The sequence below is a fragment of the Colias eurytheme genome, chromosome 23 (genome assembly GCF_061535395.1).
Source record: "Colias eurytheme isolate Ceu_HAF_F1 chromosome 23, ilColEury1 Martin Lab GWU primary, whole genome shotgun sequence".
NCBI classification, from domain to species: Eukaryota; Metazoa; Arthropoda; class Insecta; order Lepidoptera; family Pieridae; genus Colias; species Colias eurytheme.
In genome coordinates this window covers 1,513,697-1,585,785 of record NC_143002.1, presented here as the reverse complement: position 1 = coordinate 1,585,785, position 72,089 = coordinate 1,513,697, and the positions used below count along the sequence as shown (strand labels likewise).

Sequence of the window (72,089 nt, the reverse complement as noted above, 5' to 3'; positions counted from 1 at the left end):
ATTGGGCTGTTAAATATCCAAAGAATTTATCAAATCGGACCAGTAGTTCCCGAGATTAGCGCGTTCAAAAAAAAAACTTCAGCTTTATAATATTAGTATAGTTAGATTTAGGTATATCAGGTATATCACAGATAATATTATAATACTATTTATATACCTACGACGTAATAATTATTACAAAATTACACGTAATAGCGCTGTCTCAATGTAAAGAAATATATTTTACTTACGTCAATACATTTGCCATGTAAATACCTACGTAGTACATACCTATTATGTAGTTTTTGAAACAGCTTGCAGTTTTCTGCGTTAAATTAAAATTTAGTTCATTCTAAAACTGTGAAGTGCTAGTGTAATTTTCAATAATTCGATAGAGTTGGTGAAAATTAGTGATAGAGTTTTGTTCTGTATAAAAATATTGGATTCTAAGTGAGATCTTTGGAGAGAAAAGGTAAGAATGAATTAGAAAAAAGATCTAAAATAATATGTTACAGCTCTTGTTTGTTTACGTCGACAAAACACATTATACAAAACCCTTCTGTATCTTAATAGTAAATAATTTATTTGAATTAGAGGGACCATGCTGTAAAAAATAATTTGCGTAACATCCTTGTAACATACCTATTTTGGCTAATCAACACATAATAGTAAGTAACTTATTTGTGTAAGTAAAATTAGAAAATTGTAGAAATCTTTTCATAGAGCCTTCATATTTAAATTTGATAGTTTTCTTAAAATATTCATTAAATCTTTGTAAATTGTATCTAAGTTCTATTCACAATAAAACAATCAGTAGGAATGGCAAAAAGACGCGGGTTCCCGCATAGTGATCGAATGTTTTCTATCCTTTAAACATTTCTCATAAAACTCTGAAACTAATAGATAACATTTCAATGTTATAAAAATAAAAATATCACACCTATGCCCTAAGAATTTACCATACACTTTTAGTATAGTACGTTTCAAACTTAATGGCGGACTCGGAACATCGTACGATCCGATGCGCAGAAAACAATTTTAGGTATTAGCGGGACGTAAAGGGACCTAGTGTGCGCACCCGCACTCACACATGCACCTAACTTCCGAGCCGCCATTAATGCTTATGCAAGTAGGTACCTATGTCTGTTAAGGATTGAAACACAAGACTCATGCTATCTAAACACTGCTCTTTACACTACTCATAAATGCAATAAGTCAATGCAGAGGCCAGAGACTTAAAATATCCCTATACTTACTATAATAATATTATAAATGCGAAAGTAACTCTGTCTGTCTGTTACGCTTTCCCACTTAAACCTCTCAACCGATTTTGATGAAATTTGGCACAGACAATCTTAAGACCCTGAGAAAAAACATAGGCTACCTTTTATCAAAACACCACGCGGTCGAAGCCACGGGCGGAAGCTAGTAATAATATAAAATCTAGTTTTTCATCTGACACCCTAGCACCAAAAATAAATGCATTGTTTACATTCTTTTTAACCGCATTACGAGCAAATATTGATACAGTAAAATTAAACCAAAAATACATAAAGGCACTAGGCCTTCACCCAATAAGATAATGTGGATCAACATATTTTTTATTAGTTTGAGAAAAACGTTCTGACATCGTTTGCTTTTATGCGAGTAACAACTAACAAGTGAATGTTATAAATTTTTAATCTATATTTATTACTAGCTTCCGCCCGCGACTCCGTCCGCGCGGATGTCGGTCTTCGTGTGGATGGTTTATTTCTCAATTTTGAGTAACTCTGACAATGACATCTTATAAATATCTATTGGACCCAAATACGGCTAGGCCTATAATAATACGCAACGTGTTCGCGGTTCTACAGAACAACGTCTATGGATAACTGAAAAATTAAGATTAATTTTTTTTCTACGTATTTTTCCAGGATAAAAAGTATCCTATTTTACGCCCAGGATAATAAGGTATAATTATACCAAGTTTCATCGAAATCAAACCGGTAGTTTTCACGTGATGTCTTCACATACAGACAGACAGACAGACAGACAAAAATTTTTTTAATCACATATTTGGGTTTGGTATCCATCCAGTAACACCCCCTGCTATTTATTTTTTCAATATTTTCAATGTACAGAAATGACCCTTCTACAGATTTATTATATGTATCTATAGATTATGAGTTGTTATGTTTGAATCTCTAGTAAATTATAATAACAAAGTAAAATTGTTGTCCCGACAAACATTTTAATTTTTAATGCCTCAATCTTATCATTTATGGGATTGAAAAATAAATGTCCGATTCTCAGACCTACCCGATATAGGCGATATACCTACTCACAAAATTTCATGAGAATCGGTCCAGCCGTTTCGGAGGAGTAGGTATGTAACTAACATTGTGACACGAGAATTTTATATAAGTAAGTACTAGATATATGCAGTGATATAGCTGAACAGACATGAAAATGTACCTTTAGGTATCGTAAAATTATATCGATTAGCTAAGTAGTTAGGTAGATAAAAAATTCAATTCAGACAATTGCTTCCTACCTAGCTATAAAATTAATTAAAATGTTTTGTTTTTATTAGGCATCAAAATGATTTCCCTTTAGTTTATTTATTACCTATGGCATCATCAAATGCAATTGGTAAAGAGTTTTTTCTACCACTTCATACAAAATTTAATTTTGATCCGTCATTTATCCGAAGCAAATTATTCATAATTATATACAGGTAGAATATTATTTAATTGACTAAAATAATGGAATTGTTTATGAAAATTTTATTTATTATTACTTACACAAACTTACAAAAAATATTATTAGGTATAATTGAAATTTACTAGGTAGCTTTCCGCCAGCGGCTTCGCCCGCTTAGTCAAAGAAAACCCGCATAGTTCCCGTTCCCGCGAAAGACGCAGGTTCGAATCCCGCCTCCAGATTGATTTTTTTATAAACGACTATTTTTATACTAGCTGCGCTCGCTAGCTGTTGGTCCATTGTTGGTCTTAGCGTGATGATATATTATATAGCCTTATTGCCTTCCTAGATGAATGGGCTATCTTACACCAAAATATTTTTTTAAATCGGACCAGTAATTCCTGAGATTAGCGCATTCAAGCAAACAAACTCTTCAGCTTTATATTAGTATAGATTAAAATATGATCGTCGTACTAGCATCACAAAGCAACGCGGTCATTTCATAGAAACAGTAGCATATAGTGTTCTCTATAAACTATGCAAGTAGTGTCGCTGCGTCACGTCGTCTGCTGCTGCCTCATGTCGCCCGTTATACAACTGTTATCTCCTATCTTGTCCTATTATTATAACCAGCCTCTGCAACGTTCGAGTTCCTGAGACCATCGATCGATTCGATACAGAAAGTAACCTACTTACGTAAACAATACACCAACAAAAACATTAAATCTGCCTCAACATCACAGGGACTTTTGTCATTTAAATTTCGATACAACATGAACCAAATTGACTCAGAAATAATATATCTACCTATGTACATGAACGTCATCACATTTTACATTTTAGTTTAAAATACGAAGAGTTAACTATCCATGAAGTTGAATAATAGAGGTGATTCAGTCGGTATATCTACAAATTGTTCAGTTGTTTCAATATGTTTTTTTAAGGAGAAATGTCGAGTATTTGTTTAATTTTAATTTTGTGGTAGCAATTTTACCTTTATCAATAGGTACTTAGGTACAGAAAGAGTTTTTGGAAGTTTGCGAAGTTTTATACCTTCTAGTAATTACCTAATTTTTAATAACAGTTTAGAAAACATTAATTTACTAACTTGGGCTTTTTAAATAATTCCCAGGATAAATATTTTTTTGTTTCTAATTAATATTATAAGGAAAAGTGAACATAAAATAAGAGACAAAGGCTGTTTTTATTATGCAATATTTTTAATTATAAAATAGCATCATCCGCATCATTCTCACGCATATTTTTGGTCTATTCTAGAAGAATAAGATAAGTTCATAATTTTAGGTACTTTTAAATAGAGTATTAGACATACATGATAAATCAAGCATAGGAGACAATTACGTTCAATTTTGGTATAGGTATATATTATGTACTAATTGAGATATGAAATAGTTTAAATAAGATGCAGCAATATTATTACATAGGTACTATAAGTTAAGTAGGACATCTATTAATAGGTATTATTAATTTATCACACTTAAAACATTAGCATGTACTTATTTATTCGATACAAATATCACAAGTAGGTACAAACATGTAGAAAAAAATTCATTAATGCAAGTAAAAGTAATCAAAATAAAAAGACGATGTGTTATTCTTATCTTTCGAAATATATTTGAACAATGTTTACCTAAAAATTAAAATGACTAAGTAGTATGTTTGAAGTGTTACAATGAAAATAAGAATTGATTTAGATCGAGATTAAAATTTAAATTTAAGATGCGTTATCTGCAAACGTGATCAGCGGCTGATTTGAAGCGTGGCTGCTGTATGCATCTGTAGAGATTTACGTGCGTCATTTTTATCAATTTTCTATGTCATAGTTGGTAACTGTGCTGAGTTGCGTGATACCAACACCTCCGCCCATGATCAGAGGTAAGACCTTTAGCAATGCGATGGAATTGTATATCCTTTATCCGTATTTAAAAAAATAAGGGATAAGTAATAGGTTTTTTATATCAGACTAGCTTTCCGCCCGCGTTTTCAAAGAAAAACCCGCTAGTTCCCGTTCCTGTGGGATTTCCGGGATAAAACCTACCCTATGTGTTAATCCAAGTTACCCTCTATATGTGTGCTAAATTTCATTGTAATCGGTTCAGTAGTTTTTTTCGTGAAAGAGTAACAAACACACACATACACATCCTCACAAACACACGCACATACGCATTTATAAATTAGTAGGATAAAAGGATAAATATGATCGATTATAATATGGAGATTATATGGACTTAAATGAAATTATTTATTGTAACCTAACTACATATATTCAGAACCAAGAAATAGGTAGGTAAAACAATTAGACAAAGCAGAAGGGCCACACCAGGTGAGCTGTCTCTTCCATACAACAGGGTGGTCAGCTTTCATGTAGATCTGTGAAATAAAAAAAGAAAACATTCGGCGCCAAATTAGGTAGTTACACTTTTTTGTATCAGTTATATAGGGTGGAATTTTTTAATAATACCTAGAGGGTAATTATATTTAAAACTGTACTGTTCAAATACAGAACAAGTTGCATTAGGTACACACGAATTCAGAAGACCATTAATTATTGTGGGGTCTTCTGGATTTGCGTGTAATGCGTGACCCAGACAAATATAGAAATAAGTATTTTTTATATGTAACGATTTTAAGCTATTGCAAAGCTTCTATCGCGGGCCTTGAGCGCGGGGACCGAATCCAGAAATTCCGTAACGAAAAAACCTCACGCTCCCCACTCCGACGGGCACGGAGGTGTGGCTTGAAGGCATAGCATGCAATAGCTTTACCGCGGCAGTCCCCGAGTGCCACACGTCTTTTTTATTTTATTTATTTATTCAAAGTCCACATAATTGCTAAACTTATATATATTTTATTTCCGTACCAATCAAAATATATTTAATTTATTTTACATTTCCTCAATTCATGCTCTCAAGAAAATCAGCTCAAATCTGTGATCGTTTATCGATTGTCAAATAATGATTTTTATTGAGTATCATCTTATTGATAAGGTGATAAGACACACGCGGTAGCTGTTAGATGACGTCTTTGATTTATCACAGGACGCGACTATCTAGCTTGCTGACCTGGCTTTACGTGAAATAGGTATTTAAATTTATTATGAAGTTAAAAATATAAATAAAAATTGTTTTAAAATCTACTATCTTAATATATATAAATCTCGTGTCACAATGTTTGTCCTCAATGGACTCCTAAACCACTTAACCGATTCATTTCGATCAATAATATACAATAACTCAAACATTTATTTATTTATTCTTTTCTAAAAAAAAAATTACCATGGGTTCGCAAAGCCGTTTCTACATAGAAGAACCAAGGTAAATTACCAAGTCAATAAATAATTTTATTTACAGTAAACACATAATTGTGACGTACAAACTACAAAGGGTACATTATTCAAGTAATCACTCGATTAAATTGCATTCTATTCATTTTTATTGGAGTCCGGTTCTACCAAAGGCATATAATAATTATTATTTTAGCACCAACCGCTTAGGTATAGATATGTACCTATAGGTATATATATTATAATGATAGAAAGTTATTTTTCATATTACAGTAGGTAACTACTTACCTATAAATAATTACAAAAGAATTTATTACATACGAGAGAAAAATATAGAAAAAAAAGACGGGTTGCACTCCGGGAGTGCCGGCAGAAGTGAAAACTTGATTACAATATGTTTGATATTTTGGAATGGTATCCGTCTTACGCTTTTTCGATGGTCACGTGTCCTGACGCGAGTTTAAGATTTTATACCCATTACAGAAAAAGTGCTCAACGCCGCTAAAGAAGTTTTCACTTCAAAAATTAATTCAGAGGCACAATTTTTCAAACTAAAAGAACCCGAGGCGTATAGAGTAGTGTGTAAATTGTCATTTACACATAAAACCTCATAATTTTCCTTCAATAAGCAAACACTGAATCAGAGTTAATTAGTTTCATAATTTGTTTGTTAGTTCAGTAAATAATCAACCGGTTTCATGTTGACTTTATGACGTTGCAGTTGTAATAAAAAGATTATAATATTACTCGTTGAATCGTTTATGGTATTGTAAATATATTCACAATTTTGTTGTCTATTTGCTTCAATTATGACTTGGTGGTAATAATTCTGATAATTATTACAAAACATTTGGGTAAATAATTATTATCTATTAATAGTGATATACCTACACATAATTAAACTCGTGAAATTATTGTAGGTATTATCACCGATCCTTGATAAGTGTACAAAGTTTGAATTAAGTATGTCGGTTTAAAGCGGGTCAAAATCGTCTAAAGGAGTCGTTTACTGTATGCAAACATACAGGTGAAGCTTATAAAAGCGTGTTAAAAATTTGATAAATGCATTGTATTCGTGGTTTCACCAAACCATTCATTTTCACCACAGATTTTGGTGAAATTTGGCAAAACGATAGATTAATCTAGATTTTTATCCGGATAATACTTAGAGGAGTGAATTCGTAAGTTATTGTCCAAAATAATTATATACCTACTCAACTTTTCAACAGCGAAAGATGAAAAAATCTGTTTCGACCCATATCAATGTCAAGCCAAATCAGCCTCTGAAGGCTGAGCTTTACAAGATAATATTTTTAAATCAAAGCAATACAGCATTTGAAACATTTTCTGATCGTTTATTTTTTAAACGTTTATTTTATCCTGATACAGGTTCTTCGGAAATTAAACCGAACATATTATCTTAGTAGTTATAGGTCGTAATAGTTCGAGGTATTGCTTTAAAAGTCTGTAAAATTATATATAGGATATTATGATGAGATGCAGTTTTATAATAAGGCTCCGGCTATATCATAGATCTTAACATTTTTTGTGTTTGTTAAAGAATTAATAAAATTCGCCTCAGAAAAAAATCTTCTATAGACTAAATATTTTTTTTTCGTGAATGCTAAAATAAAAACGTAAGAAACGTTTATAATAATTAATATTATCAAAATTATCTGTTCATGGGATATTAAGCTTAATATTAAGTAATTTAAGCCACACTCTCCAATCACGCGATATGCAGACAAACTTTTTTAGGTCCGATTTTCGTTTAGAAATCAGATTTTTATATAATTTATTCTCATTGACACTTTAAATGATAAAGAAGATTTTTGATTTGACGCAGATATATGCACTCGGTGATAATAAAATAGGTTATTTATAGTTTAACATCAGATAGATTATCAATTTAGATGAATATCATCAAAATTTGTTCTCGAGTATTTTTGAATCGAGATTGCATGAATGTCAAATGTTGCACAGATAAGGTATTTTGCATTTTTTTTTTAATATAAAGTGAAAAAGGAAGGTATTTAATCCTACTATTTTAAAATGAGAAAATTTGTATGTTTGTCTGTTATGAGGTACTCGGTAACGCAAAAACTGCTGAACGGATTTTAAAATTTTAAAAAACATTCTCGAGAACCACACGAGCTAGCCATTGGTGAAAACAAAATGAAATCTATGCAGTCGTTTTTGCGTTTGTCGCGAACAGACAGACAGACGCGGCCTAGGTTTTAAAATATGTAAATAGTAATATAATATGTAGGCAAAGATATAAATTATTACAATTTTCAGTATCTACACAAATTTCTTATTTACTCTACATAATATGGTTTAAATAATAAATTTCTATAAAAAGGTACCTATACATTTTTGCAAATTGTATCTACAAATGACGCATTATGTTACATATTTTTAAATAACAGATGGTTGTTTAATTAGATATTGATAATATGCAAATACCTCAAAGCAAATACTTTGAAAATATATTTATGTATGTGAAATTTTCACACTTAACTAATTCTATATATATGTATATATATGGTATATATAAAAGAAAGTCGTGTTAGTTACTCCACTTATAACTCAAGAAGGGCTGAACCGATTTAGCTGAAAATTGGCAGGAAGGTTAGAGCCAGGAGAAGGACATAGGATACTAAATAATATGTACCACGGGCGAAGCCGGGGCGGACCACTAGTAATTAATAAAGGCTATAATATAATATAGGTAAATCTTTAATTTCTAATCCTAGGATCTATTCTAATCTTTATTTTATTTTGAACCCTGAAACATTCGTTAAGGCAGTTCTAACCACTGAGCCACTGCCCCTAAAAGTCCGAAAGTTATAGAATGCGTATTTAATAAATATAGAAAATACTAAAGATTCGAAAGTATGTTTGCATGTATATTTATTACAAGACACGTACAGCTCGATTCAAACTTAATGGCGGTTCGGAAGTTAGCTGCAAGTGCAGGTGCGCGCAGACCGTGCAGTCAAGTTGACAATCCCACTGATACCCAAATCGCGTATTGTGCATCGGAACGTACGATGTTCCGAGCCGCCATTAAGTTTGAATCTTACTGTACACATGGTGGTCACATACCATCGCTTATCGAAGCAATGAGCGTGGAAATTCACAATGGTACATTAATTACTTCTCTGCTTGATTAGTTTTATGATTTCGCTGAATATTGATGACTTGCTCTTGTATTAAATTTAACTGCGCAAATTTTTTTCGTAATTATTCTGATGACTAATCGATGCCTCCTAAGTATACTGAGTCAACTAACAAATTTAGGTATTTTCATATTTTTATAAAAACGAACATGATAAATCGTGATCTAAACGTTCGTGTTAAAAATTTTTTAAAAAGTACAATAATTACCGAGATAATTTCACGTATACTAAATCAATTTCAACATCAGTTAAAATCGTACATCGTAAACTGATCTAAATAACGTTGTACCAGTGTACGCGGGGCGTGAGGGGGGACACAATAAACTTGTATCGATATACAAGTTTATATCGGCTCAGTAGACTATGAATGGCGGCAAGTAAGCACGCAATTTTAGGTAATAATTGTTCTTTAACATGTTAAATTAATAATATTAACAGAATGCAGTCAAACAGGGCGCGAAAATTTTAAAAATTTACACAGGAATCGATGATATTATGATGATTAATTACATGAATGAATGATATTATGGTTATTGTTTTTTATGACAACAGACAGCAAAGAGAGGCGCTAATGAAATTTCCAGCTGTGTTTTCAAGTTTATAGAAGACACGGTGGGTAATGGTGTCAAAGATTACCGGTTCAGGTCAGACAACTGTGGAGGTCAAAATAGAAACAGAATTATATTCTTAATGTATTATAATATGTATATAAATATGTATAATATATATTATAATATTTAGTAAAGGCGAGGATAAACTAGCTAGTTCAAAGTTTGTTATAGATATTAGTCATAGCTTTCTATTAGTGGGTCCAAATGAAGGCGACAGTATGCACGCTATAATTGAAAGACAGACGAAAGACAGCTACAGCTTTTAGTTTTGCCAAATCCGATGAAAAGCCATACAAAGTTACTAAAGTGTCTCACTCACTTTAAATCAAAGCTATAACTTATAAACAACTGGACAACTACCAATGATGGATCAAAAATGCCTTGGAATAAAGTAACAGAAGAACTAGTTTAAGCGGATTATCCATATAGGCTGTTTTGTAAAACGAGATACCAAGATGTTGTTACAAGTAGATAGATTGTGTAAAGATATCAAAAGCTACACGAAATAGAAAAGAGTTAAATATTGACGTAGATAATAATATTTCTTTAGCTTATCAGATACTCATTCCTATTGACCAAAATAAGCACAAAGATTTGATGGATCTTTGTAAGATACTGGTAATTCTTAAGAGTATCATTTATTTTATAATAATTTGATTTCAACGAACTCTAATGCAGCTAACGACAGCGATTCTGACTTATGATTATAGATATATGACTCTAATTTGTTAAAAGTGATATTTTTGAGCATTAGAAATGCCTTAGACTGTGACGTTATTAATTTATTTCTCTTTGATGATGGAACATTGTTAATTTGTTAAATGTTGATTTGTTTTTACTTGTAGCTTTTAGAAAGGCTATAAAGAAATTCGTAATTAATTATAGCGAAAAAGAGGAATTTCATTTATTTTTTAATAAATTATTTGATTGCAACTAATTCTAATGGATCTAACGACTGATTTTTAATTTGTTAAGCATTAGAAATGCCTGGATTACTACGTTAATAATAAATTTCTATAATTTTCATTATTGTTGAACGTAAGTTACCAATTGATATTTTTTAATAGCGATTTGTTCACGTTGTAGCGTTTAGTAAAGCTATTATGTTAAAAAGATATTCCTACTTAATTATGGCGAAAAATACATTGTGATTCTTCAAAATGAGTTGTTATTGGTTTCTTATTCATGTTCTTCTTCCTAGCTTTTATTAATCCCACACATCGAAAGGTATTACAAAAAAAATCCTAAAAATAAACCTCAGTAAATTACATTGGTCCAGTATACGATGAGGTTTCAAATGTTAACTTTGCTAATTACTTTCCTAGTATAATGAGTCAAGTGACATAATTTCAGCATTTTATTATTTATTGAGATAAACAAACCCGAAAACAAACAAAAGTAAAATTAAATTAATAAAATGACAATCATTATTTCATGTGATTTTGGTGTTAACGATAGATTTTGATGAACGACGTACATAAATATAACTGGTAGTTAAACCATTTCACTATTGAGTCCCGCCGGCGTAGACCCAGCCATCTACAAAAAATGCCATTTAAAAACAAAAATCAGCAAAATCATTTTATACCAAAGGAAGGGCTTACAATTTTTATTAAAAAAACATTTACTTTGTTTCGAATTAATTTGATTTCACTAAAATATAAACGATTTGCCTTCAAATCACTCTCCTGTAAAATTACTAAAATGTCAGTTGACTCATTATACTTAGGAGGCATCGTAATTATTCCTTTAAATACGTAGTTACACTTTAAAAATGCACATTGAAATAATTATGTAGAATACTGAATGACACGACAACGATTGTATTAAATAATAATAATCACTTCATAGTAACTAGGTATTTTTTGGTTTTAAATACCTTTGTAAATAATTTTTAGGTACATTGTTATGATTTTAAAAGTAACCACGGCCATAATTCTTATCGGTTCTTCTCTGTAGAAACTGCTTTTCGAACCCGTGGTAAATTTTATATGTATTTCAACTACTTATTCAAAAGCGTAAAGCAAACAGTAGCTTCCTTCTGTTTAAAACTACGCAACATATTTTAATGCAGTTTTTTAAAAGACAGAGTGGTTGTCGAGGAGGTTTAGTATTTAATTTTAAGACAAAGCGGGCGAAGACGCATGCGGAATTCGGAAAGCTAATAGGCAAGAAGTAGGCAAGTATGGATGCGTCTTTTCAATCTATACATAGCCAGAACGCAACCATAGGAAACTACTCGTGTATATATTGTAATGCTGTTTTTAAGTCTGTGATTATTCAATATAAGGGTTTTGACCGACACCTTTAGTCAATAACCTTATTGACTAATTTTACCGGTCATTAAAGTTTTTGACTGGTTAAGGCTTTTGGCTGTAACATATACACGAATTTTGCGTACTGATCGCGTATACTTTGTAACGCGGATGCTTGCGTCTTCGTTCCAAACTATACACGATCATTACCACAGTATTACAATATTATTTCCTACAGTAAGGAAACGCCTTTGATGTCGCGCGATGCCGCCGCCAGCGTAGGTACTTACGCTGCCACACGAAAATACGCTAGGGTTGCAACAAATGGGAAATAAAACAATTGTGATTATTAATATTATGATGAAATCATTTATTCATATGTACATTCAAAATAATTGCGATTATTAAATCTGATGTAATTATTTGTTCAAATATATAATTACAGATATTGCACTGCTAAATATTATTTACGTGGACACTTTATTTTTGGATGTTCTTAATTGTATATTATAACATTTAACTAAGTAATGCATTCGCATTGGGATGTACAATCTGATTAGAAAATAATGAGGACAACATAATATACATAGCTTTGATTTTAATTCAACAGATACAATTAATACAATCTTTCTGAAATATTGTTTCCTTCTGGGATTTCAATGTAGATTTACATCCGTAAACGGAACAGTTTGTGCGCGCCATAATAGAATATGTAAGTACCTATGTATAATAAAATTATTACACAAAAAAAATTGGTTGTCTGTAAAGTCGGTTTACTGACGATAGTTGAACGTGACAACGTCCGATTGTGCTTCTTTGTCGCTCGTTCCGCGCTCTCGCTTGCACTTCAAGCCACATAGGGAACGCCTCAGAGCGAGGTAACGCCGCATGAGTCATGTTTTTTCGTGCGTGCAGCCGCCGGCTCTATCGAATTATAAGACGTTGTCACGTCAAAAATACGACTGCGTCGTCCTTTCGCGCTAGGTAATGCAAACTAAGCGTGTTTGCCTTACGCGGCCCGCGTCGCCCGACCCCCCGCCAGTTCCCCTCCGTTTCTCAGCACAAATACATTCGTTTCCGTACTGTATAGATATTGTAATACTGTGATCATTACGCAAAATATAACTAAATATACTACACCACACGCTTGAACGAAATAATAAATAGGTATGCATATAGGCAATCAAAGACTTTTACACAGCTATATCTATCTACTTTTATTCTTCTTGATTATTATTGATTCAGTAAAATATGGAATAGAAATATTATTAGATAACCTTAAGCAAATAAATAGGTAACAGCTATAAGGTTAGGTTAGGTTCGTGTTTTTTTTTAACTACACAAAAATAGGAGTCCTGCGAAGCGGGGCTCCGTCGCTTCGCAACAGTCTTCTTCTGGACTTATTAGATTTTTACTTTTTAGCACTATTGTCAATTGTAAGTAAGTCGTGTAGTATAGTCGGGAACGAACCCGCAAGCATCCACGATACAAACTATACATGATCAGTTCGCAAAATTCGTGTATGCATGTAATAATAGATTTAAAGAATACAATAATATAAACGCGAGCAATGGAAAGACGCCGCGCTTACTCCGAAACATACACGATTAGTCCACATGCGTACTGACGCTGTATGTTTTGGAGCGCTATTCTTACTTCACTACAAAGTAGGTATACGCGAGTATTTGCGTACTACTGTTGTATAGATTGGAAGAACTTTGTAAAAAAGTTATTTCCAAACTATACGTGATTAGTTTCACACCGTTGCGTGCTGGCCTTGTATAGTTTGGAAATACTCAGTATGGATAGTAACTCTGTTATCTGTAATCTGAGAATATTGAGCCTACCATTTATAACATACAATGTATATTATACAACATGCACAAACACAAATACTAAATATATTATAATAAAAGACAATGGCCTCCGTGTTTCCCGATAATTATAATCTGGACTTGTTCAAAAAAAAAAGTGAATAGGCATTTAGGTGCATGCTCCATCCTATAGTCGCTTGTCGCTTTCCATCAGGCGAAGCGATGTTCAAACGAATTAAAAAAAAAGACAATATATTATATTATTATACCTACCTATCGGTTGAATATCAGATTTGATGATTTGCACTTTTACCCCATGTTAGCATCGCATTAAAAAAACTATCATAACTTAAGTACTTTTTAGCAAAAGCTCATAGGTAATAAAAACTAGTTCTGCCATTCATCAAAATAAAAATTTTCGACTAGAAGGTATTTATAAAATATATATCAAAGTTAAAAAATCTAAGGTAACTATTTGGCGTGTCCTTCAGTTTGTTGTGTTTTTGAGATGTCATTTTTTGCTAAATTCTGCTAATTAACAGGTTTTTCCATATTTAGAATTGTTTATCTATGCCTTATCTATACCTTAATAAACTTTTTTTATTACCCTTATCAAAAGTTATTATTAATGCAATTTTGTCTATCACAAGAACACCAAATTTTTTTTTAAATCTTAATAGAGCTTTAACTAGTTAATTGATTCAGTAAACGATAAGTAATTTTATTTTTTCGTTTTCATTACTTATATAATAGTTATTTTAAAATCTTACAAATATAGATTTCATAAATAAAAATACATTAATAATATAAGTAACCAATTCAGAAGTGGGATTGAACTCCAAACTTGCTTCTTTTACTCCCATATTATCTAAAATGCCTTCCATACGTCACCGTACTACAACTAAATAATGAATCGAATCACGAATGCAGACTACAAACAAGAGGATCAACGGCAGACAGATCCGAAGATAAAACAAATAACAAATATTTACATGGAAATCCGGCCAAACACCGTGGGTACCGCGTGATGTAGTAGGTACATGTGACTCATGATGCGGTGAAATGTGTATAATCTATTTGGTTAATGTTATGACTCTGCCCTGATTCATATAAGAATGGCTAGAAAGAAAGAAATACAGAAAGACTTATATCCTACTAATATTATTTTAAGATTTTCATGTAATTTAGCACACACATACAAGGTAATTTGGATTAACACATAGGCAAGTATTTATCTCGAAAATCGCATTGCTCCGCTCCTTTTGGTCTTAGCGTGATGATATATAGCCTATAGCATGGGCTATCTTACACCGAAATAATTTTTCAAAATAACCAGTTGTTCCTGTGATTATCGCGCTCATACAAACAAACAAACTCTAAAGCTTTAATATTAAGTACAGATATATTCTATAGTACCTAACTACCTACGCAAAGTTTTTGAATAACGTGAATGTAAAGCCTCAAGGTTGTATAACGCCGTTATCATGTTGTACATAGAATCCATCAATGAATTTCTAATCAATTGTAATTGTAGTACTCATTAAAATTTGGTTGACGCGCTAGCGTAGAACCAAGACGTCCTTGGTTCGATTCCCGGTGGAGACAAGAACAAAAATGTCTCTGTCTGGCAGGACACAGAATGCTGATCACCTACTATCCCTGAAGATAATTGATAAGTGAAAAAGATGTAGAAGTACATGCATAATGCATCTGCCCTTACCCCACAATGGGACATCACACACACACTTAAAACTTGCCTATAATTAGTTATTTCACGTGATTTGTAATTTTTTAAGCTTTTTGCGGCTTCGCCCGCTTTGTCTAAACTTTAACAAATTGTATACAAAAACCTTCCTTAAGAATCACTCTATCTATGAGAAAAACCGCATCAAAATCCGTTGCGCAATTTTTTAAGTTAAGCATACATAGGGACGGACAGACAACGGAATGCATCTTTGTTAGAAACTAAACTAAGCTGCTTCTTATACAGTTTCAATAAAAATTGGGCTGCCATGAAAAAAAATTGGATCAGAACTATAATGCATTTAAAAGACTTCCGAATTTTTTATCAGTGTGTATGAATCATATCCGGAACGCAAGTATTATTTGATAAAGGAAGTAGGTCGTCTACGTAATACCAAAAACTAGTTTAAAGTATATCCGTTGAAATTATTTTGTATCCTGGAAAAACTTTAAAACCTTGGAATTTCGTTTTAGTCTATACAAATATCATAAAGAGGAAAGGTTTGATTTTTTGTTTGTTTGTTTGTATGAATTGAATAGGCTCCGAAACTACTTGGCAGATTTGAAAAATTCTTTCACTGTTGGAAAGCTACATCATTTCTGAGTGACATAGGCTAGGTTTTATCCCGGAAATCCCACGGGAACGGGAACTATGCGGGTTTTTTTTTGAAAACGCGGGCGAAGCCGCAGGCGGAATGCTAGTAGTAAATATTACATTTTAAGAAACTAAAAATAGTAGATATACTTAACTAGGTATAAATGAAAATAAAAAGTTTAATTTTTTGTCACATTTTTTTTTTATTATACAAAAAAGGTTTAAGACGATACACAAAAAAAAATCTACTGCTTGGCGGGCGGAGTCTAATAGCTCGCTATCGCGAACGCGGGTGTGCGCGAAGTCATTCTTGCAAACTCGCCGCGCTGCCGCTGGCCGACTCGGGACAAACATGTATGGAGTCGTCATACAGTTATAATATTCTTATACATATATTTAATTGTTGATTTATTGGTTTTATTTTCTTGCTTATAAACAAATAATCTTCTTTTTAACAACTACTTAGACATTATTAATAATTATTATTATTTCGTAATGTTTACTTTATTACAAAATAATACAGGTTATAAATAATCTTTAAAATAACAAAAAATATTGTTACTCTGAAAAAATGAAATGGTACTCAATAACGCGGACTACTGAATGGATTTAGATAGAATTTGATGCTGACGTAGATATTACGTCATGCCCAGAAATGAAAGGTAATTATTTCTGAAAGAAGTTATAAACCCTAATTCTTCTCAGTCAAAGTCAAGAGTGGAAGATATCACTAATACAGTAAAACTGATGCGAAACTTTGGATGTTAATTTGTATATTTTTTTGTTAGTTGTTACTTCATCACGTCAAGACTACATTACCAATTTTGATAAAATATAGCTAATTGCCTGGATTTACACATAGGATACTTTTTATCCGAACTGAACACTTCTGTGGGATAAGACAGGATTCACGATATAATCTAATTCCACGCGGGCAAAGCCGCGGTCGGAATGATATTTTTTTAAATAAAAAAATTGTTTAAAAAAAACAAAAAACATATTGACGCATGTATTTATTTTTTGCACTCTATTATAATTGTAATTATTCATTACAAATAATCAAAATAAAATAGCCAGAACAAAGTTAGGCCCTGGTAGGGTAGGTAGGCAGGTACAGCAATGTGAGACGAACACTGGCTTATTTATACCAATAATAATGTATTATAAACATTAAATTAAGTTTACTTTCTAACAACAAAAATACATAATACCGCAATAAAGCAAGCGCAAACTTTGAATAGTTTTAAAGCTGCAATTAAAAAATATTATCTGACCTCATAGTCATTCTGTATCTGTTCTGTTTTACCTATTTCTCTACTTGAAATTTTTATATATCCTCTTCTGCACGTTTTCTTTCTTTCTTATATTATATGTAATTTTATAACTTACTCATATCTATTATTTTTATTTGTATTCACTCCTCGTATATGCACTATCTACCTTTTTCAATCTTTTCATTTTCCTATATCCCAAGGTTGCCTGGAAGAAATCGCTTCAAAGCGATAAGGCCGCCAATTTGTACGGTGAAGATTCTTTTTGTATATTATTGTATTGTATATCTGTGCATTGTACAATAAAGTGTTTTTTATTTTATTTATTTATTTATTTACATAATATTAGCTAATGTGAAAGCGAATCAACCAATCATCCCACAACAATGAAATGTGCACACAAATATTCATCCAAATCGGTTCATGTCATTAGGAGGAGTGACTGCAGCGCCATCTTCCGGGCCCAATTGTGTTTCCTGATCACCCAGGAACTCAATTTAATATACTTACACAAAATTTTTCGAAATGAAAACTCACATTACTATGTAAATATGAATATAAACCTGTTTTATTACTAAGCAATTTCCCGCACAGGTGTAGTAAGTATAAATGAAATAAATATCAACATCAAATTCTTTATACAACATACTTATCTACCACCTTCTAAGAAATGTAATTCTTGAAATTATTTCGTATTTTTTTTAAATATAATACTACTCCAATGAGCTCCTGTTCCATATTATGTCCACCATACTTCCACTAAGTTCACCATGATTTTTTATTTCTTTGCACTTTGTTGCTTTTTGCTAAAAATGGAATCATGCGATAAAACCAGTAGAGCTTTGATAACATACATTTTTGACTGAATAAAGGTACTTACGAAGGAGTGGATTCACATTGTGAACAATCAGTGGGTTTATTTTCCTTCTGGATTCCGGATTTCTGAACAGATTATTTATGCTATAAATGAAAAAATCTTACACATTCGTTATGTACTTAAAACAGGGGTACATATCAAACATCGTCTATAAAACAATTATCATCAAATTTAAAATAAAACCAACTTACTTCATTAATTTGTTCCAATTGTAAGCATTCTTTTTCCTCCAACCTTTATGTTTCTTCTTCTTATTTTCTTTATTGTCCCCATTTGTCTCATTTTGTCTTATCGTGTTGTCACCCTTTTTTACGATTGCGCGAGCGACACAAGTTCCCCGTGTGACGGCCGTAGCGGGAATGACTCGTGCAGCGATCGGGGTAGGAAGGTACAGGGCGGCTCTCGCTATATTGGCTGGTCGCGCGCTAATTTCAAGTATTTCTTGTTTATTTCAAAACCATCGCATATTTCAAAATTCTAACACGGTAGACGTATAGGTTGTATATTTTATAGTTAATATCCAAAAAGTCATAACTTTACGTTTGTTATTTTGAAGATGCCAGAGATTAAAAAAAAATAACAATGATAACTTTGTATTTTTTTTCTATCGAGAAAATATCATGGAATCATGTTTCTAAAACGGTAGACGTATTGTGTTACTATTGAACTTTCTTGTCAAGAATTTTCATCACGACAACTTTAATAATATAAAAATTACGAAGGTTTGAAAAGGGCCGTAAATGTTAGAAAAATTAATTCATCACCTTAAATATGTCTGGAATATGCCTGGAAAATATCGCTTTTTAGCGATAAGGCCGCCTATTTATACCGCTCCAGTGTATATTATTGTTGTTTGATTTTGTTATGTTTTGTGTGTGCAAATAAAGTGTTTTTTATTTTTTATTTATTATTATTTAAATGAATCTCTTTCATAATTATTGCACTTACAATCATTTAATTTAGTTGCATTAAATCCATTGAAAGTTTAATTTATGAAACATAATTCTACTTCTAATAATTTGCTAGCCAAGCCTTGAATATTTTGACGTACAATGGAAAAAGGTTGCTTAGCTGTTGTCTTATACATATACTTGTTTAAATCTAGCTTAGGGTTAGATTTTCTGTCAACACTTAACCTAGGTTAGTGTATATAATTACTACTACATAATAATCAATAACTTTATTTCCAAAATATAAGATAGGTACATACATAGAAATTATAGTAGAGTGATACCGAACATCTACCAGACTGTTTAATAATTTTATATACTATTAACATAGCAAGTTCTCTCCTAAAGGGCAGATACACTGTATTCTTTGTCAAACAAAAAGATTTTATACATGAATTTAAGGGCCGATTTTTCAATGCTTGCCCGTATTTGACAGTTTACGTGACATTTTAATATTATCGTGTAATACTTTATTGGACGGATAAGTTTTATCCAAGCATTGAAAAATCAGCCCTAAGTCAAAATTTATAAATGCATCACTATGATGATTTGTATATTTACAATTTTAAATTAACATCTATAAAGCTGAAGAGTTTGTTTGTTTGTTTGAGCGCGCTAATCTCAGGAACTACTGGTCCGATTTGAAAAATTCTTTCGGTGTTTGATAGCCCATTTATTGAGGAAGGCTATAGACTATAATATTATATATATCATCATGCTAAGACCAACAGGAGCGGAGCAATGTGGGTGAAAACACGGAGCACAGTTAGTTATAGATAAATCTATATTGATTTTGTGTCAAACCAGGCAACACAACATAAATTGTCCGTATTTATGCAAAATGGAACCACTTGACAAATTTCGTTTTTTGCTTTTATTGAAGAATACTCATCCAAAAGTGGTCTAAATTCTTATACAAACAAGAACCACATGATTTTTACGTTGGAAACAAGGTATACTAAAAGCAGAAAGGAACCACCAGCAACAACGAATAATTACATATTAAGCAAAACCGAACCACAGCACCACGGGACTGCTTTGTTCAAACAAATAAACGATATTACTATCATGTCATTTTATACAAAACAGATCCACACCTACATGGTACCATTATACATTACACATATTTCTATTAATAACAATTATTTTTAATACACAAAATGGAACCAGGTTTCTGTGGTATGGTTATGCGTAAAATAAATACATAATTTAATTGTAATTTTTTATTGCAAAATAAAACCACAAGCATTCGGTTCTATTATGCATAAATAAATATTGTAAAACATTCTGAAACCCATCATCGCTATATGGAACCAAATGCCTTGACTTGTTACAATGCTTCTCATCTTTAAACAACGTATTTCATTACTTAAATAGCTCAAAGTGCAAAACTCCAATTTTTAAAGAAAACGTCGAACATCTGTCAATATAGGTGACATTCAGCGAAGTAGTTCGAATACGTGACGGTGTTTTTTTCCTCCGCGAAGTAAGTTCTATTGTTTTTGTTAATTACCTTTAAAATTAAATGTGAAAATGTTTAGTAATAAATAAATAAGCAAGCAATGGGTAAGAAAAGCATTGGAGACGAACACCGAAGATAATAATGAAGATACAACGGGTAAGTAGTTTTATTTAATGCATTTTAGTACTTATTGAATCTGAGATGCAGGTACGCTTTATCCACTTTTGATTCATTCCTGATTGTGGTGTGATTTTAAGAAGATAGTTCATTAAGTAAGTACAAGAGGAATCCTCTGTGGATTTACGTATTTTAACGACAATGTCGTTGTTCACGAAGGCGCGGCGAGTCGAATTAAGAGTCATTTTGTTACGATTCATCTGTCATTGTGAGATGAAACTACTAAAGTCTAAACCCTGTTTTAAAAATAACTGTCGATGATCTAGGTACCTACCTACTATTTTGGTAAAATACGTTTATTTCTGATGCCGCTGTAACAACAAATAATAAAAAAACAAAATAAAAAAGACGTGTGGCACTCGGGGACTGCCGCGGTAAAGCTATTGCATAGCATGCCTTCAAGCCACACCTCCGAGCCCGTCGGAGTGAGGTTTTTTCGTTACGGAATTTCTCGATTCAGTCCCCGCGCTCAAGGCCCGCGATAGAAGCTATGCAATAGCTTAATAAATATTTAAGAAGCTCCCATACAATAAGCCGTGATTTTTTTGCCGTTTTTATAGATAATGGTACGGAACTCTTCGTTGCGCGAGTCCGACTCGCACTTAGCCAGTTTTTTGTACATGGCGCATGTACATACAACATACTTAGTCGTCTAGTAGGGACACGGCTTTATAAGAACTAATAATATTTTGCTGTCGCCATATACCTACCTACGTATAAAAGCCACGCGGCTTTATTGTTTTGATTTATAGCTTTTTTTCTTTTTATTACAGAAGATAACGAAGAACCTTATACGTCGCTGCCTCTGGAGAAGCTTTCTTCACCTTCTAGCGATATTCAGTCCATATTACATCTCATTCCACAAGATGCACAGTTTTTATAACGGTCTCATTAGTGATGATGCAATAGAAGACCACATAGATGGACTAGACACGGTGGATTTCGAAATCCAATTTGATGATAACGTCGAATAAACGTCCTATATAAGTATTATTTTATATATTTTATTAATTAAAGCTTTAATTACGATATTATAAATACATAGTTTCATTTATATCATTAAATCCATGGGATGTGGTTCCTTTTTGTATAAGAGAAAACCTATCAATTGATAAATGTTAAAAGGAACCACATGCACATTTTCTTAATTATCTAGAAAGTTTAAGAATATTCAGAGCAAATTTATATACACATACTTAAATAAGTAATTTATCAATGAATTTAAATAAAATAAATTTTAATTTTACTTCATCTGACAGAGCTGCAAATGTTTTTGTAAATCCTTTAATATCTCAGAAGTGCGTTTTTGCTGGGTGGTTCCTTTTTGCTTAAATACGGACAATTTACATTTTGTCTCACTAGTTAATTTTTACATTTTTTGAAATCCTATATCAATGTCATGTTTTTTTTTAAATAAAACTATCTCCGTATAATGTTATAATAACAATACTATTTTCATTAAAACTAAAATTATCTAATGAATTCATGATATATGTAAATGAACTATTAGGAGTACAAAAATTCAGACAGGCATCCGCTAAGATTTTGATCAATTCTACCCCCAAGGCGACATAACAGGGCATGAATGGTTCATGGTTGTACCATGAAAACTTATCTTTTCCATGCGTGCGAAGCTGCGGGTAACAGCTAGTTGTTTATAAAATGAAATAAAAATAAAATACTCACTTTGCAAATAAAATATCACATTGTTGTTACTCTCGCGAGCATCTTCCTCTATAAAATTATTAAACTAGGTACTTCCTACGTAATATTCCTTTGCAAAATATATATTATCCAGATTATGTTGTTATTTTACAAAATATCATGTTTTGTTTACAAATTGATAGCTAATACTTGGCACCGGCAAAAATTGACATTAGCAACATAATGGCGGGTAGATGAATATATTATCACAGATAATATTATAATTATTAATACTATCTATATTATACATTATAGAATATAGATGTTATTAAATAGATCAAAATAGATATTATATTATGTGATTCGGTCTTACGATCCATAGACTTACCGTTATTCAGGAAATTTCATCAATATATTTTTTTTTATTTTTGTCCTAAATATTTATCTATTAAATATTACTATTTTTTTAAATACACTTAAATAATCATAAAGATGTAATTATGTTTTCTGGAACTATATATTTTTAAAAGTTGATAAGGTTGATTACTTTTACCGCTCATAATTATTAGAAAACTCTGCCCAATGGACGCGCAATCAGAGTTTTTCAGCTGTTGCTTCCGACAAGCGCGAAGAACCACAGGACAGTTCTTTGGCATCATTATTAAGTATGTACCTATTAATATGTAGTTTCATAATTTGTTTATTTAAAATGTAATATTGTTGAATCTTCTCCATAGATAACTACTGCTTTCCAAATCGTTGGTAAATTTTAAAAATATGTTATGACCTGTGGTTATGACGATTCAAAAGTGCTTCTAAAAAGCCTCTAGAAGACGTACATATATTGAATAATTAATAAAGGTTGAGTATGAGCTTGACAATAATTTTTGTGATTGTTATTTGCTTGTTATTTGTTTGTCTAGTTGTTTATTGTACGTCAATGATTTAAACCCGCGTATTTCAATTGCCATATAAATGCAGGATTGTATATGTAGGTGTAATATTACTCATTGAAGCAATTTTCCGTTGTTACAGCTCCCCAGAAATAGATTAATGCATAAATGACTCTTTCCTTAGATTTTTCCTTGTCTATTAGTTATAGCAACATTGTAGTAAAAATTCGACATATAATTCCACCTGAACCATAAAAATATTTCTCATTCATTCATTAAAGTTTAATTATTATTCATACATTTTTTTAATGTGTCTTGGAAAAAACTTTAGTTTACCAAGTTTTTGAAGCGAAACTTCTTTATCGGGGTTGGACAAAAATTTAGTGTAACATTTTAGCGTTACTCCGTACGCGTGACATTTTTGCGTTACGCCATACTCGTGACATTTTTAAGGTCATAAAGAAGTTTCACTTCTTACGTGTGTACTTTAGTGCACGCACACATTTTTTTTTCTTATATTGTATCATTTGTATCATGTGCAGATTAATAGGAAAAAAAAGACAACTCATTTAAACGAAATGGAACAATTTGCGTACAAACATAGATAAGCCAGTGCGTCATAGACAAAAAAAGCATTGCTTTTAAAAACTTGCCTAAACTTATGGATCAAAGTTTTTGTCATGTCTCTAGTAGTTTCCGTTTATTAATGTAATTCATTTGTGACAAATAAATTTTCATGGATTCCGTGTTATTGGCCTTAATACCTACTTCCCAAAATAAAAACGTATTTGGTAGTAGATTTTATGTTTATTATCTCTACATATTCTTAAATTTTTTTCTGGCAGGACACCCAGCACATATATAGTTTACGATTTATTCTCCGACCTCACAAAATATCACTAAAATCGGTCAAGCTATTTCGGAGGAGTTAACTAAGTTTCTGTGTTGAACGATAGCTTCGCATAGATTATTTCAAAGTAATATAAAAAAAAATTCTAAGTTTTAGATTTCAGAAAAAAAAAATTACAAACATACGCTACAAACAAACTAACAAATCATAGACAAACTGTAGTCGGAAAATCTCAATCCGCCCGCCTAATCTGTTTACTCTGTGCACTATATTATGTACATTTGTCTTATTTTGGCGGCAGTTTTCATTCCGCCGCGGGATCTCGTAGAGTGCGCACGTGTCGTGTTAAATACTACGTGTGGATTATAGCCAAATCTATTTCAAATACGGAAGTAAGTGCATATTATTTATTATGTGTTCATGTGTTTGTGCTGTGTCATTCAGTTGTAGTGATTGCGTATCGAAAATTATATTAACGTTTGTATGTTTTTTAATATGTGTACGCTTTTGTTTATTTTGGGATATGTTTATAAAAACTTGAAGATTTTAAACTTATGTTTGAGGTTTTGGACGTGTTGAAAAGTGGATTTATTTTTTATTGTCTATTTTTACAATTATTAAGAGAATATATTTTATAATAAAGGTAGCATAATAACAGTAAGGTAAGTAGGTAGAACATTCACACAACATAAGGTTAAACAAAATATTAGTAATTCAGTAGTTACCTATAAAAATGCATTCATTAACATATTAAGGCTTAATACATGCGCTAATAACCTTGAGCATACTTGACGGATCTCAAACCTCTCCCGCTGCACCTTCTTTTTTCCTCGCATTTTGTATTTAAAAAGATACCAATCAGTGAAACAAAAAATCCTCGTCAGGGACTGTTGTGTAACTGATAATTTATTAAACATAAAATTTTCAGAGCTCTAAGTCAGCAGGTTACGAAGTTTATAGTACCTATTTGCGGAAAAATCGTTGACCACGGCACATTTTTTTTCTAGAAATCTATTAACTTTGGAAAAAAGTCCTCGCGAGCAATTCAAGATCAAAGACCATCCTATTTTATATATTTTTTTCGGTATTGTGCTTTATGTTGTACCAGACTTTATAGAGGTTGAACATAGTCGAAATTGCCGGGTAACGCCTTAAATCAATGAAAACGAAAAGATCATTTCTTTTTATTTTTGTTACAGTTTATAATTTAAAATTATTCTAGAATAAACGATTACATAAGAATACAATATAACGATTATTAATTTTTTCTATATAAAATATATCTTGAACAAACTCGGTCGGTTACAAACAAAACAGGTTTTAAATTATTTTAACTCGAACAAAAACTTTAATTATTATTTGCGTACCTAACTACCTATGTTGTTTTGTTTCAATTAATTTGAGAGATGATGGAAGTTCTAATTACATATTATACTTTTCTAGAAAAATATAACTTGCTCACGCGGCTTCGTTCGTTTTATGAAAGAAGAAACCTATTTATGTAAAGGAAGTCAGGTTAATAATTAGACCACTTATGTATCTTTGATCTTAAACATTTAATTAAATACGAGTACGGTCGAAAGAATTTTGACTATACATTATTTATTAATATTTGAAATGTTTTTAGTCTGTTAGATTTATCTCCGCTTGCTTGCAAAAAAACTTAAAATCGTTACCCGACCGGAGTCGGCAAAAAACTAGGTGTACATATTAAAACCTAAAATGATCAGACTTTAAAATTTTATAGCATTAGGTACAGGTACCTATGTTGTCACATAGCTTTTTTATGAGTTTACAAAATTAACTTAGAACTTCTCGATTATATTAACTACTTTACTAGTATCATTGACATTGTCCGCGAAATTTTTGATTGGAAATAATAAATAAAGTAGCTACTTATATAAAATTCGAAAGATAAGAGGTTTTTGTAGATACGTTTCAGTAGGTATATAAATCATTGTGTTGCATTTCTATTTCAATAAAAATGCCTTTTCACATAGTAGGTATAAAACAAAGTCGCTTTCTCTGTCCCTATGTCCTTGAAACTACGCAACGGATTTTGATGCGGTTTTTTTTAATAGATAGAGTGATTCAAGAGAAAGGTTTTAGTAGGTATGTATATAATTTATTATGTTTTAGATAAAGCGGGCGAAGCCGCGGGCGGAAATCTAGTTATTTTATAAAAGGCATTGTACATAATATTATAGATAATAATATATTTTGATAATATTATAATCTAAGTATACTAATATTATAAAGCTGAAGAGTTTGTTTGTTTGTTTGAACGCGCTAATCTCGGGAACTACTGGTCCGATTTGAAAAATTCTTTCGGTGTTAGATAGCTCATTTATCGAGGAAGGCTATAGGCTATATATCATCACGCTAAGACCAACAGGAGCGGAGCAATGCGGGTGAAACGGGAAAAATGCGGGGAACAGCTACTTTATGTAATATAACACCATCTTTTTATAGATCAATTTTTTTTATTTATGGGCTGAATTTCCTGGCTTTCTTCATTGTTGTAAGTTACTACCTAGGTAGGTACCTACTTACTATTTACCGGGCACGGCTTCGCCGCGCCGCGCCGCGCCGCGCCGTTTTGTCTAAAACCTAATAAATTTAAATACTAAAACCTTTCTCTTGAATCACTCTATCTATTAAATATAACCGCATCAATACCGTTGCGAATTAGCGATCATTATTTTCGTAATATCACCAATTTTTGTATGGTGTTTAATAGGTAGGTATGAGATATTAATATGAGTTTATGTTTAATTAATCTAATCTCCATTTAAAATTATTATTTGAACGACACAGTTAGATCAAGTATGAATAGTCACATGTTTTATATAATTAGAAATACCAGTATGTGTAGTATATGTTTATTATATTGATATAATTAATAATAATTATTCCGTACAATGGGTGAGCCGTGGCCCGTGAGCGACATTGCTCTTACGTGAACTCTGCGAAATTGTTGTAGCCTTCGTGTAGTAGAAATCTTATATATAAAAATGAATCGCAAAATGTGTTGGTAAGCGCATAACTCGAGAACGGCTGAACCGATTTCGATAATTCTTTTTTTATTATATTCCTTGAAGTACGAGGATAGTTCTTATGTAGAGAAAACGTAAACATGTACCACGGGCGAAGCCGGGGCGGACCGCTAGTAATAAAATATTATTTCCACACCATACAAACTTTTACCTAATATAAATAGGTATTTAGTCATTTAGATATGATATCATAGTATTACCTATATTCCTTGCAAAAAATATATACCTACACTTAAAATGGTTGCACTGCTTTTACATTAAATTTTAAAATAGTATTGGTTACATGTGATGAATGTTAACAGTATTCGTGAAAACTGTTAACATTATGTAAAAGTTATGTAATAAATCCTTTTCTAAATAGATATATTTGAATTTTGAAGTAAGGTTAAACAAAAGAATATCAATATTAATAGAGAATCAAGATAATCCATACTAATATTATAAATGCGAAAGTAACTCTGTCTGTCTGTTACTCAATCACGCCTAAACTACTGAACCAATTTTCATGAAATTTGGTATGGAGATATTTTGATACCCGAGAAAGGACATAGGCTACTTTTTATTCTGGGAAAATGACGCAATCCCGGAAATTCCACGGGAACGGGAACTATGCGGGTTTTTCTTTGACTGCGCGGGCGAAGCCACGGGCGGAAACCTAGTAGATAATAATAATTAATAACATATTATAGTTATAGAATACCTAATAAATAATAATATATCAGAGTTATTTAATACTTTTCAATGGGTATAATATCGCATTGTTTTATTAACGTTACGGATCTGTAAAACAATATCTAATAATTATGGTAACTATATTGTTAACTATGTAAGTTTAAAGTTATTATAAAATTGTCTCAGATGAAAATACTAATAAATTAAGTATTGATACGTTATAATATAATTACATATCCGGTTGGCACATCTATATATATGTACTTAGGTACTTAATATTATGAAGCTGAAGAGTTTGTTTGTTTAAACGCGCGGCTAATCTCGGGAACTACTGGTCCTATTTGAAAAATTATTTCGGTGTTAGATAGCCCATTCATCGCTAAGACCAGCAGGAGCCAGAAGAAAAATAGTAGACTAGTACAAATAAACTTATTTTAATAGTTCTTAGATAGTTACGTAGGTAGTATCTAAGAACTGTTAGTCTTTGACATTTTCAATGCTTGGATAAAACATATTTATATGTTTTGGACGGATAAGTTTTATCCAAGACGGATAAGTTTTATCCAAGACGGATAAGTTTTATCCAATAAAGTATTACACGATAATATTAAAATGTCACGTAAACTGTTAAATACGGGCAATTAGAATACGTTTTTAAAATGGTAGTTTTATACTGAATCCATACTAATATTATAAATGCGAAAGTAACTCTGTCTGTCTGTCTGTCTGTTACTCAATCACGCCTTAACTACTGAACCAATTTGCATGAAATTTGGTATAGAGATATTTTGATACCCGAGAAAGGACATAGGATAGGTTTTATCCCGGAAATCCTACGGGAACGGGTTTTTCTTTGAAAACGCGGGCGAAGCCGCGGGCGGAAAGCTAGTAATGTATAAATTATACATTATTCGACGAATAATTTTTAACCAAGTATTGAAAAATCAGCCCTAAGATAAATGTTTTATAAGGTAACAGTTAAACTCAAAAAATACTGATAGACTACAGGCTAGGGTGGAGTGAAAAATATTTTTTTTCATTTTCGTTTCGGCATACCTATAAAAAGATGTCATTATTGCTCATAAATACACATGCAAAATTATACTTTGCAGATGATACATTTAGAGGTGCCCCCAACATCATGAACTTTCAGAAATTCAAAAAATTTAGTCGAAAATCATTAAAGTTTAATTTTGACAAATTAACGCTAAATCAGATTCTGTGTTATCTCGTTGGTTGCCAACGGGAAGACACAGAATACATAATATTTCAATATATAAAAAAGTGGCTATCGCTGGCTACCAGTGGCTCTGGTCGGTGGCCCGTTTGCGCCGAATCTTACTGTAGGAAACGTTGATTTTGAACATTGCCGTTAAGGAAATAACACTAATTTTAGTAATATTTCTTAATTATATTTTACACGTAAATACAATTAAGATCATAATTTAATATTTTTGATGTGAGTTCTATCTATAAATTCGCTTTGTTACAGTAAAGTGTTGGAAGTCAAAATACGTCAAACGACATGTTGTCCTGTATTTTGTTTGCCAGAGAAGTACCCAGTGTCTCAATTACCGACTTATACTGATGCTAAGAAACTATTACTTATTTATTAGATATGAATTTAAACCTGATAAAATAACAAAATTCATGATTTATCCGAAAGATAAGCTACGGAAATGTTTGATGTGTGGCGAAAAGCATCGCTTCCCACTATTAGCTTTAATAGAGTACTACAACTTATTCAACAAACCATATTCAATGAATATAGACGCTTATTAAAACCTTATCAAGACCGACAAACTAACAAAAAAGAACAAGAAAAGATAACTGAAGTATTTTGTAACTCAGTACCAAAGGTTATTTGATATTTGAAGTTGCAAATGCATTTTTTTTAATTCTCTTGTACTTGCTCAAAAGATTATACCAACTTAACTATGTGGCAAGAATGTAAGAAAACTGAGCCTCTGACTTCTAATTTATCTGAAGAAACCTTAAAAGACATCGTGAAAAGCGGTTTGACTACGTTTCAGAATATCAAAGATTTTCTATGCCTTGCCCAGGCCGTAAAGCATGTTATCAAATTGGTGACATAAGCTTCAAGTGCAGTTTGCCGAGAAAGTAAACAAAATGATTTTATAATGGCAAGAGCATCAGTATCACGACTGCTAATGCCTAATTTTGAAAAAAAAAACAGTGTTATCTATACTAATATTATAATCTATACTAATATTATAAAGCTGAAGATATTGTTTGTTTGAACGCGCTAATCTCAAGAACTACTGGTCCGATTTAAAAAGTTCTTTCGGTGTTAGATAGCCCATTTATCGAGGAAGGCTATAGGCTGTATATCATTACGCTTAGATTAACAGGAGCGGAGCCACGCGGGTGAAACCGCGAGGCAACCGCAAGCGCAGCTAGTACTAAATAATTACTTATTTCTGATATTTTCATTCTTCTATAATATCATTTTCATTAATGAAATACGTTAAAACAATTAATCAGGCTATTATTTAGTGTATCACAAAGAAGTTTGTTATATAATAGACTTGAAGGCCATAAAAATAGTGTGATTAAAAAATAAATCAAAGTTTGCGAAAAAATAATATTTTTCTAATTTTCAATTGGGTTGGGGCACCTCAAAACATCAAGACAGGTAAACAATATTTTGTATGCTGAATTCACTCATTAAAAGGCACCTTTCTGTCGCTATGCCTTTTGAAAAAAACAAAACAAAATTTCTTTCATACATTATCACTCCACCCTACTACAGGCCCATGTTGAAAAATTTATGGGTCATTTGAACCACCAGGTGACCCATAAATTTCTACCTGTACTTTCGAATTCTTATCTGCACTCAGTTGGACAGCTTACAAGTGACGTCATATTGCTGAATCTTATTATTTTATGCTCTTATATCGTTCTAGATAGGTCACCTGGTGGTTCAAATGACCCATAAATTTTTCAACATGGGCCTGTAGTCTATGAATCATTTATTGATAAAAAAAAAACTTTTATTGATAAAAAATAAACCCAAATCATACTCGTGGATTCCCAATAAAATATAGGTACCAAGTAATTATTGGTGAAATATTGAATTGTTAGATCAACTACAGCATTGTTATTATTTAATATTTATTATTTACATAATGTAACATCTAGGCGCCACGTGACGGCAAATGAAATTGGCCGTACTCCAATGCTAGTAAGAAATATGACGCCTAGTTGACCTTTGACCCTGCGTTTATTTAGTTGTTTATATTGTTTATCAACACCAATAATAAAATTGTAAATGCACAGGCATTTATACACGGTGCATAATTTTAAAATTTTTTGTCTGTCTGTTTGTTCCGGTTAATCTCTGGAACGGCTGTACCGATTTAGACGGGACTTTCACTGACAGATAGCTGTTATTAAAAGGAGTAACTTAATCCAATTATCGAATTACATACCTGCATTGATTTTCTCTCTTTTCATTTTTAATTCTGTTCTCATTTGACTGAACTCTAAAATGACTCGACTCATTCGGATGAAATTTTTAAGTGCGTCAAGTGGATTAAAAAATATAATAAATCCCAATTTAATCTCACAAATAACGTTTTTAACATACTGTCTGTCGTCTATTTGAACATAATATTGTAATAACTTAATATGCAACATAACTTAATGTCATTAAACCAAACTATAATGGGTTAGCAATTTGCAGCCACGGGCATCCTTACATAATATCATTATATTATTATCTATAATATTATGTGAAAAATTGTCACATTGTTTATTATTATTACCAAACTCCGAAACGATTTAAAAACGACAAATTTTTCTGTATGAAATAGTAACTTATATGTACAAAATTGAATAAATATGTATTTTATATATACGTATTAAAGTACTTATTATTTAATTTTTGATTTGTTTTAATCCATACTAATATTATAAATGCGAAAGTAACTCTGTCTGTCTGTCTGTTACTCAATCACGCCTAAACTACTGAACCAATTTCATGAAATTTGGTATGGAGATATTTTGATACCCGAGAAAGGACATAGGCTACTTTTTATCCCCGGAAAATGACGCAATCCCGGAAATCCCACGGGAACGGCAACTATGCGGGTTTTTCTTTGACTGCGCGGACGAAGCCGCGGGCGGAAACCTAGTAGAAAATAAATAGGAAATGCTGCATGGAAATTTCGATTTAGATACATATTTGATGCAATTAGAAGTGTGCAATATTATAATTATTTATAACAGTTATTTAATATTATGTCATAGGTAATATAATATGTAGTATGTAATATTGCTTTGTGCAATATGTATTAATATGCCATTATACATTATATAGGTAAATGTTTGTTATGGTTGTAATGCGTTTTAACAAGCATATCTCCTCTTTTTCACGGCTGTTACATATCACTATTATTTCACAGATGTTCAAAGACTCGTTGATTCGACATAATCTGTTACCTGTTCAAGGTCATAGTAATCTCACAGAATTACCCAATTCGCAAGATACTGTAGGTATGTCGACTCTACCAATTGCATGATGTACTGTACATAATATTTAATGTATAGGTACTAGCTGATCCATAAAACGTCGTATATTCTCAAACTAGCTTACCGCCCGCGGCTTCGCCCGCTTTGTCTAAAACCTAATAAATTATATACTAAAACCTTCCTTTTGAATCACTCGTTCTATTAAAAAAAAACCGCATCAAAATCCGTTGCGTAGTTTTAAAGATATAAGCATACATAGGGACATAGATAGGGACAGAGAAAGCGACTTTGTTTTATACTATGTAGTGATGATGATGTAGTAAAGAATAATCAAGGAATAAAGAAGGTCGATTTGTGTAATAATGTCCTATAATATGTATTTATAATATTTATTATTACACGCTTTATATTAGCTTCACCTGCCCCCCTATGCAAGTGGCTTTCTGTTAGCGTAGCGTTCAATAGAATAGATTACGAATGTATGAGATTGACGTAAGCTGTAGATACGTTTATCAACAGCTTACGTCAATCTCATACATTCGTAGTCTATTCTATTGAACGCTACGCTAACAGAAAGCCACTTGCATAGGGGGGCAGTATGTTTGTAACCGACTTCTTTGGGCGCGATTTTGACCCACTTTAAACGGCCAGATTTCGTTCAAACTTTGTAGATTTATTGAGGACCGATGACAATACACTAATTTGATAAAATTTTCTATTTTTTAGTTCGGTTTTCTATAAAAAGCGTGTGTTTTAGTTTTTTTAAACTATTATTATTATTTATAGACTAGCTTTAGGCCCGCTTCGCGTCCACATGAAAATAAGTTTAGCCCACCCTTTTACACCCAGAAAAAAACCAAAAGAAAGCTTTTGTAAAATCATAAATCATAATACTTATCTAAAGACCTTATTAGTTACACCTCGATAAACAGGGTGTTTAAACATAATTTCTAGTACCTATTGTTAAATATATAATAGGTATTGCTATTAAAAATGTACACAGCTGTAGCATTTATCATAATTACTTGGCATTTTAGCCTTATGTAAGAGAGTTGTGGTTTATCTAGACTACAGGCCCATGTTGAAAAATTTATGGGTCATTTGAAAATTGAACCACCAGGTGACCTATCTATAACGATATAAGAACATAAAATATGTAATATCTATATCATTCAGCACTATGACGTCACTTGTAAGCTGTCCAACTGAGTGCAGAGTGCAGTTCCAGGACATCCCTTATATTATAGAGTATACAAAAAAATATCGCTCGAACCGATCAAATGCGTTTATTTTCATCAAAGAAGTTTCTATAACACATAAATGTGATAATATATCACTAGAAATGTATTTTATAGATATCTACTGTTAAAAACTAACTTGCAGCGACCAAGGACTTTCAGTTATGATAATAACGTTTTATTGTAACTATTACATAACATACATGTATATTATATTGTGAACAAGCTGACGAGAAAACAATAACCCTTTGTGCGATGATTTGCGTAACTGCAAACATTTGCTACCACAGTTTGCTACGGATTCATTATTGTCGCATTGGTGCAGTGGTAACAGTAGGTAGTAGGTACTATCTATCTATTGCTCGCAGCTTCTCTCTCGTCAAAGTAAATTTTCACGGTTCCCAATGGATTCCCTGAATTTATCATAGTTTTCTTATATTATTATGTAGACATAGTGCAAAATTCCAGCTCGATCGGTCCAGTAGTTTGGGCTGTAGATTAGTCAGTCAGTCACCGTTTCGTTTCATACGAGTGAAAATTTTGTATAAAAAAAAATTATTTTGGAAATTTAAGGATTTACATTTTAATAATTATGAGACAAAAAAATATTGCTTTATTAAAGGTCCTTAATAAATCTGTTCTCAAAAATTATCTAACTCATATTTTATTATATTAAGTATGTTTATTTTAGTTTAGTATCATTTTATTATAATTATTTTAAGATATATTTTATTATTTACATGTGTTTATACTCTGAGAATGTTTATTTATGATAACTTCATTCATTCTTCACGTTGAATGAAATAACGGCCTTATCAAGAAATCTTTGCACACAATATTATGTGACGTCATCACATTCTGCTATATTAGGTATATCGTTTTTTAAACTAGTTTGATACGTGACGTCACGCATAAATTATTTAGCCCAAAGGAAAATCCCTTGTTATTTTAATACAACTCGTCTGATAAGTTAGTTGTAAATTAAGTTGTAAAGTCACTTATAGATTGAACAAAATAAAATATAATAAATCATCATAATTAAGCCGAATCGAAGATGTTTACGCTACAGAGTTTGCCTAAAAATAGATTTTCATACTTACCTACATTTTAAATTAGAATCTTAATTCTTAAATTCATGAAAATGTTATTATTTCATAATATTTAGAATTATTAAATCAACTATTATTATAATTTATTACATTCATTCAATTTATGTACCTACTTATGGGTGATTATACAAAAATGGGGTATCTTTTGAGGATATTTTGTTTACTATATTTTTTATATCAGATTGTTACAAATTAGGGTGTATATGATAGCTAATCTAATGAATATATTGTTCCAAATCGGGCCAGCCAGTTTTTTAAGTAGATTGTGAGATATTTTAAATTTTCTGAAATTGGCCTCCAGGGGACTGACGAGGCTAACATGGTACTGATAAAAAACACAATTTTGTAATATTCTTAAAGAAATTGAATGAAAATTACTGCAAATCTCTCAGTTTTAATAATGGCACATGTCTTATAAGTATTAAAATCACTTAGTTACGTTTAAAAATGATAATTAATAATATGTGATACTGGGAAAAAACAATGTCTCAAGTTTCAAAACAGCCTTCTGACATTTAACGCTACGTGAATATTCTTACTCTCTTACTTATTTTTTTCTACTTTGACTTAGTTTTACTTGATATTTCAAGTAATTCACAAACAATAGAAACAAAAAAACGGCCAAGTGCGAGTTGGAGTCCTAAAAAACCTATTTTTTATTATGTTTGTAACTAAAAATTTACACTTTTAGCAATTTTTCCTTATCTGTGTTATAAAGACGTTGCTATTTACCAAGTAGAAGTAAACTATATAGCAGTTTATAGTAGACTGTATACACTGCAATCATCCTGTGTGTTTTTTTATTCCCTTGCGAATATTTAATTTTGCGGAAATTTGCAGTATTAACGGATGTAGGTATCTTTTGATTGCGTTGTGTTATAAGTTTGATTTTTTTACAGCCCCAAGGGTTCTTAATCTTGAGTATCCAATATAAATTTCAGATTGATACCTCCACGCGTTCCAAAAAAAAACGTCTTAACAGACAAACGGACAACAAAGTGATCCTATAAGGGTTCTGTTTTTTCCTTTTGAGGTTCGGAGCCCTAAAAATCTACCAATATTTATGTTAAAAGTACTAATTATAGTAAAATTAAAAACCAAAGTCTCGAATGAAAGTCTCATCTGAGTTTTCATAAGAGCCCCTTGACATTTTTATAATGTTATTAAGTATATTAATTAACTTTTATGTTATTTTGAGGTAATTTTACTTCACAGTAATATACGTATACGTATTTATCTAATAAATATAAAAAGCTATGCCCTGAAAGCATCAAAATCAATAATTAAAATAAAATAAGATCTTTTTTAATAAAATTATTAGTAGTTTGTTTCAATAGCTCTTTTCTTTGCTACTCTTTCTTAAATGTTTCTTCCCTAGTCAAATTCAGGTTCTTTTAGCGTGGCGCATGATGTTTTAAACTGAAATATAAAATAGAAATGCTTATACCAATAGCAATCAAGATAAAAGTTCTCAAAAACGACAGAATCATCAGTACTATGGGGTCGCGTCAGTCCTCTGGCACGATATCTGACAAAGGACTGATGCCAGCGGATTGATGAAAAAGGACTTAATATGAGGTTATAATCACAAATTATGTTTTTTTGCCTAATTTCTAATATCAACAAACTATATTTTTACAAATCATAGTTAACCATTTATAAATGAAAATAAAAATCGGATTAACAATAAAATAACGACTCACCATAGGACTGAAATGTTGACTGGCGCAGCAAGATTTTAGAGGACAAACACAACCCTAGCGCTGGTACAGTTATGACGGCCGTCAAAATATGCGGTGCACAAGTAACTTCATTACCAACATTAATACTTAGACAGGGATTTGACCTTGACTTGGTGATATTTAGCGAGAATTTCGAATTTAAAAAACACACAACGGACTGACTAGTGAAAACGATGACAAAGTTTAATTTTATTTTTTAAATAGTAGTATATAATACTATGTACATCAAAGATTGTAGTGTTTTTGTAAGTTTTCTTAAATCGATGATAATGTTTAAACGATAGTCACTTGATTGTTGGTTTTCGGAGTTGTGACATGCCAAAGTACTGACATTTGAGGTATTAATTTATTTTTTTTATTCATTTGTATTTTAAATAAAGAAGTGAAATTGAGTGACCAAATAAAGGACGCTTCATTGTCTTAAAATAGATTGTTATTTGAATAAAATATAATAAGACTTTGTTTAAATTGGCTGATGACATCGAGTTACCCCATTTTTGTATAATGACCCTTATCTAGTACATAACTATATGTGCATTTTATCTCAAATGTTAATTATTGTAATGAAGATTAAAACTTAAATCGTTTCTGTATCTGTTATAATATTTTGTAATTTTTGAAGTGTAACTTCTTTATCGGGATTGGAAAAAAATTTAGTGTAACATTTTTTCGTTACGCGTGACATTTTTCCGTTACGCGCCATCTTTTCCTTATCCCTACCACGCGTGATTCAACTTATTTCTGTAAAGCTGCATATAGTAAATTATTTTTTGAAAAATAAGGTCATAAAGAAGTTTCACTTCTTACGTGCGTGTACACTAGTACACGCACACATTTTTTGCAGGTCTTAACAAACACTAAACGAATTATACGAATTACTAGGTAACTAGCAATTTAATCCTGTAAAATGACAATATATTAGACTTTAATCACTTTTTATCATGCTTTTTATTAGCTTCACCTGTATGTTTGTATGTAACCGACTTTCGACACGAACAGATTTAATCCGAAATTTGTACACTTATGAAAGATCGGTGATAATAGAATAATATTAACTCATGAGTAATTTTATATTATAAAATTGTGTCTAATTGTTTATTATACAGGGTGTCTTATAAATTACAACCTATAAAGTGTGATAATTTCATAGGTTACTATTAATAGAGATAATATGAAAAGTGATAAAATATATCCTATCCTATTTAATACCTATTATAATTATGCGAAAGTTTGTGAGGAAGTGTATGTGTGTGTTTGTTACTCTTTCACGCAAATACTATCTACTTAACCGATTACAATGAAATTTAGCACACATACAGAGGGTAACTTGGATTAACACATTGGATAGGTTTTATCCCGGAAATACCACGGGAACGGGAACTATGTGGGTTTTTCTTTGAAAACGCGGGCGAAGCCGCGGGCGGAATGCTAGTATTACGTAATAAAGAACGAAAGATATTCCAATATCAATTAAAAAATATTTAGTCTGGCATTAACATTCGACTTTTCCTTGTACAATGATATAATGACTGTTTTTTATGTATATATAATATGTATTTTATGCATTTTACATTATTAAGTATTTATATTTGCATATAAATAATAATGTAAAATGCATCGACGACATAAACAGAAAATTAATAATAACTGTAGACTGTAGAGTTATTTGAACCAATATACCTAATTTTTTATAAATATTTTTTATTCATTTGATAAATGAATGCAAAATAATGTTTTGGGAGTAAAAAAATGTGACGATGATTTATTCAAAATTTTTTACCTTTTTACTTGACAATAATAATTAAGAGGCCGTTGTCCCCGCTGACCATAATTTTGAAGGCCATTTTTTGCGTCATACAAATATTGAATTTGTTTTTCATTTTTTTGCTATTGTTTTTAATCTATATTATGCTAAAATTAATGAACACATATAGGTAGAATATCGTGTAGAATACCAACCAAACTCTGAAAGTTTTTAATTTCAGTTGCGCCCTTCTTCTTACAAATTATATGACATACCTACTTAAGCTACCTTCTAAACAACTTAATTTAAACCAAATTATGTATGATATTATAATAAATACTTAAGTAATGCCAAAACTCCGAAATTCAAACTACACTGCCAAATAAATTAGGACACGTACCTATAAACCATCCAGAAAAGCTGTCCACCTAATGATGTGATTGACACTGCACAAATACGCCAATTGACAAAATAACAATAATTACTTTATTCAAAAAAGTAACAATATAAAATCGAATTAAAAAATTGTTATATATAAAAAAGCTAATAGCTACAAATAGTTGAAAAATTCTAAATATAGAAAAAACCTGTTAAGTAAAATAATTTAACAATACTTACCTATAAAAAAGTTTAAAATAACAGAGTGAAGGACGCGCCAAAGACCTTAAGATTTTTGAACTTTGATATATTTTGTAAATATCGTCTAGTCGAAAACCTTTTATTTTTATGAATGGCAAAACTAGTTTTGATAAACTTCGACGAAAAAAATGTCTCAAACGGCAATAGTTTATAGTTAAACATATTCAAAACACGAAATCTCGTATTTTATTATTTGACCTGACCTATTTATAATATGCTAAATCGAATTTTAATAGATTTTTTATATTAAGTAGAAATAAAACCTTTCAATATCTCTAGTTTTCCTTCTAAATTCCGTTCAACTGAGATATTATCTTTTCTTTGGAATTTAGATGCAGGCCAACGAAATAGAACTATGTATGTTAGTTACTAGCTTTCCGCCCGCGTATTCAACAATAACCCGCATAGTTCCCGTTGCCGTTTTATTTCCAGGATAAAATCTATCCTTTGTCATTTGTCAGGTCTTAAGTTATATCTGTACGAAATTTCATCCAAATCGATACAGTGGTAGAGGCGTGAAGAAGACAGACAGATAGAGCTATTGTCTCACTTATAATATAGTTTGGATTCTATTACATTTTACCATATTTGCGTTTTATTACAGCAATCATGAACACAGGCTGGCTAGTATGGGAGTGCATCGTGTTTGGCATATTTGTGTTCGCTTCGTCGTTCGCGCCGCTATGGAAACGCAAGAAGGACGCGAAGGCGGGCGGGAATGCGAAGCGAGCGTACATCTTCGCGGGGGGAGGGGTGTCCGTGCTGGCTATGGTCTTATCTGTGGCTAGAGGCACGCTGGGAGTCAGATTGTTTTTGGGTAAGTGGTATTTATATTACCATAATATTTATTTTTATAGCATTCAAATCCTACTAATAGTTGTATACGTAGTATATTATTATTAGTCTGTGCTAATAGGTATTATAAATGCGAAAGTTTGTATGTATGTTTGCTACTCGTTCACGCAAAACGGATTTTCATAAAATTTACAATATATATATTACGCATAGAGGGTAACTTGGATTCACACATAGCTATAGGCTATAAAGCTAGTAGGAGTGGGGCAATGCAGGTAAAACCGCGAGCACAGCTAATGTTATATAAATGGCAAATATATTAAAAAATGGGGTGTCCCTAAGACAACGTACAATAAAAAGAAACACATTGAATCGAAAAAGTAGAATAAATTTCATTGCAAATTGCAAATTTCATTCGGGATCACGGGTGGCCGAGAAATCAGGCGTCGCTCCGGCAAGGCGAAAGACGCGGGTTCGAATGCGCCTTTTTTGGGTCTTATATATTATTGCATAATATTTTATTGTATTCGTTCTCGTTTCTAGCTTTGTTGTGTGAGAAAAACTACAAACATAATAGATGTAATGTGTTAATGAATGACTTTATTATCTTAAAAAAATGTATGCGTGTACTAGAGTACACACGTAAGAAGTGAAACTTCTTTATGACCTTAAAAATGTCACGAGTATGGCGTAACGCAAAAATGTCACGCGTATGGCGTAACGCAAAAATGTCACGCGTACGGCGTAACGCAAAAATGTTACACTAAATTTTTGTCCAACCCCGATAAAGAAGTTTCACTTCAATAATTTGTTTACACTTTATATTAGTAGGTACTTACTAGCTGACCCGACAGACGCGCGTGGTCCTGCCTTCTAATTAATAATTAAATAGCGCCATATTGCAATTTTGCAAACTTACTTACGTAAAATCAAACTGCACACGGGGTGCAAATCAAATTAAAAATCGGTTCAGCAGTTTTGGAGACCATCGCGGACAAACAACGTGACGGGTAATTTTTATGTATAAAGATTTCATTGTACAATAATTGCAAATCATATTTGTATAGAGCGGACAATTACACATTTATCATGACTTATTTAAATTGCATAAAAATATGACGGAAACATACGCGATCCTTGGAAATATTAAGGGATTTGATAATTCTTTAATTAATCGTCTATCGATTGATATTATTTGCAATAAAATAATTTTAATAAATTTAACAGGATTTTGAAAATGTAATTATCATTCAATGATTCAACTAATGCAAAAATGAGGATATTCAAGTCAAAATTAATCTCGTTAAAAGATAATATTATTATAAATTATAATAAAGCTTTAGTAAGAAATGAATAATTTACGGAGCAAAGCATAAATCGTCCATATTATCCTCAAAATGAAGATATATGTATTATGTATACTTATATAATAAAGCTGAAGAGTTTGTTTGTTTGTTTCAACGCGCTAATCTCAGGAACTACTGGTCCGATTTGAAAAATTATTTCGGTGTTAGATAGCCCATTTATCGAGGAAGGCTATAGGCTATAATATTATATCATCAGTCATCACGCTAAGATCAACAGGAGCGGAGCATTGCGGGTAAAACAGCGTGGCACAGCTAGTTATATATCTCTACCTCTCAGGTAGTGCAGGAAAATATAAACAAAAATGGAGTCCATATAATTAATTCTTGCAATCAATATAGCAATTTCATACTAAATTACCCACATCTCAAGTAATTTGATTATCAATAAATGGGTTTAAAAGAGTTTTATTCGTGTGGGTTTTACCGATTCCCTGGCGCTTGGTAATTTATTAGTAATTATATAGAAATACGTAATAACATGATTTATTGATCAAAGTCTCAGTTTAAATACATTACTTTTGTATAGTGTGGTATGTAACATATTAAAACTAGTTTCCGCCCACGACTTTGTGCGTGCATCCCCGTTTTTCCCCGTTCCCGAAAGATTTTCGGGAAATCCTTTCTTCTACCTTGACCTTGACCTTTCTAAGGCTTTCGATTGTGTAGAACATTCCACTCTATTACGGAAACTAAATTTTTATGGTATCAAAGGTTTAGCTCAGGATCTCATAGCTTCATATCTTCAGAACAGGGTACAAACCGTTGTCGTTAATGGAGAGAAATCTCGCGGCGCGCCGATTAACATAGGTGTTCCGCAGGGATCTATCTTAGGACCGTTTTTGTTCTTAGTGTATATTAATGACCTACCTTATTATTTGCAGGATATGTGTGAAATAGTACTGTTTGCAGATGACACCTCATTAATATTTAATGTGGATAGACATGACACAAATTTTGACGAAGTAAACTCTGCTCTTTTACGCATATCCAATTGGTTTAATGCTAATAATTTACTATTAAATACAAAAAAAACAAATTGTGTAGAATTTATCCTCCCAAATGTAAAAAAGGTGAAAAGGAATATTATTTTAAACGGGGAGGCATTATACCCTGTGGAATCGACTGTCTTTCTTGGTTTGACATTAGATGAGAAGCTTCAATGGGGGGCCCATGTTACCACCACCGCTGCTAAGCTCAGCTCAGCTGCATATGCAGTTAGAAGAATAAGGCATCTCACTGATGAAGAAACGGCTAGATTGGTTTACTTTAGCTACTTTCATAGCATTATGTCCTATGGAATTCTGCTATGGGGCAGGGCTGCAGATATAGAAACTATATTTATATTACAGAAAAGAGCCATACGCTCTATATATAATTTGCGTGCTCGAGACTCACTAAGAGATCTCTTTAAGAATACTGGTATCCTTACTGTACCGTCGCAGTATATATTTAATAATATTTTATATGTACACAATAACGCTTACTTACACACAAAAGTAGGAGATAGACATTGTTATGACACAAGAAACAGAAATAAAATTGAAATGCCATTTTTTCGGCTAGCTAAAGTTAAAAATTCATTTATGGGCCAAGGTATACGCTTTTATAACAGAATTCCTCATAATATTAAAGAGTTTAGTAGTTCTAAATTTAAAACTTATATAAAAAATGTACTTGTCCAGAGAGCCTATTACAGTATTAAGGAATTTATGGACGATAAAAACCCATGGAGGGTTGTCGCGTAAAAACCACAGGACAGTTCTTTGGCATATTATGATAATACTATATTATGATATTACATATGTAATTTGCAAAATTGTAAATCTGACATGATTAAAAAGAGCAACTATGGAGTTTCTTGCCGATTCTTCTCCGTAGATACTGCTTTCCGAATCGGTGGTAAATGTTAAAAATATGTACTTAATGACGTTTCAAAAGTGCTTCTAGAAGAAGTCTAATTGAATAAATAAATGTTTGAGTTTGAGTTGAGTTTGAGTCTACCTAACATCTATCTGCATGCCAAATTTCAGCCCGATACGTCCAGTGGTTTGGGCTGTGCGTTGATAGATCACTATATCAGTCACCTTGGAGTTTTAGATATAACTATAGATTTATTAAAAGATGCGTATTTTTTCTAAAACTACACATGAAATATTATGTTAGCATTTTCTTGTGGTTGTTTTGTATGAGTAGATATTATTATAAGTGAAGCAATTAAAAAAAATGTGTGCGTGTACTAGTGTATACACGTAAGAAGTGAAACTTCTTTATGACCTTAAAAATGTCACGAGTATGGCGTAACACAAAAATGTCACGCGTACGGCGTAACGCAAAAATGTCACGCGTACGGCGTAACGCAAAAATGTTACACAAAATTTTTGGATGGCGCGTAACGGAAAAATATCATGCGTAACGAAAAAATGTTACACTAAATTTTTTTCCAACCCCGATAAAGAAGTTTCACTTCAAAAAATATGTAAACCAATGTGTAAAAAAATATAAACAAACATGTGTTCGAACTTCGAAACCTCGCGTCGGGATAAATATTAATATATGTACCTAGGTAATATTAATGGCGTTTAAAGTTCTGTAAAAAGTACTTTATATCTAAACTAGCGGTCTGCCCCGGCTTAGCCCGTGGTACATATTTCGCAATAAAAGGTAGCCTATGTTCTTTCTCAGGGTCTAAAGATTATCTGTGCCAAATTTCATCAAAATCGGTCCAGTAGTTTATGCGTGAAAACCATACATATATATACATACCTTTCCTCTTTATAATATTAGTAGGGTCAACCGGGGCAAATGCAACTATGGGGCTATGGCAACTAGTTATCATAACTAATTTATTAGAGTTGTTGTAATATATCGCCACCTATGATTCAATAACTCAACGACTAATAAATCTTACAAGTAATAGATGGTGCCACTACGATGAAAACTATTTGATTGATAGGCCATTTTGTCAAACCGCTATTTTGAAGTTGGTGTGCGTAAAAACAGGTGTCGAGTTTTACAGACAAAAAAATTGTTTAGGAGTGATTTTTTGCAGGTGTTTTTGATTGGACACGATTATCACAAGCCGTTAAGCATATTTCATTTATATTTTTAATGCGTTAGTTGACTCTATTTTGTGTTATTGATGCAGTTACAATTGCCTCATGAAAATTTCACTGTGGGGTTATTGCAACTGTGAGGTTAGTTACAATAGCCCCTTATATTTTTGTATGAAACTAAAAACACTAGTGATGTGACAGTGTCGATATTTTTATTATGTATCCTTCTTGGTAGTCAAAATATACTTTCTTTATGATTAATTAAAGAAGAACCATCGATTATTTCTTCGATATTATACCCAGAGACGGGTTCATAAGTAAAATTAAAATTAGATAAAGCGTGGTTAAAGACTATAAGTAACTAAAAACGATAGGTAGGATAGTTCTGTGATTGTTCAAGTAATTTTTAGTTAACGGTTGATTAACTAATAAACGTATTTTGTTTGGTTTACGTTTTTAACAATATTTAACACAAAGAATATTATTTGTTCTGACCAAAAACTAAAATTGACTTAGTAGGTAATTTTTTAACACTGTAATTTTTTTTTGTTGCGATTTAAAGTGGTAAATCAAAGTAGGTACATGAGATTTTCCTCTAAATAATGCGGCGCCATCTACGATCGCAACGTTATTGTATAGATAACGTTATTGTATATATATATATAGAATAATAAAAATATATCGATGAATAAGTTTTTTACATTCCCCACACTAATTCTCTAACAAATAGTTGCATTTGCCCCACATTTAGAAAAATAAGATTTTTCCTGAAAACTCGTCCTTGCTACACGGTAATCCAGTTCAAAATCCTATGAATAACATGAAATCTCATAAATATATTCTATATTCGTTGTTTTATATGAAATAGAAGAAGAGCTATGGCAGTTAGTTGCATTTACCCCCGACTAGGGGTAAATGTAACTTTTTCTACCAATTTTAGGAAATATTCTCACTACCAGTTATTTATAAGACTACTGTATTGCTTGATTGGTTTAAAATAATCTTGAATAAATACAAAAAACAATAAATGGGTCAAATAAATGACCAAATATAAAAGGAGATAACTGCAACCGATCAAACTTGAAACTTGTTATTTTTTAGTTGCATTTGCCCCGGTTGACCATATAGATTTAATAGTTTAATTCCTAAATAAAATAGGTAAGTACTTATGTTAGAATTATTCACGACTAATATATACAATTAAAATTAATTATTAAATTGCTTGTTACACATAGGTATTTTAACACTTTTTATGGTAATCTATTATCCAACGTCATTTCGTTTAAAAAGATAATTATTTTTTGCCAAACACACAGGTATTTATTAAAACAACTTCATTTTATTTCCAAATTGCAAATTGCAAAAACAAAAACACTGTGAAGTTAAATTGGAATACAATCATTTGATAGACGAATTTAAAATTAGTGCTAAGAAAGGTAAATGTAAGTAGGTATTTCTTTTATATTATCACTACATAGTATAAAATAAAATCGCTTTCTCTGTCCCTATGTCCATATTATATTGTATCTATGCTTAAATCTTTAAAACTACGCAACCGATTTTGATGCGGTTTTTTAACAGATACAGTGATTCAAGAGGAAGGTTTTAGTACCTAGGTATATAATTTATCAGGTTTTAGACAAAGCGGGCGATGTTGCGGGCAGGAAAGCTAGTATTCACTTATCTGTTTTATGTTCTTTACAATTTAGCTGTTTTTAAGAGAAGTTTCTAACTTCATAACTTCAAAACACATAGTATGACCTTAGAGTATGTATTAGCGTAGGTATGACTGAACGATAAAATATTAAAAACAATCGACTCTTTGACAGGAAATACTTTTTCTTTATTTCCCGTGGTATGTGGGTACTGGGTACATAGCAAAATTAAACGATTATAATTATCGATTCAGAAATATGTAAGTAATTATAAGAAGATTCCTTTTAAATTGTTTTGAAAACAAAATAATATCTAGTAGTTTTTGCAAAGTTTGGCGAAGACCAACCAAGCTAATTCATTTTATGTGCCTTCTTACAATATTAACAATCAAAGTATTAAAATATTTCCAGTAGGTATAATCAAGTTATCTTCTAGCGATGTAACATTTTAGGCCTTATTATCTAAGTGTTAGAGTTTAAATTTCAATATCATATTATATTGGCGGTACACAAAAAAACGACGAAAAAAAACCAAACTTAAAAGATGTTACTGCTGCATGAAACGTCAGTTTATATTTTTTTCTTATAAATCTAAATGTCACTAATGATCAAGTTCGTTATAACTTATATTATAACAAAAAAAAAACAAAGCCTCTTGTACGCTCTAAATTTAATATTTAAGAAACTAGTTTCAACACAATAGTTATATGAATTATGAATTCGTATATTATTATTTTTTTGCGAATTAGTGTATTGTTAATTTATTAAATTATTGCTGTTACAATCCGGATGTTGAATATCTTAAAATTTACAATGATGTGAAAATATGTAATTTAAGGTTTTAGTTTATGTAGGTATTTTGTTATTCTTGTGAAATATAACGGAGTTAAATTTGTCATACAGCTAGTAAGCTGTGCCGCGCGGTTTAACCCGCATTGCTCCGCTCCTGTTGGTGTCAGCGAGATGATATTTATAGCCTTCCTCGATAAATGGACTATCTAATACCGAAAGAATTTTTCAAATTCGGACCAGTAGTTCCTGAGATTAGCGCGTTCTAATATAGATGTAATGTAAATTCCAGGCTTCCCCTCCGAGCTGGTGTACTTCGGTTCCGCAATGTGGGAGACGCTGTACGGCATGATCTTAGCCTTCCCCATTGTGTGCTGGGTCTTCATACCGGTCTACTTTAGACTGCAAACCAATTCTGTTTATGAGTATTTGGAGGTATGTTTTAACATTTAGGGCCGATTTTTCATTGCTTGGATAAAACTTATTCGTCGAATAATGTATAAAACTACCATTTTAAAAACGTATTCTAATTGCCCGTATTTGACAGTTTACGTGACATTTTAATATTATCGTGTAATACTTTATTGGACGGATAAGTTTTATCCAAGCATTGAAAAATCGGCCCTTAATATCCTACTAATTTTTATCTGACTGACCGGTTGGCTTGGTTGGTAGTGGCCCTGCCTTCCAAGCCAGAGGTCGTGGGTTCGATTCCCAACCGGGGCAAATATTTGTGTGATGGACATAGATGTTTGCTCTGTGTCTGGGTGTTACATAATATCTATATAAGTATTTATTTAAAATTATATTATATGTATGTTTATCAGCCATCTGGTTCCCATAACACAAGCGAAAGCTTATTATGGGATCGGATCGTGCCGTGTGTGAAAATTGTCCTGAAATATTTATTTTATTATTTTACTAATATTATAAATGCGAAAGTTTGTTACACCTTCACGCAAAACTGCTGAAATGATTTTCTTGAAATTTGACACAAATATAATATAGGGTAACTTGGATTAACACATATGATTGTTTCGAAAAATCTCATGGGAATGTGAACTATGCGGGTTTTCCTTTGACTACGCGAGCAAAGCAGAGGGCGAAAGGCTAGTAGCTTATAATTTGATAAATTCGCTAGTATCGTTGTTGATTTGTTATTTAATTGGTGGACCTCAGTGTATTCTTATTAATAAATAATAGAGATAAAAATGATCCTTCTTTGGAAAAAGAAACAAGAACAACGTCTACACTAAAGGTCACCACACACAATTCAATACATAATTCGTATCCTAAAATTATTTATATGGCGAACAAAAACTTGACTATATAATAACTCGCATAAGAATACATCCAATTTAATTGTAATCTAGTCAGTTAAAAACACTAAAAATAGATCTTCAATTTATAACTATACTAGCTGTGCCCCGCGGTTTTACGCGCGTTGCTCCAGTCCTGTTGGTATTAGCGTGATGATATATAGCCTATAGTCTTCCTTGATAAATGGGCTATCTAACACTGAAAGAATTTTTCGAATCGGACCAGTAGTTCCTGAGATTAGCGCGTTCAAACAAACAAACTCTTCAGCTTTATAATATTAGTATAGACTAGGAGCCTGGGTCATTAAATGTTTGTAGCAAATTATGGTGGGAATTAAACGATTTATTTATAACTAGCTTTCCGCCCGCGGCTTCGCCCGCGCAGTCAAAGAAAAACCTGCATAGTTTCCGTTCCCGTGGGATTTCCAGGATTGCGTCATTTTCCGGGGATAAAAGTAGCCTATGTCCTTTCTCGGGTATCAAAATATCTCCATACCAAATTTCATAAAAATTGGTTCAGTAGTTTAGGCGTGATTGAGTAACAGACAGACAGACAGAGTTACTTTCGCATTTATAATATTAGTATGGATTATTTATCTAATTATTTCCTTTCAGATGCGATTCGGTTCTAAATCAGTCCGTCGTATGGCGGCCGCTACATTCCTGCTACGTCAGATTCTAAACCTCGCTGTCACAGTATATACTCCTACAGTAGCCTTACATGCTATACTGGGGTTACCTCATTGGGCATCTGCTGCTGCGCTTACAGTTGTGGCTGTGGTTTTCAACTTACTTGGCGGCTTGGCTGCTGCTATACGGTAAGTCATCTCTATACAGTGTGGAAGTTTTCGATGGGCCCTGGAGGGATAGTACTTGAAATACTGAAGATAATATAAAATATCAATTTAATTTTTTAGTTAGTTTGACTCCCGGTCGAAGCACGTGAATTTCGAAAATCTTTGAATGCAGTGCTATTTCTTTTTAAAAATAAAGGAATGTTTCTTTTCAGCAAAATTTGCTATCTCCAGTATTTCAAGTACTTTCCCTCCAAGAACCCATCGAAAATTTTCACATTGTATATAAAAAATAATACTTACCCTATTTTCCTTGGTAACAGCATCATGTATGAACGTCTGGACCGATTTAGATAATTCTTATTTTTATGTGTTAGTTATTGTCAGGAGAAGGATGTTATAATCGATAATCTTAAGAATTTTGCGTCAAAATATAATAAAAAAAAATAAACATAACGGTCATATCTTCACGGGTTTAACAATTTGCGCGAAGACAACGTCTGTCGGGTTAGTTAGTGCCTTGGTTAGTGCATTTATAAAAGCCTTGAAAGAGGTTCCTTGAAAGTATATATACATTGGTCCACATCGACCAATGTCGATTGAAATTGATCAATCGATAGGTATGGTAATAACTGAATTCATTGACTGACTCAGGTAGTAACTGATTTTTTTAAGGAAGGAAACAAAAAAAGAAGTGATTTAATAGGAATATACAATGAAACAAAATATTATTGTACAACTACTCATTCCTACTTCCCTACTAATATTATAAATGCGAAAGTAACTCTGTTTGTCTGTCTGTTACGTTTTCCCGCTTAAACCTCTCAACCGATTTTGATGAAATTTGGTACAGACAATCTTAAGGCCCTGAGAAAAAACACAGGCTACCTTTTATCAAAACACCACGCGGGCGGAAGCTAGTACTTATTTAATATAAACTAAAGTTTGAAGTTTGCGATTGAAAAAATGATGTGTAAATTAACAATCGAACCGACAAAAGTGCAATCGAAAAAGAAAGAAATTGATTATTTTTTAATGACATTCCTGCCTAATCATTATCGACTAAAAATTTACAAATAATGATTAATGTTTATTTTCAGGGCTGATGTAATTCAAACACTGACAATGGTTTTAGTGAGCGGTGCGTTTATAATACAGGCTACGATCAAGTCTGGTGGTCCAGTAAAGGTTGTAAGAGATAATATTGAAGGAGGAAGGATGAATTTCTTCAAGTGAGTTAAAGACATTCATAAACACTGTTAGATGTAACTTTTGATCTCTTTTGATTTATATTAATATTTTTGTTGATGAATAGTTGTCAATATAGTTGTCACTATTTCCTAACCGAACATGCTTAGCTGTCGAATGCTACAAAATGCCGCTTTCCTTTGAATCGTGGTGCATTCGTACGAATCGTGCCTAGAGGCTCAGACGTTGTTTATACGACGTTTTGACCCAACTACCCTCATTTGGCTAATAGTCGTTAACTTACTGCAATTTGTTATCAACTGTCTACAATCAGGCAGTTATGTAGCACAAATCATACACCGTAGAAAATTATATCTAATGACTCTTCAAAGCTTAACAATAAAATGGCATATTTGGCTTTAAAATAGTTTCAATTTTTCCAAATACACGATTTCACATTCACATTTATAAAATCTCCGAATAAATTACATCAAGATGAATTAAAATGAAAGTTAATAATAATAAACCAAACTCTCCATCTTAATCGACCGCCTCCTTGGTACAGTGGTTGACGCGTGAGCGTAGCACCGAGGGGTCCTGGGTTCGACTCCCAGTGGAGACGAAGAAAAAAATAGTTTGGAAAATCCAAAAGTGCACGCCTCATAATTTTTTTTTAATAATTATTTATTAATTATTATTTTTGTTTATTTAATAACAATTAAACCACATCGAATCAGACCCTGAAAAATGAAAGGGTTCTATTCCTGAGCATACTCAAGCGTAAGAGAAAAAAGATGTAAAATTTTCGTCGGCGCCATATTGAATTTTAGTTTTGACCTCATATTGGTTAATAGATACCCCAATAACCATGAAAATGACACCCATGACGAAAATATGTAAAATTTTCGTCGGCGCCATCTTGGATTTTAGTTTTGACCTCATATTGGTTAATAGCTACCCCAATAACCATGAAAATGACACCCATGACGAAAATGTGTAAAATTTTCGTCGGCGCCATCTTGAATTTTAATTTTGACCTCATATTGTTTAATAGCTACCCCAAAAACCATGAAAATGACACCCATGATGAAAAGATGTAAATTTTTTGTCGGCGCCATCTTGGATTTTAGTTTTGACCTCATATTCGTTAATAGCTACCCCAAAAACCATGAAAATGACACCCATCACGAAAAAAAGTCAAATTTTCATCAGCGCCATCTTGGATTATAGTTTTGACCTCATATTCGTTAATAGCTACCCCAAAAACCATGAAAATGACACCCATGACGAAAAGATTTCAAATTTTCGTCGGCGCCATCTTGGATTTTAGTTTTGACCTCATATTGGTTAATAGCTACCCCAAAAACCACCCACATTTGCAAATGTGTTTGCTACTTAGGAAAAGTTCAGATTTAAAGATATAAGTAGGTAATGTGACGAATTTAATTTATTTCATTCGGACTGTTTCTCGGAATAACATACATTTACTAAGAATTGCATACGATGCCGGTTTTAATATATTGCCGGTAACATAATATTATGTATGATAATAATTCTTAAAAAAGTATTTTATACATTTCTTAAAAAGCTTCGATATTGTATACAATAATACAATAATTCATATTCAAATTGTTGTAAAATAGTCACACTTTTTTAAGTTGGTTGAATACACTAAAATACTTATAAGGATCGTACCTACTAATAAAAGTAACAAAATGAATTTTTAAAGTTCCCAGTAATCTTCTGGAATCAATTTCAATAAAAATATAAAAATTCACTTCAAAAAAAAAAAAACAGCCGAGTTTTTTTTTGTTTATTTAATAACAATTAAACCACATCGAATCAGACCCTGAAAAATGAAAGGGTTCTATTCCTGAGCATACTCAAGCGTAAGAGAAAAAAAAAGATTCGATTAGTAAAGTATTTCGGTCGCTATCGTGTTAACAAGAAAAAGGATCCGCACATACAGACACACGGACGTCCAAGACAGAACTTTTTTAAACTGTTTTTTAACTAGTTTAAATAACAAAAATGACATCAAAAATATCATGAACGTTAAAAATAGTGCTTTTTCTTAATATGTGTGTGTATGTATTATCTTACAAGTGCAATGTATGATACATAAAGACATTTTAAGTTTGAAAAATCAGATGTTTTGCGCGAAGCGACAGTAGTACCCACCTCAACGCTTCGCTTATGAGGCGTGCAATAATGTCTTGGTCTGGTAGGACACAGAAGGCTGATCACCTACTTGTCCCTAAAGAAAATCCATCAGTGAAACAGATGTATAATGCATCTGCCCCTTACCCCACTTGGGGACATGGGACTTCACTTTTCACTTTTTTCCATCTTAATCAATAACCCTTCTAACGATATCTATTTACATTCCAGTTTCACGTGGGACCCAACAGTACGCGTGGACACCTTTTCGGCCATCCTTGGCCAACTCTTCATGTCCGTATCCATCTACGGTTGCCAACAAACATTGGTCCAACGTTATTGTTCCATGCCAAGCGAAGCCAAAGTCAGGAAGATCCTATTGGCCAATGTTCCTGCCTTCTGTATTCTATTCAGTTTGTCCTGGGTAGTTGGAATGGCGTTATATGGCCTATATAGATATTGTGATCCGCTAATGAGTGGCAGAATTAGTGAACCCGATGAAGTTTTGCCTTTTTATGTGCAAGATCAGTTTGGTTTCTTGCCTGGAATGCTGGGGTTGTTCTTGGGCAGTATCTTCAATGGGGCTTTGAGGTGAGATATAGTTTTTTATAATTCTTAGGTTATCGTTTATAATATGTTAGTTTAAGGGTGCTATAACAGTTTTTTAACAAAAACCGCTATTTTACGGTACAATTTTAACTCGAAGCACTTACACGTGAGAACAAAGTAATATCTTAATTTAAAGATAATATATTCAGTTCTACGATCATCTTATAAAAATTGTACGACGTCATACAAAATTGTCACTGAAATACGATTTTCCCAGCACAATGATCGCATAAAATGCAAAAAAATGGGGTCTAAACCGGTACACTTTTAAGAAAATTAAAAGCCTAATCTATCTTCTTACCTATAAATTATTGAGGGATATATAGTCCTTTATAGATTGTGATAATTTTTTTGTATCTAAATCAAAATTTTATTTCAATTATAAGCTAAATTAAAAATACTTGTCGATTTCTTCATACATTTTGCTCTCGCGGGTCGTCAGACCGCGCTCAGAAGCGCTCTTGGAAGGACGGGTGTATCGCTCCTCGTCCCAAAAATAAAAACGAATTAGAAAAAGATTATTGTGCGTATACTGTCGTTTTCGTGATTTGAAATATTTGATACTTTATAAGAGTAAACTGTATAAGTTTCATATTCCAGTTATTTGTAATTTAAAATTATGTTTTAAAAATTATGTTGACTGAGATCCTCTTTTTTTATGGGTTGTTGAACGGATTGGTGGGGTAAAGCAATTTGACAAAACTTAAATCCAAAATGGCGCCGACGAAAATTTGCCATCTTTTCGTCATGGGTGTCATTTTCATGGTTTTTGGGGTAGCTATTAACCAATATGAGGTCAAAAATAAAATCCAAGATGGCGCCGACGAAAATTTTACATCTTTTCGTCATGGGTGTCATTTTCATGGTTTTTGGGGTAGCTATTAACCAATATGAGGTCAAAAATAAAATCCAAGATGGCGCCGACGAAAATTTTACATCTTTCCGTGATGGGTGTCATTTTCATGATTTTTGGGGTGTATATTACGCAATATGAGGTCAGAACTAAAATCCAAGATGGCGCCGGTGAAAATTTGACATCTTTTCGTCATGGGTGTCATTTTCATGGTTTTTGGGGTAGCTATTAACCAATATGAGGTCAAAAATAAAATCCAAGATGGCGCCGACGAAAATTTTACATCTTTTCGTCATGGGTGTCATTTTCATGGTTTTAGGGGTAGCTATTAACCAATATGAGGTCAAAAATAAAATCCAAGATGGCGCCGACGAAAATCTGTTATTTTATTTTAGTTTACTTCTTTATTATTAAGAAAATTACACCTATGACGAAAAGATGTCAAATTTTCGTCGGCGCCATCTTGGATTTTGGTTTTAACCTCATATTCGTTAATAGCTACCCCAAAAACCATGAAAATGACACCCATCACGAAAAAAGTCAAATTTTCGTCGGCGCCATCTTGGATTTTAGTTTTGACCTCATATTTGTTAAGAGCTACTCCAAAACCTTGAAAATGACACCCATGACGAAAAGATGTAAAATTTTCGTCGGCGCCATCTTGGATTTTAGTTTTGACCTCATATTGGTTAATAGCTACCCCAAAAATTACCCACACTTGCAAATGTGTTTGCTACGTAGGAAAAGTTCAGATTTAAGAGTATCCTAGGTAATGTGTTATGTGACGAATACCTATAATTTATTTCATTCCGACTATTTTTCGGAATAACATACATTTACTAAGAATTGTATACAATGCCGGATTTAATACAGTGCCGGTAACATCATATGTATGATAATAATTCTACATTTCTTAAAAAGCTTTGATATTGTATACAATTCATAGATTATTATTCAATGAAATAATGATGTAAAATAGTCACACTTTTTTAAGTTGTTTGAATATACTAACATACTTATTAGGATCGTACCTACTAATAAAAGTAACAAAATGAATTTTTAAAGTTCCTAGTAATCTTCTGGAATCAATTTCAATAAAAATACATAATATTAAAAATTAAAAATAATATCAAGTATGAAGATGGTCTATAAAATGGAATGCGCTATGTTTACGTGAGCGTGATATTGCCGCGAACAAAGTTACGTCGTTAGATACCTAAATTTGAGTAACGCAGATTTGTGACAGCGTCCTTAATCTATACTTAATATTATAAAGAGGAAAGGTTTGTAATTATGTATGTATGTATGTATGGTTTTCACGCATAAACTACTGGACCGATTTTGATAAAATTTTGCACAGATAATCTTTAGACCCTGAGAAAGAACATAGGCTACCTTTTATTACGAAATATGTACCACGGGCGAAGTCGGGGCGGACCGCTAGTCTATACTAAAGCTAAAGAGTTTGTTTGTTTGAACGCGCTAATTTCAGGAACTACTGGTTGGATTTGAAAAATTATTTCGGTGTTAGATAGCCCATTTATCGTGGAAGGCTATAGGCTATATATCATTTCGCTAAGACCAACAGGGGTGGAGCACTGCGGGTGAAACCGCGCGGCACAGCTAGTATTATTATAATTTAGATTATGCTAAAAATATGTTTAAAATATTTGTTAAATAAATACTAAATACCGGTCAGTAAAATCCTATTCCTGATTTGAAGTATTTTTTGGCATTATAAATCAACGTTAGCATGTCCGTGTTAGGTTTTTCTTTTTGAGTAAAACAATCTTCATTGATATCTACTTTAAAACTTCATTTAATGATGTTGATAGTCGTTTCTGTCCTACTTTAACAACACAAGTAATTGGTGTATTTTCATATAATATTGTTACAGTTTTATGGTATCCAATATAAACTCATTGTCCACGGTAACATGGGAAGATTTTATCTCAACTGCACCAGCGTTCAGGGGCATAAGTGACAAACAACAATTGACGATCATTAAGGTCATTGGCGTCATTTACGGTAAGCATGATTTAGTTTTACTGCTATAGTGTGTATTTTTTGTAACGAGAATGGTTTTTTTGTTTACGAATCGAATCTACAGCTCAGAATTGCAATTATGAACAATAATGATCAATCTGAACATTCAAATCAAGAAGATTCAACAAAATCGTTAAGACAAATAAACGTCGCAATTCGCGGTGTTATTACTTGTCTCTATAACCATGCTATAACTTAGGATTGAAGAAATTAAAAAAAATCCTACTTGTCGATAAACTTCCTACCAAGGCCTGCTTGTCTTATTGCTATAAGTAGGTCATTATATTATATTGATATTAGAGCTCTATTGTAATTTTAATTGATAGACCTTACCACCTTAAATAATTATCTTACCTTCTCTAGAAGTTCTACCCGTCAATAAAACGTATCGTAACTAATATCATAAATGCGAAAGTAACTCTGATTGTCTATCTTCTCTTCTCGCCTAAACCACTAAACTGATTTGCACGAAATTTGCCTGACCTGAAGAGCGATATAGGATAGGTTTCATCACGAAAATGTCAAAAGAACGCGAACTATGCGCGTTTTTTCTTTGACGAAAGGCTAGTCTTATAATAATAATTTATCTTATAATTAACCTTCCAGCTGTAACAATAATGGGCATGTCGCTATTCGTGAGTCTGGTCAACGGCGTAGTAGAAGCGAACATGTTAGTGACGTCAGCAACATCAGGTGCTCTGCTCGGCGTGTTCCTATTGGCCGCTCTGTTCCCGATGGCCAATGCGAAGGGGGCCTTGTGCGGGATGGTCATATCGCATGTTCTGACCGTCTGGATGGCACTGGGGAGACTGATTTATGTGGACGCGAAGATGGCCATGCTGCCACTGTCTGTTGAGGTAATGATAATATTATAGGTCAAATTTTAACAATTGAAATGCGAACATGCTTAGTGACGACAGCGACATCAATTGTTCTGCTCGGCGTGTTTCTATTGGCCGCTCTGTTCCCGATGGCCAATGCCAAGGGAGCTATAAGTGGGATGATCATATCGCATGTTCTGACCGTCTGGATGGCGTTGGGGAGACTTATTTATGTGGACGCGAAGATGGCCATGCTGCCGTTGTCTGTTGAGGTAAGAATCAGGTTAGAGATATTTTTTATTTAGGACAATAATTTTTGCACACGGCACAATCTGTTCCCATACTAAGCTTTCGCTTGTGTTATTTAAACCAGATGGCTGATAAACATACATGTATAATTTTTTAATAAATACTTATATAGATAATTAACATCCAGACACAGAGCAAACATTTTTGTTCATCACAAAGAAAAAAAACACAAAGAAGAATTTTGTATGGTACTTTATTTCTGATCTAGTCTCTAAAGGTCAATTCGATATTGAATATTTGATAGTGAATATTTAATTCACTATTAATATGTACCTACCTAATATTAAATCATCCCCAATGAATTTTTACACATAACAAACAATTTAACAATACAATATTCTCTAAAGTTAAATTCTATATTGAATATTTGATTAAATTCATAATTTATCTGTCACATTAAATCATCCCGAATTAATTTTTACCCATAACAAACTTTTTTACACCCTTATTTTACTTTCCAGTCATGTCCAAACGCAACACTAAGTGCACTAAATCCCAAACCAATGGCGGTAGTTGTAAACCGCACACTCACACAATACGCGACTGTGTTCGACGCTATAGACAGCACGCACACACCGAGACCGCCCACTGAGAATCTATTGTGAGTATACTTTGAACATAATCTGTACTAATATTATAAAGCTGAAGAATTTGTTTGTTTGTACGCGCTAATCTCAGGAGCTACTGGTCCGATTTGAAAAATTCTTTCGGTGTTAGATAGCCCATGTGAAAATATATAACAATTTCCAAAAAATAACTAATTTTATTGAATTGAGCTCAAATTATTATGCTATAGTATGGACTAGCGCTGCTTTTAATCTCATTGTTTTATTTAAATATATACACTTGCATGAAAATGGAATATAAACAATTTTAACAACAAATTTGTAAAATATAGCTAAGCTATAAGTCGTAAATAGTCTAATGAGTTAACTATCAATGTGATGTTCTTCATTTTCTTCTAATGAAAATAATATTAATTCAATCCACTCCACTCTTTTGCATTAATTACGTTAAAATCTTATTTTTCCAGATTCGACACTCTCATGAAAGTATACTCCATATCTTACATGTGGTATGCCGTTATAGGCACGCTTGTGTGCGTATTTTGCGGCATCGTGATTGGCTACATCACAGGCACAGACGAGGACAATTTCGACGAACGCCTCATACATCCTTTAGTGGCCAAAATCGCTCGAAAAATGCCCGGAAGACAGCGTACATTCACTACTGTAGAACGCGAAAAAACGTCAGAGGAAAAAGAACCTTCTGACAAGACTGTTGAGACGATAGTCGAGGATGAAAAACCGGCGCTGAAACCGGTGTTTTCTACTAATAATAGCAAAATATTTGATGTATACGATAGCAAAATGTCCCCTATGAGGACGAGACTATGACGAGTTGAGATTGTGTTAGTGTAATTTATTTATTATAGCACTTTGTTTTTCGTAAAGGCTATTTTATGTATGTGTGTGACAATACAGGGATTGTATAGGTTTTGAAAGATGAAATAGCAATATGGAATTGTGCAGAGTATTAAGAGCGCATATTCTATTTAACGCAAGTCAAAAACTCCGCGATCTATTACGATAGATCGCGGCTTGCGCTATCCTTTTACTATGAACAGCATAGGTCCGCAGGAGAGCGCCGAGCAACATGTCCTCTCTCTGGAAAGGCTCGCTGCCGACTGATTTTAATCGGGTCGCGCGCAGTGTTTTATAGTACTTTAAAAAAATTTGTAGAAAAATAATAGAGGTACCTTAGTTGATTTTTTAAATTTTATCTTATAAGTAAGACATTCTTTTATTGCAATATGTATAAATTATATTCAATAAAGTCAAATATCTTGGTGAAAATAATCATTTTGTCGACTATAATTTCTAAAAAAATTCACATTGTTCGGATTTTAATTTCGTAAGTTAGGAGTCCAAAATAAAAAAATCTTTTAACTAACTATTTTAATAAGGATTTTTGCAGTTAGTTAAAAATAATTGTGTGTTAGATCTGTCAGCAATTTCAGATATTTTTAGCTTCGAAATTGACACTAAAAGTGAAATCAAGTAATCATCGGCTCAGTTATCTTGATGGTATTCAGAAATACTGTATTAATTGAAAAAAAACTCTTAACTAACTACATAGACAATAAAATTTCCTAAAATTATTAGTAATTCATATGTTTGTAAGATAAGTGGTTGATGGACAATCTGGTTTGAAAAATCACATATTTGAGCCAAACAGCGCACGGACCGCGTAAACCCTCTTAATCTAAAAAGGTGCCTTTTATTACCTTTTATTCAATAAAAGCAACGAATGAAGCAGATGAATTCGCATTTCATACTCGTCTTGAAGAATAAAAGAAATGTATTTTGAAGTATGAGAGAGATATCTTAGCGTTATAGAGGTGATTATTCAAAATGTTGTATCTCTGTCTAACATCGTCTTGTAAAACTTTTTAAAAGTATGTATATGTATAAAAATTATTAGAGTATTGACGTGTCTGTAATGGTCTGTGACTGTTACAATAAATTGTGTGGATTTGATTACTACTAAAGACCATAATATTATTATGTAGTCTTCTAGTGGCTTGGAAATAAATAATAATATGTATGTATTTATGATGAATATTCTAATTTATATGAATTTTGTGCGTATCAATATTAAGTTTCTGTAGTACAAGCTTTCCTTAGTTTAGGACTAGATGGCGCTGTGATCAAAACGAGGAATGTTTATTGTTACCTATCTAATGTAAAAATACTATAATATGCTTTTGTTTTTCCTGTTGTACAAACAAGTTTGTATAGAGCCTCATATTCGAATCATTACTTACATCTACTAAAAATATTCCACTTATCTCCTTATTGTGTTTGAAATTTGAATATTATCAGAATTGGAATACCATTGTTTTTTTTGAAGTGAAACTTCTTTATGGCGGTTGGAAAAAAAATTAGTGTAACATTTTTTCGTTACGCGTGACATTTTTTCACTCATAGTTGAATCATGCCATCTCACTCTGACGTCTAATCGTGTGTGCGTTAATGTGCCGTTTTTGAACCAAATGTTGTGTTGGTAACCTATCTACACTTTTTTAAGCTATTGCATAGCTTTTACCTCAGACTTTGAGCGCGGCAGCCGAATGTAAATTCCGTAACGAAAAAACCTAACAACCGGCACAGCGATGCGATGCTATGCTTTACCGCGGCAGTCCTCGAGTGCCACATGTATTTTTTTTAATGTATAATATCATCAAAATATGTACGTGATTTTTAATGGTTGTTTCAATACAGGGTTGTGTGTTTTAATGATAATAATCTATACTAATATTATAAAGAGGAAAGGTTTGTATGTATGTATGTATGTATGTATGTATGTATGTATGTATGTATGGTTTTCACGCATAAACTACTGGACCGATTTTGATGAAATTTGGCACAGATAATCTTTAGACCCTGAGAAAGAACATAGGCTACCTTTTATTGCGAAATATGTACCACGGGCGAAGCCGGGGCGGACCGCTAGTATGAAATATTTTTGGAATGTTTATAATATGGAGAAAATGAATTATTAGCAATCGTTAGGAATCTTAAATGACAGTTTGTCTGTGATTATTACTAATATATAGACATTTTATGAATTGTTTAGCATTGTGCCTTATCTAAAGCATTATTTTAAAAGTAGGGACTTTCTTTATTAAGTAATAAGTATGTTTTAAGATAATAAAGTCTAGTTTAATAAATAATAAATATAAATTAGTTCTGTATCTTTGGAGAAATTAAATGTTATTATTATAACATAAACTAATAATATTATTTATATAGGATTTGAACCTGCTACTGCTTGAAGTGTAGTGTTGGCACCTACTAAGCACTTATAGACCAATGGATTTTTTTCGGTTTAAAAATGTTTATAAATGTTTATTCTTATTATTATTGTAAATAATACTATTTAAGTAAATAATAAATACTAATAATATTGATTTAATCTTAGAGTAAGTAGGTTGTTAGAATTTGTGGCCATTTTGAAATGTTATCGCTATTATATATTTTAACGATTTATTTATTATTTTATTTTATGACGAATCAATAATAAAACAAAGTCTTTATAAGATAAATAAGACTCATTCAAAATATATTATCAAGAAATCTATGTAATTGACAAAAAACATAATATATGAACTTATCGTTATAAAGCATTTTCCTATCAATTTTATAACATGTGATGCCATTATTTATGTACTTATAAATCAGTATTAGAATATTGTTACTGTATATTTTTATAAACATATAGAGAAATATAATATTCTAATAATAATAATTAGTCAAAGACATTGTGTTTTATTTCCTACCTTATTGTAAAGAACACAAAAACCATTTTACATTGATAACATTACACCAAACATTCGTTCCACGAATACAAGGAAGAAGAATAATAATACGAAATATATCATTTGTTCTAAACTAGGTACTATTATAAACCTGAAAAGTGTGCTTGTTTGTGTAACCTCAGGAACTACGGGTCACGGTTACGGTTTCAGTGTTGCTTGTAAGCTAGTCCATTTATCGAGTAAGGCTAAGCCTTACTCGATAAATGGACTATAATAATAAATAAATAAATCAAAATAAATCAAGTATAATAGGAACAGTGCTATGCGGGGAAAACCGCGGAGCACAGTTAGTGAACCATATAATCCAATGGAGAGCCTCCTTATTATTTAAAATTGGTTAAATACTCAAAGAGAATTAATGTCCTACAAAATGATATAAACAGCCGTTTCAATAAAAAAAGAACAACCAGTAATTACCTAGACGTATCTAAAACCCAGCGAGTAAGACATCAAAATCCAAAAGCCAAGAGAAGCAAATCGTTTTAACATTATGAATACGAATCAATCGAAGTTTCCGTCATCGGAAAACTTTTTAAAGGCACCCAGATTTATTCCTATTGAAAGTTATCAGAATTTAGAATATGCAAGTCAGTTTGGAGCTAGGGATCGTGATGGATGACGAAGATATTTTTGTGAAGATCTTCTTCAAAAATGGAGATAATAAAAGCTTGTTTAAATGTGAAGGCCAAAAAATAAGGAATGATTTGCGAAAGTCTGCTGAATTTGGAATCACAAGTAGTTATAAAACCTTCAAAGCCGCGTGTGTTTACTAGATTAATATAATATCTAATAAAAAAAATAGATTCGATTTATTTGTTTATTTGTAGTTAAGTAGTTATGGTAACTAATTGAACGCAAAACTATAGAACCGATATCAAATTATATTACCTACGTAAGTATCTCACTCTATAGGTACTGAATATTAGTAGGTACCTATATTATGCAAAACAAAAATTTCGGGTCGACTCGGGTAAAGCTGGCCCTAGTAAGGCAATAGGTACATATATAATCATTTGATACAAAAACGAGTAGGTAGGTACATTTTCAACGAGCACTTATAAACAGCTTTACAGAATCGAGTTTTATCTGATCCCAAAGCCTTGCTAAGTTAGATGGGAAACAATAAATACTCTTATAAATTGTATTTGCAAGCATTAATTCTAACAAATGGCTCGTTCCCACACCCATTCGAAGTTCGACACAGCTCGAGATAAAACTTAACCTGACGTTTGGTGGGACGGATTTGAAGATTTAGAGGCCCTGGTGTTTTTAGGGTTCCGTAGCCAAAATGGCAAAAACGGAACCCTTATAGTTTCGTCATGTCCGTCTGTCCGTCTGTCCGTCTGTCCGTCTGTCACAGCCGATTTACTCGGAAACTATAAGTACTACAGTGATGAAATTTGATGGGAATATGTGTTGTATGAACCGCTACAAAAATATGACACTAAATAGTAAAAAAAAGAATTGGGGGTGGGGCCCCCCATACATGTAACTGAGGGATGAAATTTTTTTTTTCGATGTACATACCCGTGTGGGGTATCAATGGAAAGGTCTTTTAAAATGATATAAAGTTTTCTAAAAAACATTTTTCTTAAAGTGAACGGTTTTTGAGATATCAGCTCTCAAAGTCGTAAAAAGTATGTCCCCCCCCCTCTATTTTTATAACTACGGGGTATAAAATTCTAAAAAAAATAGAGGTGATGCATGCTAATTAACTCTTTCAACGATTTTTGGTTTGATCAAAGTATCTCTTATAGTTTTTGAGATAGGTTGATTTAACTGTAATTTATTATATTTGCTGCTACGGAACCCTTTGTGCGCGAGCCCGACTCGCACTTGGCCGGTTTTATTTATACTTCTATTTATTAAGTACTAGGTTTCCGCCCGCGGCTTCGCCCGCGCAGTCAAAGAAAAACTCGCATTCCCGTTCCCGTGGAATTTTCAGGATTGCGTTATTTTCCCGGGATAAAAAGTAGCCTATGTCCTTTCTCGGGTATCAAAATATCTCCATACTAAATTACATGAAAATTGGTTCAGTAGTTTAGACGTGATTGAGTAACAGACAGACAGACAGAGTTACTTTCGCATTTATAATATTAGTATGGATTAGAAAAAGCCAACGACTTTATCCACTTGGTAGGTAGGTACACATAGGTAGGTACCTGATTAAAAACTAACATAGACCTACGCTAATTATTCAGATTTATTAAATTTGATACGAAACATAAGTACAACCTATAAGCAAATTTTGCTTAGAAGCAAACAAATATCCATACTCACCGACTTTGAAATATTTAAGTAGGTACATACTTATTATTACTTACTAAAATGCCATTATTTTTTAACAAAAAGCACATAAGATTTGTACCGAATTAAAGTTGCATATTATTATGCTATTAATTATATTACATAATCACCAGTGTGTGTAACGTTTTTTATTTTCCATTCGAAACACGAGGCGTTACTGATTTCGAATAAATATTACCTACAAAACGAATCTACAAAGTGAATCTATGAACCTAACTAAAGAAGACACATTATCTTCAATAAATATCTTTTAAAAAACAAACATAACATGAAAAAGAAATACAAACTACCAAATCCGACTCTGTTATCAGGCTTTGCTTATGCAAATCACGAGAAAGGACACTTGGCTGAATTTGGTTTTCAATGAGATTTGACTCGAAATGTGACGACGCTCTGCATTCTCACTTTTTACTACGACTTTCATTTTGATTTTAAGGTTGAAAGAAAATATTGTGTATTGAATCTGAGATTACTCTTTATAATATTAACGTAGTATTTTAAAAGTTTTCATTATAGTATGACCGATGACGGTAAATTATTTCATGAAATTTCATGAAAGAATGAATTACTTATGTAAGTAGCAATTAGTATTGAAAATAGACGCTCGCGCTGGCTGAAATTTTGAAATTGGGTTTTTGAAGTTTTATAGATACTTGTGCGAACATCGAATTAAACTATGGATCGGAATTATTGTCAAATAATTATTTGTTCAAAAAGACCTGTTTTTAAACACTTTTGTATCTCCTGTTACATAGAAATTAGGTACCAACGGTAAATAGTTTCCTACCTGTGGTACCTAATTACTAAATTAATTAAAACTAACTCATATACATAGCTAATAGTAGGTATGTACTATGAAGGTTATAGGACATAGGTTATATAGGTATATGTAGTGACACGAAAAATATTCACGTTGGGGCCCCTAAATAGGAAAAATGGGATTTGTAGAGTAAAATGTAGGTACCTACTTATACGCTCTATGTAACATAGTGTCTTTCAAATTTGAAGAGCTTTCAGTTGTAAGTGAAAAGGCGGATTTATTTCGTGAGATATATTTCTGTGAATAAAGGTGAATTTTTCGTACTATTTCATATTTTGTATGAGCTAGAGTCTATTTTGTATAAGTCAAACAATATGTAGGTAATGTTAAGCTTGAAATTGTAATAATTAAAAAACTCTTTGAGTCAATTTATATTACTTTAATTTGCATATAACATTAACATAATATAAATTCTTGTAATACTATTGTATTTAAAGTATCTATTTACTTACGTTTAAATAATATCTTGTATCCTTTTTTTCGAAAAGCTGACATTGAAAATGACTGTGAATATTTAGGTACCTGCATAAAAATGTTTCAATTAGCAAAATTTAGCTTGGAATTCTGGCGAAGGTGAGACCGTATTTCAGCCCGGGACAGTTGCTCAACCTTTATCAAGCACAAGTCCGATCGTGCATGGAATACTGCTCTCACCTCTGGGACGGTTCCGCCAAGTAGGTACCAGCTGGAGGCGCTTGAGGCGATAGAGAGGCGTGCCAAGAGGCTCATAAACGACGATGACCTAGTAGGCAAAAAGCTCCAGAGCCTCGGTCACCGCCGCAGAGTGGCCAGCTTATCGGTCTTCTATCGATCGTCGAGGCGCACAGACTCTAGGCATCGCTATATGGTGGACGTTCCATGTACCCGGACCAAGCGGTTTGGTTCCACATTCTTTATCCGAACCGCGAGGGACTGGAACATGCTTCCTGAGTCTGTGTTCCCCGACGAGTACAATATGGGGGTCTTCAAGCGTAGAGTGAACAGGTACCTTCTAGGGAAGCGCGTTCCATCTTAGACCACATCTCAGCTTAACATCAGGCGAGATTGTGGTCAAGCGCTTCCCTATTACCAATAAAAAAAAAAAAAAAAAAAAATTCCCAAAGGAAGCGCTTTCTTGTAGTTGTGACATCATAATATCTAAAGTGTTTTTCTTTTGTCTCTTTTTCTCCAATTTTCATCATTATCAATCATGTAACAATCAACGTACACAAACACCTTCTTACTGTAAACTTTTATAAGTACACTAGCTTTCCGCCCGCGGCTTCGCCCGCTTTGTCTAAAACATAATAAATAATATACTAAAACCTTCCTCTTGAATCACTCTATCTATTAAAAAAAAAACCGCATCAAAATCCGTTGCGTAGTTTTAAAGATTTAAGCATACATAGGGACATAGGGACAGAGAAAGCGACTTTGTTTTATACTATGTAGTGATAACATGATAAAACTAAGCAATGAAAATTTTAATAAAATGAATCTCAACAAGGAACAATGCATTATAATAAGTATAGGTACAGAGAGCTAGATCTGCATAAATACGAATTGCAAATTAAAATCGAAATCAGGTCACGGCAAGAGGCAGATATTTTTAACGAGCACACCTTGTATTCGCCATCGAGGGAACTAGGCTCTGAAATAATTAGTTCGTAAATTGTTTTACTTACATCTATGTAATAGATAATAATATGTATGTACGTGCATAGTTTAAGTAATAGAAAAATAAAGAATAAATATAAGACTAAACATAACTTACCTATTATATTATATCTAGTAAAAACGTACCTGTATAAAATTAATAAAAACGATTAGTTTAGAAGTGAAACTTCTTTATGCGCGTTGAGAGTAATTTCAAGGTCGCGTCATGGCAACACCGTCACGTCATGGAGTAAGGCGACGATTTTGGTATATTTGAATCTTGCCAAAGAAGTTTCACTTCTGACACGTGTGAGGGCACACGTTCTTTTTTGTATTCTTTGATTTGTAAGTATGGACTATGGTAGGTAGGTAAACTTGGTTTTCATAATATAAAAGTTTAATATAATATTATAAACCATATTTGGCTATAAGTCGTATGTGAATACAAAAACATTTTTATCTTCTTTCTTGCTTACATTAATATAAGTCTACCCAAATTTTGTCCCTTAGAGGCTTATCCCCGTTGTGATATTATGTTTGTGTCGTAGCTTTTAAGTAAATATTTAAATATTACATAATTTACGAGATTAGTTAAAAATTCATGTCTCTTAATCTTAAGACACAGAGTTCTTCTAGTTTAAGAGTCAGTGTAGGTACCTACATAATTTTGTAAGATATATAGATACCTATGTTTTGGCAAAATAAAGATTTATTTATTCATAATATGCGAAAGTTAAATCTTTCTTCTATAACCTACCTAAATGGATTTGTACATTTTTTTTCATGTGAAATTTTTCAAATAATCAAATACCTATCTATTAACACGTTCACTGCGGCACCTAAAATGCCAAACTTACCGTTGTTGCGGCATGTCTTCCATACTTCACATCGGCAAGTTCACCACTGTGCGTCATGAGCCATTTTTATCACATCGCACCTTCTGACTTTGAAGGTTAATAATTTCATGAAATTTCAAGATATTTCAAAAATTTTTTTTTCAGATAATAGTATATATAGTCTAGTATATACCGCATGAATAGCTTTTAGTTTGACCGAATAGTTTAAAAGATATGAGGGAAAATGTAAACCCCTGATTTTGTGAAAAATTATTTGCCATCCCGCACTGCGTTGATACGGCATGTTTACAGTAATAGCGATGGGAAACACTGTAAAATAAAACATCGATATCGATATAAATCAATTTTGTATATTTCAGTCTGTTTGTTAACAGATAACGAGATCGTCGATACAAAAAAAACACATATAAAACAAGGTACTTGATAGAGTACTATCAGGAAATTGTTCAGTAACTTTTGTTTTAATTTGTTCAGTAACTTTTGTTTTAATGTTTTATATTATTTTCACAACTGTCATCACATTTTTGCATTTATGCTACGAAATAAAAGAAAGTAAAAAAACTAAAGCCTTTAAGGTATCATTGTCATTTAAAAAAACTCAAAAGAAAAGTGCTTCGGTCCTGGTGCATCACTATGCGAGACTGACACGCGGCGCGCTCGCAGTACAGTGCGGCATGAGGTGCTTGTCCATGGCAAAATATTTGACATGCCGCACACAAAAGAAACGATTTCTTTTCTATGCGTTGGTCCAATATTTTGCCATACAATTTTTAAGCGAAATTGAGTCCTACTTCAAACTGTGATCACAAAAATATATTTGTCTCTTTTCTAGTCATTGATTAACATATAAAAAACCTCGCCGCACCACGGTGAAAACTGCGATTTTGGGCGCCGCACTGTGGTGTAGTCGCTGATGGCCCGATACTGGACATGCCGCAGTGAACGTGTTAATATCTGAATCGAAAGTTTGCAAAAATTTAGCAATTTATACTTAAAATTTATCAGCATTTCATCAAATCCTTACCAAGATTCCAATTTTCACGATTTCCTACCCGTTATTGTACTATACTCTGTCCATTATATTATTTGCTTTTTGACAGCTACACGCCTATGTAGGATTGTATTGTCTATGTTAAAATGTCATACTCATACAAATAATTATCGTACTTCATGGACAGGTCCCGCCCACTTAGTGATGCCTACACAGAATTATTCAATGATGGGTCGATAGATTAAAATAATCGATAGAAATACTCTGTAAAATATATCCGATGCAGAAAAACTCTTCTATTATGTTATATAATTTAAACGTAAAGACAACCAAATTGTAAGATAGAAACCAATAAATAATAAAATATTAGTTTAGTTTAGTTTTAACATACAATGCATAGATATATGGTCTTATTATTACATATCTTATTAGTACGTTTACGTTGTAATTATTATTTACGTACCTGATTCGATTTATGATAATATTTTGAATTTATAATTGTAATGGTATCACAATCGATAATCTATTGAACATCACTTCTGGTATCACCCGTCGAGCTGTCAAAAAGCAATTCTTATAGTGGACAGACTATAATAAAGAGTTATACAGTCTCAGCCATCGGGGAGGTAAAATAAAAACTCCCGATTGGCAGCCTCGTCGTGATTTAAAAGTTGGGGCTCGTCGCCAATTCCAACTAAAAAGTGGTCTAATTTATAAGCAAAGGCGATTTAATATTCAATATTTTTTTAAGAAAAGGTACGTATATATTTTGTCACACACTATTGCAATGGAAAAATGGTCCAACTTATATAAAAATAGATAATATTATGAAAAAGTAGCAGAAATGAACTCAAAACTTGATATTTTAGTCTTATGGGTAGCATTCCAATGCTTTGCACGGCTGGCGGATAGGTCAAAGCCACCGGAATGGCTAAAGACACGGGTTACTTTTGTTCAGAATAATGTATATTAAGTAAGGTGCATTGGGGTAATTCCGGCCACGGGGTAAATACGTGTATGTTAAATTAATACGTAACTATCGATAGATTAAGCAAATATGTATGCTAATAATATTATCATTTAACACAAGCCTTAATTGAGCTTACTGTGGGACTAGGTCGATTTGTGTAATAATGTCCTATAATATTTATTTATTTATTATTTAATAATATCAAACCTATATATCTTCATGCCCTTCCTTCACGATACTTATGATAAAGCGATGCTCTAAAGTGGTATTCACAATTTTCTGAAATTACCCCTCATCCGAAATTCCCCCAATGCACTATAAGTGATACGTATCTAATTAATGCAAAGATTTGAAAATAGATTACTAATTTTATGAAGTACTTTAGCACCGAAGGTATGTTTTCCCGTCATTTTATTATAATAAAATCCGCTCTTCACTTTAAATTATACCACACAGAGCTCCAGTTTTTAGAGAGATCTTTATGATGACAAAGGTTTGCGCTGTACCAACGCTTTCAATATTATACTCACTTCAACGTAAAGAGAATATTTTCGCGATGAAAGTATAATGCTCTTAAAATATGGCTGCTTTTAGATACACCTGGGTGAGTCTGGATGCAGCCTTTGTGCCTTGCTTTTTGGTGTGAATGTATGAACATTTACTTCCTGTTGACAATTTTATGGTACGAGAATGGTAAACGAATGCTATTGCCAGATGTCTATATTGAAATCTGTTACCGGTTTTATTAGATAGGACATATAAATGCCCTTAAAGAATAAGAAAATAGTGTATTATTTTCCTCTAAGTAGTCTCCAACTCTTGCCCGGGATTTAAACTTTTATACTCGTTTTAAGTACATAAAAGTCTTTCTTCAGTTTTAAGTAGTAAAACTATAAACATTTTCGAAGTAAATATTGTATAAAAGGCTCGATTCTACAAAATATATCAGGTATATGATACATGTAATACCAAGTTGCAAAACTACGTCTAATTTTAACAGCATATTTATACTATGATTATTCATATCTTAATAAACTCATTATTACTACAAGCCTCATCATTTCTCGAACCTAACAAAATTACATCTAGTTTTAACAGCATATTTATATACTATGGCTCTACATCTTCATACACTTATTCTTGTTACAAACCTCATCTTTTCTCGAACCTAACATACAATCTGACTTCCATACAATATAATCGAATCAAAAAGAAGTTTCAAGGATATTTCTAAATGTATAGAACCGTAAAACATGGAAATCTACTAATCCCATTACCATAAACTGCTAGATTCCGGTGTCAAGCGACTCTACGTTGAGGAACGACTGTCTGTCACAATGTACCAGAATTTAGTATGGTTTTAAAAGATTTACATGTACTTAGTTATAAGGAGAAAACACGAAGAGTATACAAGATTACTTAGCTAAGATTAAAAAAATAAATAAAATAAAATAAATCTTTATTTCACCTTTAGATCATACAAAATTGAATATGAGGCTCTGGTTCTCTTGCTAGGCATAGCCTGTGTTAAGAGAGCCAGTCCCTTCCCTTAATACATCTTGGTCTTAACTGGTGGGTATTGTGTACAGTACGATTCAAACTTAAGGGCGCGTATAAAGTCAAATCACCAATCAACTTTTAGTTGATACGTGTAATATTCAAGACCAAATATAAAAAATAAAATATATGTAAAACTTGATGATATTTTCGATTATATTGTCAGATCAAAAACATAAAATATTGAAATTGACTCGATAGAAAAAATTCACGAAGTTACCTCTAAATTTCACACTTTTACGTTTTTTACTGGACATGGTAATACTTATTATGATTTTTTTTTCATAAACAATTATATTAAAACATTTGCAATATATTTGTCAGAGCATTTTGTGTAATTACTTTTAGTTTTGGTTTAATCACGATAAAACACTTTTGGCGCTTACTATATTTTTAATTACGCAAGAAATCATCTTCCATCGCACGTTCCGGGAGCTAAAAACATAATTCTATTTCATACATCAGACGCTATCGCTCCGTTGAGACGAGTAGACCACGCTAAAATTGCTGCGCCGTGTTTTATAATTACGCCGAATATTGATTTGTTGAAAATGGTAAACAACAAAATGAAAAGACTTAAGAAACGAGAACTAAAGAAGATTCAAATTGAAAAGATAACTAAATGTCGTAATAATGTATATAATGTATAATATAATAGTATTGTTATAATATTAATAAATAATAATTATTATAATATAAAAAGATAAGTCTTGATTTACCTATTTGAGAAAGTTTAGTTTCTGTAAAATAATTTCCGCGCGCTGAGTATTGACGCGATAGCAGCAGCAACTATAGATAGGTAAATATTCATAGTGGTACCTAATTCTTACAGTCGCGGTGCAATCAATCAAGTCAAGAAAGATTTATATTATTATTATTACTATAGGCAGATCCTATGTTCGCTCCAGTAAATAATAATATCAATAATATGTAAACCGGTTGTGAATAGTACATATATGTACTATACACATATGTATCTAATACAGATTGTAAATACATATAATATATATATATATTATATGTATTTACAATCTGTATTAGATAATCATACATAACATCTATACATAGGTATAACAAATTCGTACGAAAGTCAAAATTGTACTTACATTGAATAGGTATTTTTTTATAATATACATATGTATATGTATATATATAATATATTCATAATCTGTATTACATAGTAATATGTAGTACATATCTATACATAAATATAGTTTTTAGAATTTTTGTATGTGTGTCTGTATGTAGGTATGTCTGGGCTCTAATTTTGGTGCAGATATAGCTTGAGACCTGAGAAAGGTCATAGGATGAGTTTTATCCCGTAAATAAAAAAAACTGTCTGTGTTTGTCTGTTTGTTTGTACACGCTAATCTCCGGAACTACTGGACGGATTTGAATGAAAGTTATTTTGTTGTGTAGGTACTATTATATTATCTGGGAAATATAAAATAATAATTTATTTTGAAAACTGAAACACCTGATGCAGAACCGCAACAGACCACCTAAACTATAGATTCATTTGAGAAAGTTTATCCAGGCGAGTTTGGATATTATTATTTGTGTAAATTCTGTAAATTCGTTTCCGCGAGTTGAGTATTCATGCGACGATATTTATAGATACCTACATTCATAGTGGGTACCTACAATTTACAAAGACACTTTTTATACTTAGTTATGTAGGTACCTAATTCCTACGGTCGCCTTGCAAATGCAATCAATCAAATTGACCCTGTTTGAAAGTAATTTACTAATTTCACAGAACAATTTTAAATTTGGAAAATGTGGACCCTCACTCTCAACCTGTGTCTACTGACTATTGCCACGCAG

The 72,089-nt window shown here is 32.2% G+C and overlaps 1 protein-coding gene and 2 long non-coding RNA genes across 3 annotated transcripts; 2 read left to right on the top strand and 1 right to left on the bottom strand.

Moving 5' to 3' along the window:
• Window positions 1–17,789: 17,789 nt before the first annotated feature.
• Window positions 17,790–18,721, bottom strand: LOC149898120 (uncharacterized). The gene is made up of 3 exons (XR_016458099.1): window positions 18,508–18,721; window positions 18,320–18,381; window positions 17,790–18,245 (listed from the first exon to the last, which is right to left on the bottom strand). It is a non-coding gene; the product is annotated as an uncharacterized LOC149898120 (long non-coding RNA).
• Window positions 18,722–20,684: 1,963 nt separating this feature from the next.
• Window positions 20,685–21,970, top strand: LOC149898119 (uncharacterized). Its single transcript, XR_016458072.1, has 2 exons — window positions 20,685–20,884; window positions 21,679–21,970. It is a non-coding gene; the product is annotated as an uncharacterized LOC149898119 (long non-coding RNA).
• Window positions 21,971–24,602: 2,632 nt separating this feature from the next.
• LOC149898118 (sodium-coupled monocarboxylate transporter 1) lies at window positions 24,603–58,278 on the top strand. The gene is made up of 10 exons (XM_090115560.1): window positions 24,603–24,684; window positions 39,591–39,803; window positions 46,938–47,080; window positions 48,580–48,782; window positions 49,859–49,990; window positions 52,338–52,697; window positions 55,466–55,596; window positions 56,221–56,471; window positions 57,206–57,345; window positions 57,778–58,278. Exons 2-10 carry the CDS (start codon window positions 39,596–39,598, stop codon window positions 58,139–58,141), a joined length of 1,932 nt encoding a protein of 643 aa, XP_089971686.1. The 5' UTR covers window positions 24,603–24,684; window positions 39,591–39,595; the 3' UTR covers window positions 58,142–58,278.
• The last annotated feature ends 13,811 nt before the right edge of the window (window positions 58,279–72,089 follow it).

Excerpts from the sequence above, each read along its gene's own strand:
- LOC149898118 (XM_090115560.1), top strand. The coding sequence starts at position 39,596 with ATGAACACAGGCTGGCTAGTATGGGAGTGCATCGTGTTTGGCATATTT. Across the intron at positions 47,081-48,579 it reads CTGTTTATGAGTATTTGGAG|ATGCGATTCGGTTCTAAATC; the intron begins GTATGTTTTAAC and ends ATTTCCTTTCAG. Across the intron at positions 49,991-52,337 it reads GGAAGGATGAATTTCTTCAA|TTTCACGTGGGACCCAACAG; the intron begins GTGAGTTAAAGA and ends TTTACATTCCAG.